This window comes from Anser anser (assembly GCF_964211835.1).
Source record: "Anser anser genome assembly, chromosome: 25".
In the NCBI taxonomy this organism is placed as follows: domain Eukaryota; kingdom Metazoa; phylum Chordata; class Aves; order Anseriformes; family Anatidae; genus Anser; species Anser anser.
The window spans coordinates 1238097-1305747 of NC_139746.1; the positions used below are offsets into that span (position 1 = coordinate 1238097).

The 67651-nt window shown below is 63.0% G+C and overlaps 2 protein-coding genes and 1 long non-coding RNA gene across 5 annotated transcripts in view; all 3 read left to right on the plus strand.

The window, feature by feature from the left end:
• Positions 1 to 2649: 2649 nt before the first annotated feature.
• Positions 2650 to 45172, plus strand: EFNA2 (ephrin A2). Its single transcript, XM_083811045.1, has 4 exons — positions 2650 to 2849; positions 39247 to 39539; positions 41576 to 41641; positions 43025 to 45172. Exons 1-4 carry the CDS (start codon positions 2725 to 2727, stop codon positions 43144 to 43146), a joined length of 606 nt encoding a protein of 201 aa, XP_083667171.1. The 5' UTR covers positions 2650 to 2724; the 3' UTR covers positions 43147 to 45172.
• Positions 45173 to 46378: 1206 nt separating this feature from the next.
• On the plus strand, positions 46379 to 48869 carry LOC310886458. 2 transcript variants are annotated; one of them, XR_014575325.1, is made up of 3 exons: positions 46379 to 46624; positions 46704 to 46810; positions 48070 to 48869. It is a non-coding gene; the product is annotated as an uncharacterized lncRNA (long non-coding RNA). The 2 variants fall into 2 exon arrangements; XR_014575324.1 differs by having other exon boundaries at positions 46704 to 48869.
• An 8032-nt stretch (positions 48870 to 56901) lies between these two features.
• Positions 56902 to 67651, plus strand: part of LOC310886450 (calcium/calmodulin-dependent protein kinase type IV-like) — a 16718-nt gene continuing 5968 nt past the window's right edge. Inside the window, exons 1-4 of one of the 2 annotated variants that reach the window (XM_083811039.1) lie at positions 61893 to 62480; positions 62945 to 63073; positions 66191 to 66269; positions 66519 to 66581. In XM_083811039.1, coding sequence (XP_083667165.1) covers positions 62976 to 63073; positions 66191 to 66269; positions 66519 to 66581 — 240 coding nt within the window. In that variant the 5' untranslated portion in view covers positions 61893 to 62480; positions 62945 to 62975. Of the gene's footprint in view, positions 56976 to 61892; positions 62481 to 62944; positions 63074 to 66190; positions 66270 to 66518; positions 66582 to 67651 lie in introns of those variants that run through there. The other variant, XM_083811040.1, reaches the window with a different exon arrangement.

A 67651-nucleotide genomic window follows, 5' to 3' on the forward strand; every position in this document is an offset into this window, starting at 1 on the left:
GGAGCTTGCACCGGCTTGGCCACGGTGCTGGGCATTCAGCTCGTGCTCTCTGGCCCGGTCTGGTGCTGGAACGATGTCCCCAGCGCTGCCGCCGCCAGCATTCGAAGCTACAGGTGCCCGAGCAGCCTAAATGAGGCCGAAAAAGGCAAAACCAGGAGCCTGGGAGCGCGGTGGGAACCTGGCCCTGCGCCTTGCCCTGTGTTTCTGGGGAGGAGAAGAAGAATCGCCCTCCCCTCACCAGACCTCGGAGCCCGGGGGTGTCAGAGCCCATCTCAGCACCACGGTGCCGGAGTCCACGTGGTCCAGTGTCGGGAGCTCCAGACCCCAAAATCACTCCAGGTCCCTTTGGGATGCCCCTCTGGGGGTCTGTGCTGCTGGGCTGGGGTCCGCTCATGCTCCCCCCGCAGCCACGCGTGGGGAGGGGCCGCGGCTGGGCTGCCAGCACCCCGGAGAGGCTTTTAGTGGCTTGGCTTGATAAATGAAAACAAATAAAGCTGATAGACAAGCGGACAGCTTTATGATAGCTTCGCGCTGACAGGGAGAAAGATTGGTTGTCGGGGCTTGATGGAGAAATGTCCTGATGGGCGCAGCCGGGGCGAGGACAACCTTGGTGGCGGAGGATGAGGAGTTCCCGCGCGGGAGGACGCGCCGCCAGCGTCATCCCAAACAATCCTGCCTTGGTCTGGTTTACTTTTTTTTTTGGGGGGGGGGGAGGGGGGGGCGCAACACTCCGCAGCCCATTGAGTTTTTTCCAAAGAGGTTTGCTAAATAACGACGGCGGGCCGTGCTTCATTGGTGTGGCTGACAGCGGACCCCTTCCCCTCCTTCGGAGCCCACAGACCCCAAACCCCGAAGGCACCGCGTGCAGGGGGCAGTGGGAGGTGATGGGGGGGCAGCAGGACGCCAAAGCACGAGGCTGGGCAGGCAGCGGGATGGGATGCGCGGATGTGCCCCGATGTGGTCCCGTTGGTGTTAGCCCCCCCCAGGAGCCCCCTTTGCAATGCATCCCCGAGCCCCCCAAATTGCAACGCACCCCCCCTTTGCAATGCACCTCCACGTGCAATGCGCCTCCATGTGTAATGCGCCCCCATGTGCAATGCACCCCCAAATTGCAATGCACCCTCCTTTGCAATGCACCCCCTATGTGCAATGCACCCCAATTTGCAATGCACCCCCAAATTGCAATGCACCCTCCTTTGCAATGCACCCCCAAATTACAATGCGCCCCCATGTGCAATGCACCCCAATTTGCAATGCACCCCCAAATTGCAATGTGCCCTCCTTTGCAATGCACCCCCTATGTGCAATGCACCCCCATGTGCAATGCACCCCCACGTGCAATGCACCCCCCCTTTCCAATGCACCCCCACGTGCAATGCACCCCTCCCACGTGCAATGCACCCCCCACTTTGCAATGCACCCCCCACGTGCAATGCACCCCCCCCTTTGCAATGCACCCCTCCCACGTGCAATGCACCCCCAAATTGCAATGCACCCCCACGTGCAATGCACCCCCACGTGCAATGCACCCCCAAATTGCAATGCACCCCCCCCTTTGCAGTGCACCCCCACGTGCAATGCACCCCCCCTTTGCAATGCACCCCTCCCACGTGCAATGCACCCCCTCCTTTGCAATGCACCCCCACGTGCAATGCACCCCCACGTGCAGTGCACCCCCCCGTGCAATGCACCCCCCCCTTTCCAATGCACCCCCACGTGCAGTGCACCCCCACATGCAATGCACCCCCCCCTTTGCAATGCACCCCCCCGTGCAGTGCACCCCTCCCACGTGCAATGCACCCCCCCTTTGCAATGCACCCCCCCGTGCAGTGCACCCCCCAACCTCCCCTTTGCAAAGCCCCCTCCGCGCCCCCCCCTCGCACCCCCCCGGCACGGGGCCGGGCGCGCGCCGCAGCCGCCGGTGGCGACAATGGTGGGAGGGGGTGGGGGGAGGGGGGGGAGGGGGAGCGGCGGCGGCGCGGGGCGGGGCGGGGCCGGGGCGTGGCTCCCGGTAGGGGGCGTGGCCTCCGGTAGGGGGCGTGGCCCCGGGGCGTGCCTGCCGGTGGGGGCGTGGCCGCGGGCGGGGCGGGGCGGCGGCGCAGCATGGCGCGGCGGCACTGAAGGCGCTCGGGGAGCAGCGGCCCGCCCGGCCCGGCCTTTGTCTCGCCGGGGCTCCCGGGCGGCGGCGGCGGAGGAGCCCCCCGCGGGCAGCGCCGGGCCCCCTGCGCCCCCCCCTCCCCTCCCCTTTCTTCCCCCCTTCCCTCCCTTTCCTCCTCCTCCTCCTCTTCCTCCCCCCGGTCCCTCCCCATCCCCGCCGCCGCTCCACAGGTGCGGGGCCGCCCCGGGGACCCGAAGTTCGGGCCGGGCACCGGGGGCGGCGGCAGCGGCGGCGGCAGCAGCGGCGGCATCTCCCGGGGCCCCGCGGCACCGTCCCGGTGCCCCCCCCCGGTGGTGGTGGGGGGGGGGGTTTGGGGTCGAGGCGGGGGGAGAGGGGGGAGCACCGCGGGATGCCGCCGCCCCGGCCCCGCCGCGCCGCGGCCGCCCCCGACTTGCCCCGCTGACGGCGCCCGGGGCCGCGGGCGATGGTGAGGGCCGCCCGCCCGCCCGCCGCCCCCCGCCGCCCGCCCGCAGCCCCCGGCCGGCCCCTGGGCTCCGCCGCCTCCGCCGCCGCCGCCGCCGCCCCCCCGTGACCGGCCGGAGCCGCGCCCGCCGCCCGCCGGGACGATGCCGCCGCGCTGGGAGGCGGCCGCGCTGCTCGCCGCCCTCGTCGGCGTCTGCGTGTGGACCGACGACCCCGGGAAGGTGGTGTCGGACCGCTACGCCGTGTACTGGAACCGCAGCAACCCCAGGTGAGACAGCGGGGCCGCCCCCCCCCGCCCCGGGGCTCGCGGGTTTTGTTTTAAAAAAATAAAGGGGTTTTAGGAAAAACGGTGTTTTGTGGCTCGCCCCCCCCCTCCCCGTGCCCGCCGAGCTCCCGGTGCCCGCCCGGGACCCTCCCGAAGTTTGCCCGCAGCCGCCGAGCGCAACAAAGCGGCGGGGGCGGCCGGGGGGGGGGTACCGGGGTTGGGGGGGGGACACCGGGGGAACCCCGCCGGAACCGGGGAGCCGCAGCCCCCAGCCCGCGGAGGGAGGGCGGAGGCGGCCGGGCTGCTCCCGGCGGCTCGGTTCGCCTTTTTCCCTTTGCGTTACGGGGGCGCTTCCCTTATTTTCGCCAGCGTTGGGTTTTTCCTGTTTTCGGAGAGTTTGGTTTCTGCTGCGTTTCTTTGTCTGTAATTCCGAGAACCCCAAAATCGCCCCAGAGCCCTCGGGGAGCCCTGCCCGGGCGGCCGGGACCACCGGGCCCCCACCCCTTGCTCCACACGGGTCCGAGCCGGGCTTCGAAGGGGCCGATTCGGGCAGGCTCCCGTAAAAGCAAAAATAAATCACTGCCACCAAAGCCGCCCGTTCTTCCCCCGATTAATAAAAGTTAAGCAGGGCCCCAGAACCCCCCCCCAGGCATCGCTGCGAGTGAGGGGTCACCTCGCTCGTGTCCCCGACGGGTGGCAGCCAGCCCCCTTGGGTGCCCCAGATGGGTGCCAATGGGGCGAAGCAGGCGTCTCCTCGCCCGTCCCGTCCCAACGGGCGGCACCGTGCTGCCGGCGAGGCCGGGAGGATTTTCCCCTCTCGGAGCATCGGAGGGGAGATCGGGCTCCTCCGGCACGACCCCAGCTCTCCATCCAAGTTCCCGGCGGTGTTTCGGTGCCGCAGGAGGTGTCGGGACGGGTGGCGCAGGGCTCACCGCACAGCCCCATCCGCACGGCACGGGTGGGACGGGGGCGTTGGGGACCCCCCCCCCTTCCTCCAGCAGCATCTCAGCCCCGGCTTTGCGTGCCCCCGGCGGGGCTCAGCCGCCCGTGACGCCGTGGCCTCGCGCCTCTGCCCGCACCCCGACAGCCGGGACGCCCGGCGGGCGCCTTTGTGCGCGGCGGGGCCTTCTCCGCGGGCCGGCCGCGTTGCATATGGATTTTATTATCTCCCTCGCATTTTTGTGGGGGGTTGTAAGAGGGAGGGTTTTTTCTTTTTTTTTTTTCCTCTTCTTTTTTTTTTTTTTTTCATTCCCATTGCAAAGTTTTTGGTTACAGTGGCTGCTCCTCCGCGGCGTCGCAGTTTGGGTTCTTTCCTTTTGTTCTCCAAAACGCCCAACGTGCGAGGGCCCCGCTGGGATGGGACGGGGTCGTTGCGCCCGCTGCCACCCATCGCGCTTGGGCATCGCCGTCGCTGGAGATGGGGCGGGCATCGCCCCGAGGTCGGGGCCCGTGCCCGTGGGTTCCTACGGCAGTGCCAAAAACCAGAACGGGCGCCGAGCCGCTCGCCAGCGGTCACCCCGCTGCCTCCTGCCCCATGCCTCGGCACCGTCCCGCAGCACCGGGCTGGGCACCGCGGGGACGCGCTCCCCCGGACCGGGCGGCGGTGGTGAGCTACGGCTGCCGGTTCTGCTGCCGGTGGAGGAAATGGTTTCAAGGGGGGATGGAAAAAAAAAAAAATAGGGCGAAGGAAGTAGGAATCGATACAAGGAGGGAGCAGACAATGGCTCGTGGGTTTCAGCAGGCAGCGCCCGGGTCTGCGCCGTGACCCACATTTCCCAGCATGGCAGCGCCCGCGTTGCGGACAGCTGCGGGGCTCCCCGCGTGCGTGTTGGGGGCTCGGGAATCCAGGGCGATCGTTAGGCGTTGCAGGAATTGCCGCTGAGTTTCCTGCTTATTTTTCTTTTGGAGCCTAGCAGTGGTTCGGTTTGTCTCCGGAGTTGCTAGAAGACCGTTTCATTCTTAAAAACGAGGAATAATCCGCGTGTGCCTTTTCTGGTCTCTTGGTTTCCTTCTTATTTTTTTTTTTCCCCACCATCTCGTTTAATAAGAGGGAAATCGGAAGGGATGTAAAGACCAAAAAAAAAATAGAGAGAAGGAAATGCTCTCTGCTTGTTTGAACCTGCATACCTGATCTGGCAATAAATGTTTTTCTTCTGTTTTATATTGCAATCTATATTCTATAAAAGATGGTAATAAATCTCATGGTCAATACAATTTGCCCAGATTAGAATAATTCTATATTTCGTAATTGGGCCTAAATTAAAAATAAGTGTTACATCGAGATGCTGCAATTTGCCTCTTCTGTGGGGATATTTAGCTGCTCGTTACGGATTTAGAGATCTTTTTTTTTTTTTAAATGATTTTGCAAACACACGTTTGGGAAAGGTTGCATGGCTTTGGCTGTCTGGGACGTAGCCGAAGGAGGGAGAGCGTGTCGTTATGCACCACGGAGCCTCAGTATCTGCATGTAACGGGGGAGTTTGGCGGGGCGCGTGCGGACCGATGCACCAGCACCTCTTCACCCCACATGGGGCTGTGGCCAGGGCTCGCCACAACCCCAGCCGGTGCCATCCCCGGGGTGGTTTTGCTGGCACGGGGCCGGGGAGCAGAGGGGTCGTCGAGGCGGGGATCACGGCACAGCACCGCTGTCGGACGGCGGCACCGCGGCTGCGTCGGGGTCTCCGGCCGCCGCCAGCGCTGGTGCGGGACCCCCAGCACCGCAGCGAGCCCCGTGCCGTGATGGACATCGTGGTGTGCCTCTTGGTCGCCTTGCACCGAGCCGCACCGGGAAAAATCGGGGCTTGAGGAAATCTCAGCACCGAGGGGTACAAAAGGTTTTGGGAAGGATCGCCACCGTGCCACGACGGCTCCGGGACCCGTCCAGAATTCTGGCCGTGGGGCCGTGGTTGGAAACCTCCCGGACGCGAAGGGAAGACTTAGAAAAGGAAAGACTTAGAATTTGGGATTTGTTCTCGTTCCCCGCTCCACCTGCAGCTCCGTAATGGGCAGGTTATAGTAATTCCGGAATGATGGTTTTCCTGCAGCCAAACGCAATTCCCCCATATGCAGCCGCGTATTTCTGTGTCTGTAGAGAGAGAAATGTGCAAAGTGTTAGGTATTTTTCTCTCTCTATTTACAGTACAGATACAAATGCTGTAAATGGTCTAGATTTTACCCATGGCCTATATTTAACTGTGAAGTCATTTCTGTGCCTTGGAAAGCTTATTTTCTATTTCTTTTTTTTTTTTTTCTTGGTGTTGTGAGCACAGCTGGGGTTTCTGTTCCGCTGCTCTGCGCTCCCCAGGCCGGGGCTGGGGACACCAGGCAAACGTTTTTGAGCGGGGACATTCGCTGGGGGGGGGGACACGAGGAGACTTTTGGGGGCTCCCTTTGTGCATCCTGCGGGAGCGGGCGAGGGGCCCGAGCTGTGGCGCGGGGGGAGTCGGGGCGACGGAGCTTTTGTGTGTGCTTCTTCCCATCTTTCCGCCTCCGAAGGCAGCTGGTGGCACGCGGGCAGAGCCCGTGGCGTGCCGGCCGGCCGCTGCATTGTCCTGGAGCCCGGTGCGTGGCTGTCGGGGCCGTGCCGGGGCCATGCCCGCCTGTGCTCAGTGGCGATTTCCCAGCCCCAGCCTGAGCAAACTCGCCCGGCGCGTGGGGCTGCAGTGATGGTGATGGCAGCCGGCTCCTCGTTCGAGGAAAACCCACGGTGGTTTTTCCAGGGGGAATTGGATGCTACAGCAGGAGGGTTCGGTGCTCGGCACCACGCTCGTGTATCTGCATCGGGGAGGGCTGGGTGCCCGCCGTGCCCTGGGCTCCTTTCCAAGGCTCTGTTCCTGTCCGGGGCTGCCCGGGTTGGGCACAAACCTTTGGGGCCATCCCGTGGTGCTCCCCGGAGCCCGTGAGCTGGGGGTTTGCACCGACACCACCACGGAGCTCCCAGCTCCTGGCTCTTGGCCTGAGCCCCGGCGCTCGGGGTCCCTTACCCCAGCGGGGCCGGGGCAGCTCCCGGGGGTGGTGAGGGGAGCTTGGGGTGGGAGCTGCCGCTGCTCGGCCATCCTGCGCAATTAGTTCTTTTTGAGTTTTCATTTGTATCGTTTTCCCTTTGTGCCGCGATCATTCGCAGCCCTTCCCACCCCTCTTTTTCCAGACCGTTAAGCCGTGTTAGCTATTCTTCACCAGCCAAGGGCTGTAGCGGCGCGGTTAATAGAGAGCAGATACAACCAGGTCCAGCGCCTGTGACAAGATTTTCTCTCCCCGCCTGTCTCCGTCTCTCCCTGTCCCTTCCCGGGGACTGCAATTACATTCCCTACTGGTCGCCCGTTTGGTGTCCAGATGCCGGCCACGCGCCGCATCCTAATGCGAGGCTGGGGCCGGCAGCCGCAGGTCGGCCCCGCGCCACCCGAGCTCGTGCTGGTCCCAGGGGCACAAAGGACGGGCAGGGAGCCCTGCGGAGGGCGAGGGGGAGAGAGACGCCCTCGGATGCCGCCGTGGAGCTTTAAAAGTGCTCGCGGGTGCGTGTATTTTGTGCACGCACACAAATAATCCCCGTGCACAAACACCCACGGCCGCCCACCCGGCGTCCCCCTGCGTGGGCAGCAGCGCGCCCGTAGCCATCTGCACGTGGCACGCGCCCGCTGCGCTACCTGCAGGCTGAGGGCTATAAATAGTTGGGGTTTTTACGTCTCTCGGAACACGGATCCCAGCGCCAGGTAGCATCTCGCCCAGCTGTCTGTCCGTCTCGCTGCGTACGCCCGTGTGCGCGGCCGACCCACGTGGCGGTGGCTGGGGCTATCCGTGTCAATACGTGCATAAATTTGACAAGGTTCATCTGCCGGGTTGTCTGCAAAATTGCTGCAATTGTTCCTTAAATAGCTCCTCATTTCTGGTGGTGGAAATTTTGGTTCTTTTGTGCTAGATATTAATCACGGTTTTAGAGGCTTCCTTTTTTTATCCCGGGCGTTTTTCCCTGTCGGGGCAGAGATTTTTGCCCCGCCTCGTTGGGTTTAATGGGGTGTAGGGGAGGCCATCAGACGACGGCGTTGTAACCTGCAGCCCCGAAGAGGAGGTAATTTTTTTTCCTCCTCCATGACCCATCTGAGACCGACGTGCTCCCAGTTCTGCCATTTCCATGCGCTCAGAGCGTGATTACGGGGCCAAGCCCAGCCCTGTGCTGGATAAACCTGGCCACGGGGTCACCTCCATGCGGGGGACGACCGCGCCGCTGTCCGGCACCCAAAAAGTGCTGGTGTAGGCAGGCCGATGCTCTGCCATGGCCAAAATCATTGAGGAGGCATCTCTGAAACGGTGACTCCAAAATCAGGGCTTGTGTTTTGTTGTTGGGTCAAGGTGTGCCTGCTTTTGGCCTGCACCTTTCCCAGCAGCGAGCAGCCCAGAAAACCCTTTTCTGCCACCACCCTCCTGGGATTGGGGTCCCCACCACGTTCCTGGGCTGGATGCGTGCCGTGGGGTGATTTGGGCTCGTCCAACCCCTGCAATGTGCTGGGGCTGGGTTGTCCCCAGCAGGAACCTGCAAGGAAAATGCCGAGGACGGGGCTGGTGCCAACGGGGCCGGGCAGGGTGCTGCGTCCCGCGGTCCCGCTGGCTCCTGGGCGGTCGCATCGCCGTTGGTTATTTATTTCTCCTCCCTTCTCTCCCCCTTTGGTTGTTGATGCTGCTGTGGCTGGGCTGCTAAATAGCTTCCCATTGTTCGAGAGCTAATTACCTCTTAATGAGGCTCCTTACTCAAAAGCCAAGAGGAGCGGAGGGCGTGCGGTGGGCTGCTTTTCAGGCACGCCGCCCGCCAAGGCGCCTGGGAGAAGGTGTGGGGCTGGGGGGCCTGGGAGAAGGTGTGGGGCTGGGGGGCCTGGGAGAAGGTGTGGGGCTGGGGGGCCTGGGAGAAGGTGTGGGGCTGGGGGGCCTGGGAGAAGGTGTGGGGCTGGGGGGCCTGGGAGAAGGTGTGGGGCTGGGGGCCTGGCTGCTCCCCGCCGCGTGGGGCTGCCATGGGGTCCGGCTCTGCGGTGTGTGGGGATGCAGCAGCGGGATATTGGGGCTGGGGATTGCTGCTGGCTCAGGTCTGCGGGCACCAAAGGGGATGGCTTTGCAGAGGATCCCATGCCGAGCCCCGGATTTAGGGATTGCAGGTGGAAAGACGAGCGAGCAGCCTTGCGATGCCAGAACCCACACAAAGATACGTAGGGCGCATCTTTCCCTTTGGCCATGGTCACTAAAAACGCAGTTCCTCCAAGATTACGCATCGTGTGTGCCCTTGGTGGGGCAAATTCTGCTCTGCTTCGGCTAAACCGGCTCCTCCTGCATGGTCCCGTCCCTTGGTGGGACCTGGCCTCAAGGCCAAGGGTTTGTGCGGGGCAGAGGCCGCGCGCTGCTCGTACCCAGCGCCCTTGGTTCGTGTTTGCCGGATCCTGGCCCCGCTCCGGAGTCGTGCGGGGCCGTGGTGGCTCACGCGGCTGCTCCGTGCGCTGACTGGCAAAGGCACTGCAGGCAAAATGGGGGAAAAAAGGGTCTGCAGAGGAACCGGGGGGCGCCCGCCTCCGCCCCGCGCCGATTGAAGCCGGGCTTTGTGCCGCCCCGCGCCGGGAGCGGGCGTGGGTGGGAGGATCCCGAACTTCAGAGGGGGACGGGGCGGTCAAAGCCACCGCAATGGGGGGAGACGAAACAAAAGGAGGAAAAGGCACTCGCTAGAATAATAACGAAGATGGGGGACGACTGCCTGGGCCCTTGCGCCCATGAGAAGCACCCGGCTGCTGCTGCTCCCTGGCAGCAATGTCCTGATCCTGCCCCCACCTGCGGCCACCTAATGGGGGACGCACGGAGGTGCTGGACCCCTTTGGGGCTCGGTGTGGCACAGCAAACCACTGGTGATGTGGCCACATCGATCCCAGGAGCGATTTAAATGCCCCAGAGCGTGGCTGCCACTGCCTCCAGCGAAGCCAACCAGCGCTGGAGCCGGCGAGAGCCGAGGTCTCGCTTCCGAGCCCTGCTCGGATCCGTTTGATGTTTTCCTCCAGGTCATTAATGGAGGGACAAGGGGTGCTAAGAGAGACGGAGATCGAGACTGTTTTTGTGTGTTTTCTTCCTACCCTTTGAATTTTGTTCCTCCTCCCGTGCCTGCTTTCCAAGCCCCGCCGTGAGAGCAGGAGGCAGCGAGCACGGCCGCGGGACGTGGCCATGGGCGCCGTCGCCGTTGTCCTGCCTCTCTTGGTTCCCCCCCGGCCTCGCTTTGTGTTCGTGGGGCTCTCCCTCTCTTCCCGTAGCCCCCACGTGCGCGTTGGTGCAGAGGCGCGTGCACGAGGGGCTGCGGGGCTCGCGCTTGGACCCCTTGGAGCCGCTCCTCCGCCCAAACGCAGCGGCGAGCCCCGCGCCTCCGCAGGAATCCCGGCGCGCACCGCCGGCATGCCCACCGCGTCCCCGGGGCCCGTCGGCTTTAAGCCCCTCGCTCAATACTTCCTACTGGAATACGGGAACGTGCTCTTGTTTAGGCTTCATCCCCACGCAACCCTGACATCCCCGCAGGAATTGAACTTTATTTCAGATCCTCCGTGCCGTGGGGCTGGCAGGAGGCGAGCGAATGGCGAAGGGGCTAAAAAAGCCCCAGTAGACGGCCGGGTCTGGTCGTCCTCCCGCCGCATCTCAGCCGTCTCCTCCGTCTGTTTTGTTAGCACGTCGCTCAGCCCAATTTCAGTGGAAATACTTGCCGTTTCCCCTGATACGTCTCAAACCAAGTTTGGCTGGATTTTTTCTTTTTTTTTTTTTTCCCGTGGAAGAGGAGAAATTATTTGTATCGGTTTATTTTTTCTTTAGCATTACACGGAGAGCAAAACTCTCCCATGTGCTAGGAAACAGATAAAGTGTTTAGACAGCAAATACAAATATTTCTGAGCACTCAGCCCCGCTACAGATATTTCTCCCTGTCCTCCAGAAGGATTTCTTGCTGTGTTTTCTAGTGGGTTCTTATTTAGGCTGCCTTGATTTTTTTTTTTTTTATTTATTTAAAAAGCCCTATTTATATTTGCAGTAAAATAAAATCAGCCAAGCCTGACCCTGCAGAGAACTCGAAAAAATCCCAATTCTTCCTTTTACCAATCCCGTTTCCACTGAGGAAAAAAAGCTCCTGAACCCGGCGGCCCGCACCAAATCCCACCGCAACGGGATTATTTCGGCGGCTGAGCTCGGCGCTGGGGGGAGCGGGGACGGGGACGGTGCCGGCCGCGCTTCGGGAGGCGGGGGGAGCCGGGTGACGTGGGGGCACCCAGTCCCTCGTGCTGCATGTGCCGGCTGCCTGCTGCATCCAGAAAGGGTGGGGTTTTGATTTTTCTTTTTTTTTCTTTTTTTTTTTTTTTTTGAATAAATCAGCGAACGCTGCCCCTCCACTCCCCGCTCCGGCGGTGGCCCCAGAGGGGTGTCACTGCGGTCGGGAGCGTCCCCCCCGGCTGCCAGGGGCCGCCCGGTGCCGGGGAAGCTGCTTCCCAGCAGCTCGATAATCCCAATTATTATCTGCTTTCTAGATCAGGGTTTCTTATTAAACTTGGCACCGCTGGATTTGCCGTTCCGGCCGCCTGCCTCGGCAGAGGGATTCATCTCCCGCGGCCGCGGGGAGGAAATGGAGTGGAAAAACCCAGGGCAGAGCCCTGGGGGCCGGGGGGGCTGCGGGCGCCCACCCGTTGCAGCGAGGGGCTGGGAGGGAAATGGTTTTGGGGCACGAGCTGCTGCGGTTTGTGCCCTGTCCCACTGCACGTCCGTCTGTCCCTGTAGCCCGTCCGTCTGTCCCCCCGTTGGCGCGGGGCGGCCGTCGTGGCTGCGCGTGGTGCGGAGCGTTCAGCGCCGGGATGCGCTGCTCTCATTTCGGCTGTCCGTGAAAATGGAAGTTGTTCGTTAAAAGGATACCTGGATATTTGCTTAAAAAAAAAAAAAAAAAAGTTATTTTTCCCTTGCTCTAAAATTCAAAGAACCCTTTATCCGCCGCCTCTGCCCTTCGCACAAAGAATACCCGCCCTCCCTATGGCAGGGCCTCCTAGTTTCAATTCCCCCGTTCCCCATCGCGCAAACGTTCCCCGGTCCTTTCGCTAACCGATATTTCCTCTCGCATTTCTCCTCCGAATTCTGTTTTATTTTTATCAAGGCGATTTGCTGGACACCACACCGGAGCCGCCCGTGCCGGAGCCCTCCGGGAAGGTGATTTCTTCAAATCTCAGACCCGTTCTTGTCCCGGGGGGGGGCCGGGTGCTGGCTCGGCGGTCTCTGCTCCCCCCGGGGTGGCTGCGGTGCTGCGCAGGGACCCCCGGGTGTTGCAGGGCTGCTCTCGCTGGGGTTTCCCTCCTGGGGTTTGCTGTCTGGATGTGAACCTGACGGGGGGGCTGGAAACGCCTCTCCCCGTACCCCTCGTACCCCGCAGCTTTCTCCTTTGGTTTCCATCCCAGCTCCTCTTCCCTGCGCGCTTCCACCATTTTCCTTCCTCTAAGAAACACAACAAGAGGCGCCGAGCCCGTGCCGCTGCGCTCCCTTCTCCCCGTTTGCTCTCCCCCCAGGGGTGACCCCCCCGGCTCCCAGGGTCCCTGGTTTTGGTTTGGGGGCTCTCACCCCCCCCCCGGAGCAGGGAGGCGTGGGGTGCTTTGGCCGCTGGCGGTGCCCAACCTCTGCTCTTCCTTTACCCAGGCCCCGCTCCAGCCCGATTTGGGCTCCCAAACCCTTTACCCGGGGCGGTTTCCACCACCCGGAGCTGGGAGCTGGGAGCCCCTGCCCGGCGGCGTCTTTGTGGCGTTGGCTTGGGGGGCTTGGTTTGGTTGGATCCAGGCAGATGCACAGAGCTTGGGTGCCACAAGATATCGGGGCCCCCCCATGCCACCCATGCGGCCCCCTTACCCCTGCTGTATGAGGCGCAAATGTAAGGCTGAAATGAGCCTTGGGAGCAGGGCACGGGGGTCACCCTCTGCCGTGAGAGCGTGGCACAGCGCGCAACGCGGCGTGCGCCCCGCTCCTAAAACCCCCGTCTCCTTTTGTCGCGTTTGCAGAATTCCCCTCACCTTCACCCAGCTCTCCCCACCTGCGCTGGTTCCTCGGGGCGCTCAAGTCCCCGAGCACCCGGGGTCCCGCTCGGGCTGGGCACGGGGCAGCGCCGCGTCCGCTCGTTTTCCGCCGGGGCTCGTTAGCGGCGCTCTCCAGCGCCAGGCCCTGCGGCCACGCCGGCGCTGGGCGGCAGCGGGCGGAGGTGGCCGAGCCCCCGTGGGCAGACGTCAGCAGAAATCTGGACTCCAGCAAATATTTCAGAGCTGATTAATAACGATAAATCAGAACGTTGTCTTTCGAAATGAAAGGCGTTTGGATGAGGCGGAGGGGTACTCACACGATTAAGACAATGAGCTGGGAGTTTGAGCGCTGAAGCCTGTTTCCAGCTCGCTACGCAGAGACGGGTCGCCTCTCCCCTCCCAGCCTCAGTTTCTCCGCCGTTAAGGTGAGGATTGTTGCCAGAGGCTAAATTAAGCAATTAATATCTGCGGAGTGCACGGAGAGGCGGAGAGGGACGTGGCGGTGCAGGCTCTGTACCGTGCCGTGCCGTGCATCCTCCTGCTCCACGCCCCGGCTTCTGGGACGGGGCCGTGCCAGACACGAGGACGGGGAGCAGCCCCCCGTGGTGCTGGGCACAGCCGGGGGTGCCCGCACATCCCTGCTGGGGGCTCGGAGGCAAGGACAGGCGCGTTCGTCAGCTCCAGGGCTCGGCTTCGGCGCGGGTGCGCAGCCCTGGCAGGGCGAGCCCCGAGCCGGGAAGGGTCCCCGGGACCCCTGCATCCCGTTACCGAATCCTGGCTCCAGTGGGATGCGGAGGGGAGGCCAGCTGGGTTGTTGGTTTTTTTTTTTTTTTCCCTTAAACATTTTAATATTCGTTTCACCTTATAAATCATCCCACCCGGGCTGGCTTGTAAAGGGAGGATTTATGGGCCCAGGTGTAGCTGCAGCGAGATGAACTCTGTTGCTGGTGACCGACCTGTTTTAATGTTTTTATAATGATGGCACTGCAGCGGCGATGCTGGCTAAGGGAGAGGTCTCCTGGCTGTAAATCCTCCCCCAGTACCTGCCCGGGGGGGGGTGGGGGGTGGGACAGGGATGGGGATCGGGCCTGGGGGGAGCTGGGCAGGGCCGGAGCGAGGTCCTGCGCGCCTCCACCCTCCCGCTGGGGATTTTCCTGCTGGATGCCGTCGCGATGCCGATGCTCTGGCGTGGCGCCAGGTCAGCTCCCAAACCATTTCCCCCCGCCGCTGGTGTGAATCAGCAGAGCGAAACTGGGAGGGGGGGTGCCTAAGTCCCCCCCAGCCCAAAAGGCGTCTTCTGCCCGTATCTGGGCGTGAGGATGCTCGAGGAGCCTGGTGCTCGGGAGCTTCGCCACGTCCTGTGGTGCAAATCCCCGGAAGGGCTCGTGTTCCTGCCGCAGCGGTGTCGGTGTCGTGCTGGGGACGTGGGAATCCAGCCCGGGGAACGTGCTGATGGCCCCGGGACCGGTGGCAATGGGGCAGCGGCGGCGGCGCCGTGGGGTGCGCGTGGCGGGGCCGGGACCTGCCGTGGGGTGGATCAGCCCTGGGGGACCTGGCCGGGGGACACCCCCCTCCCCCACGGGCTCTGCAGCAGCTCCAGGGGGATTTTCCCAGAGCAAGCGCTGCCCGCAGCAGCACAAATGAACCAAGTAATTGCAACATGGAAATATTTTGTGCTCATTAAGCGGCGGGCGCGGAAGCGGTGTTCCTCGACACGGCCAGGGACTGCCGAAGGTGTCCCCGGAGCTTACCAGGGACCGAAATCCTGCCGACCTCCGGCTGAAAAGCGGAGCCGGTGATGGGCAGCTGGGAGCCAGGGTGCAGGGCCACCCTTGTGCCTGGGGTTTGGAGGGGGGAGCCCCTTGCAGAACCCCCCCCGTGCCTCGCAGGGCATGGAGGAGCTCGGCAGCCCCGGTTCTCGGCGTCCCACGGCTGCGGCGGGGCGAATGGGCACGGTGCTCGGAGTGGGGCCGGGGCTGTCACCACGCGTTTTCTCCTAACTACCGTAAATCCGACGGATTAAAACTTGAAACGGTGAATCTCGGCAGCCGGCTTTGAACTGCCCTAACCCAGCGCTGCCGCTCGCCAGGAGGGGTGGCGAGGGGGGGGCCGTGGGAGCTCGGCATCCCCTCCTGCTCCTGCAGCGGGACGGGCTGCGATGTACGGGGAGGCGAGGGGGTGCCCGAGCCCCAGATCGGGGGGTTCCTACCCCAATGGGAACCCCACCAAGCAGGTGAGGAGCTGGGCGCAGCTTGGACCCCATGCAGGCACCGTGGGGGCGGTGGGGCACGCAGACATCCGTGCCGCTCAGCGGTGACCAGAGGTGGGATGGGGACGAGGGGACCGGCTTGGTGGCGCTGGCCAAGGGGAGGGATGCGTGGAGCGGAGGCGTGAAGGGGGCAGCTCCGTGCGCCGAGCATCCGAGGGGCCGCGGCAGGGCCGAGCACGTGCCCGCGGGGCTCGGTGGGACGAGGCTGGGCCGGCCCCGGCACGGCGCGGGGAGCGCCCGGGAGTGCTGCAGGCGGGGGAAGCTTTATGGCTGTAGTTAAGGAGACTTTATGATATTGTATCTGAACAATTGCCTGCTATTATCTGGATCGATGCTGCGTGATTGAGACACCGGTTGATAACCCAGCCGGGCCTCTAATCGCTTTTAAACCGCGCGGGGTCGTTTTTGCTTTCGGTAAAACCCCCTCGGCGTTTTCTGTTTTCTCTCTGCCCCCTCCCCGTGCAGCCCCACATCCACCGGCTCCCCAGGGGCTGCGTGCCAGGACCGGCGGCTCCGCCGGCCTCCGTGGGTGCGGGCGGCTGTGGGGCGCAGGTCCCTGCCCGTGACTCAGTGTTTGCCCTGGGTGGGGACCAGGGCCCCCCGTGGGGCACGCTCGGGGTGGCGCGACGCACGCCAGCTCTTGGGGCGAGGGACGGGGCCGCGAGCCGGGCTGCTGCTTTGCAGGGTTTTGGAAGGCTGCGTTTGTCCCCGTGTCCCCCAGGATGAGTCCCCTCGGGGTGCTGTCCCCCGGGTGCTTTTAGGCACAGCCCAGCGCTGTTGGGGCGAGGTGCTGTGCCCGTGCCGGCAGCGGGGTGGGTTCGGCATGCTCGGCGGCCCGGCATCGGGCTGTCCCTGCCGGCACCCCGTGCCCGTGAGCTGGTGGCTCCTGTGCCGAGCCTCAGGTCCCCATCTCGGCTGGAGATGGTCCCCGTCTCGGGGGGTGGCCTCATTGGCACCCCACAACGCACAGCTCCTGCTGTCCCAGGGCACCTCCTTTGTCCTTAATGTGGCTTCTTCCACCGCCTGCTTCGTTTTTTTTCCCTTTCCAGACACAGAAATTTGGAGGGGGGAACCCCTGGGGACGGCTGGGTCCCATCCTGATCTTGCGGGCAGGAGCAGGGGGCGCGGGGAGATCTCGGGGTCCTGTCCCCACCTTTGCCCATCTCGCGGTGACCTTGGGCGAGTCACGTCACCTCGGCGCGCTTCATCTTCTGCAGCTGTAAAACGAGGACAGCGATACCTTTCCCACCTCGCAGAGGGGTTGGGAGGCTTAATTAGTTAATGTTCGTAAAGTGCTTTGAGGATTAATTAATATTGTGACTCTAATTTTTCCTATGGTAAAACGCCACCGAAATATCTCGGCGATGCCACCTCTCCGCCTGACCCTATAACGCCGGGACGTCGCCCGCCGCCGTGGGAGCTGCCGGCACCACCCCAGTGCTGAACTGGGGGGCTACTGGTGGCAGGAGGAGAGCTAGTGCCTACAACTGGGGGCACAGCCCTGCTCCCCGTCCTTCTCTTCTCACCTTTCCCCCGCTGGGAGCGGTTGCGATGCCGCGATTTCTGCTGCTGCCACCTCCCTGCGCTGCTGCCCGTCCCTGCCCAGCCTGCTCGGGCACCTCGCGCATCCCTCGGCCCCGGCGTGCTCGACCTGCTCGCAGCTCCGCTCCCCACCTCTGGCGTGCATGGGATCCACGCCGGGCACGTCCCATGCCCCGGGCTCCAGCCGCGTCCCTCGGGGCTGGGAGCGGGGCCGGCGGGGTCCGGACGCGTCCCGGTGTGGGAGCGGCGCGCGCCGGAGCGCTGAGCAAGTTGTCAGCGCTGCACAGACACGAACGCGGCTTTCCCCGTGAAAACAAGTTGTAGCAAACACACCTGCCTGGGAAGCTGCTGGCAGGCACGCCGGGGTATTTTCTGGTATCTTAATTCCCGCTTGCCATTACTCAGATCGCTGACTGGCGACTTTGGTTTCCTCCGAGGTGATTTCTCAGCGGCGGGGCTGCTCCGCGCCGCTCTCCTGCCTCCCTCCTGCCCCAGCGCTGGGAGCGCAGGGCTCGCAGTGGGGCCGGTGGCTCTGTGGCCACCAACGGGACCCGGGGAAGGCTCGGGGCGATGGCTGGGCTGTGCCCAGCGTGGCATGGGGAGAGCAATGAACTGGTGCCGAAGGCACCGCTGCTTCCCCGCCTCGGCTCAGCGCCTCGGCCCTCCGACGGGCTCGTGCAGGGTTTGTGTTTCTGGGTTTTCCTTTGCCAGCCCCATCGCCGCAGGAGGAACACGGCGCAGGTCACCCCGGCATGGCGAGGCAGCGGGGACGCCCCGGCAGAGCCCAGCGACCCCCAGCTCCTTGCGGACGCCCGTGGCGCGCGTCGTGCTTGCCGGCCCTGCGGTGTTTTGGATGGCCGCGGGCCAGCGAGGGCAGAGGTCGGGGCTTCCCCGGAGCCTGGGGACCGTGCTGAGAGAGCAGAGCTGGTTTGGATGTTGGGAAGCTCAGGGTTAGCTCGGCTCCGGGGCTCGGGGGGTGTCGGGCGTCCCTGCGCCGTCCCTTGGAGGTCTCGGTGCGGGAACACCGTGCTCCCGGCTCCCGCATCAGCGCTGGCACTGGCCGGGCGCGCAGCTCCATGCAGCGGAGCGAGCAGGAGGAGAAGGAGCTACAGGGCTTGGGGGGGGGACAAGCGGGATGCCCCAGCACCGGGCGATGCTCTCCTGTCCCTGCTGAGCACCAAATCCTGCTTGGAGCCACACGGTGCTGCTCTCACACCCGGCGCTGCGGGCAGGACGGACTGAGAGCGGCGTCCCCGCCGCCCGTACCGCGCTCTGTGCAGGTAATAACATCCCAGCAATTAAGCGGGAACTAACACAACAATAAAAATACCACGCCGTCCTTGCGCAGCGCGCTGCGTCCCACGAGCTCGGAGGTGTTCAAACCCCATCCAAACCCAGGTCCCGCCGTCAGAGCGGCGCGGGGTGACGGAGCGGTGGCACCGGTGCTGCGGGGCTGGGGCCGTGGGTGCCGGCCCCGTTCGTCCTCTGCCTTCCTCAAGGTATGGACGGCCCCGGACTCCCCCAGTCGGGAGCCTGGTTTGCCAACTGCCAGGTTTTAAATAATATAAATTACATGAATTTTTAATTTTTCTTCTTTCCCGAGTTGTTTAATCCCCAGGGGTTTGTTTTCAAGCTTTCCTCCGTAACGCAAGGAGCAGAAATGCATTCTTTTAATGGTAATTGAGATTCTCGCATCATTGCAGGACTCGGAAGCCGAGATGGGCTTTAAATAACGTGAGGGTGGGTGAATTCGGGTTCTGCCTCTCCGAGCGGGTTTCCGAGGTTTTCCTGGGGCCGTCCCTGCTGCGTGCGCCCGGCGGCTGGGGGGAGCAGAACCGTGCTCCTGCCCCATGTGGGGCCACGCTTCCCTGGGGCACCCTCCCCAAAACAGAGCGCGTGTTGTGTGGGGTCGGGGGCCTCTCGGGATTTTGGGGTGCCGTCTTCGTGCCCCATGGAGCTGCTGGAAGCCCTGAGCCGCTTCTGCCACCTGGCAGAGGATGCTCGTGCTGCAGGCACCAGGAACCAGCGCTTTTGGGTGGCCAAGGCTATGTTGGCTCCGGCTCTTCCCAGGGCAGGATGGATGAGGTTGGGGTCGGGGAGGATGGGGATGGACCCGGACAGGCTGAGGGTTGGGATTTGGGGCGAAGGGGCCAGCCGGGTGCTCTTAGTCGGGCCGTTTGCCTTCAGCGGGAGCTCTGAGCGAGGCGTGCCGGGAATGGTGGAGCCCAGCCCTTAGCTCTGCTTAGCAGATGCATAAAATAAACCTCAAAACCTCTCGCGTGGGGAGCAAGGCTGTGGGGCAGGGACCTGCCTCTCCTGGAGCCGGCAACCTGCCGAGGATAAATCCCTTAAACCAGGCGGAGCCCTGGCTGCCTGTCCCCATTTCCATTTAGACCCCAAGTGCTGCAAGTCCCGAGCCCGTGGGCCCATGAGCCAGCGCGACACACGGGGTAAATCCCTGCACATGGGGTAAATCCCCCTGTACCGGGTAAATCCCCGCGCACCGGCACGGGGCTCACCCACGCTCCTGGCTCCGTCCCAGCCGCTCCGGGGCGCTGGAAGGGGCCGAGCAGTTTCCGGGCCGGGAGGGCTGGAGGGGGGAAGCGGTTTCCGCTTTTTGGGGAACATATGGATCCAATTGCTGCTCCGTGCGCAGCCGAGGAGCCGGGCAGGGCAGCGCCGGAGCCTCGGGCATCGCCTCGCTGCGGCGGGACCCGCGCGTCCCAGTCCCGCACCCGTGCTCCCCGTGGCCGGGGCTGGCCGTGCCGTCCCGGGCCGTGGCGGGGGCGGCCTCCACCCGCCCGTGCCTTTTGTCAGCCTCAGAAAAATTGACCTTGAAGCGCGCTGGAAGAGCCCTGCAGCTAATCGTGTTAGGAGGTGTCTGACTGCAGCTCCGCGCGGGTCTACCTGAGCGGCATTAGCAAGGGGGACGCGTCGGGCTCGCGGCGCCCCGGCTCAATAATTGATGCGTTTTCTCAGCTCCCCCTTCCGTGAAAGGAAATCCAAGTGCCGGGAGGACGGCGGCGGCGCTGCTGGGGTGGGGATGGCGACGGAGACCGGCGAGGGTTCGGGTGTTGGGTGCGGGGACGGGGATGGCGCCGTGGGGACCCCTCTGCGGGGATGGGGCTGCGCGTGCCCTGCGGCACGAGGCTGGTCCCTGGCTGCCGCCAGAAATACCCCCAGAGGCCCTGGGAGCAATGAAGCACCCGGGTACCCGCTCCCCGCTCCCCGAGGGGACCCCGAGCGTGGGAAGCGCGTCCCCACCCGCTTGGTGGCGATGCCTGCAGGAGCCCCAGCGCTCCGCCTCGCTGCGGGAGCAGCCAGCGCCACGTCCCCGTGCCAGCACCTCCCTTCCCCTGCGAGCATCGCCCCGTCCCGTGTCCCTCCCGTCCCCTCCGCTGCCCTGGGCCCTGCGCAGGGCGCACTGGCCCCGGGTGCAGCCCAGCCCGGGTCCCTCTCCCAGGGCAGAGCTGCCTTTTGTAAGCCCCGTTCCCTTCTTCTTTACCCCCCCGCCTTTTTTTTTTTTTTTAATTATTATTTTATTTTTTTCTCCCCCTCTTAGAAAAGCGTGCGGGGAAGGGGAGAGATTTTAACCTTCTGCCTGGAACCAATTAAAAAGGTCTTTCCGCAGAGACGAAAGTGCTCGTGCACCTTTGTGTGCTGCTAACGGGTGGAAGAAAGCAGAGGCGGCCTTTGAAGGGGGAGATGGAGGTCTCTCCGCTGGGACCCCTCCAGGCTTTCAAAGCCTGTGTTATTTCTTTATTTTTAAATAGCCAAATTAAAGTGACTCCCGCTTCCTTTCCTCCCTGTTAGCAGATCGTGCCGCAAGCACGTGGCCCCCGCATGCCGGGGGGAGCCGCGGCCGACGCGGGGCCGTGGAGGGGGGACGCGGGCGGTTTGGGACGTGGGTGGGTGGGCGGCAGGGTGCGTGCACCCCCTGCCCACCCCGACCCCACAGGGCGCCGATGGGACGGGGCAGAGCCTCCCTCTTCTCCCCGTTCTCAGCGGGACGTGGGGTGGCCGCGGCTGAGCGCGGTGCCGCCGGGGTCCCCAGGGAGGTGGGCTCGGGGCCGGGCACCCGGCTGGCCGCGGACACGGCCCCGCTGCCCCCCAGCCCCTCCGCTCGCCCCAGCACGCCGCCCCCTTGAACTCGAGCAGCCGAACGGATGAGTGGGCTTCTTCAAAGGGACCCCCCTGAAGTCCCTGCTCACCCCCCCCACTCCCGCCCTCGCCGCGTCCCTCTCCCCGGTTCCTTAAGACCCCGGTGAAAAGGCGAGCAGAACAAAGCACAGGAAGGATTTAAGGTGGTTTCCGCGCGGACCTGAATGTCGAGCTGCTCAATGGAAGAGAAGCCGTGGCCGCGGGGCGCTTTCATCCCCACGCCGGAGTTTGGGCGAAGGGGGCGAGCTCGGCCTCCCCGCATCCCCAGCCCCCGGCCTCTTTTTTCTTTTTCTCGCTCTCTCTCTCCTTTTTTTTTTTTTTATATAGTCTCAGATTTATTTTTCCACAGTATAATTCTGAAAGACAGCGGAGTATGAATTATTCATTGACCCCTAACTGCCTTTGCATACAATCCTGGCCGGGGGAGAGTGCCCGTGTCGAATGCATTTGTGTGCAGAGCTGGGCCAAAATGAATTGAAATCAATTTTTCAGGTTTGGCGGGGGCATTTGGTGATTTTGGGGCTCGGGGAGGGCCGGAGCACGTGGGGCAAGGCCGGAAAGTTTCTGGTGGGAGTCGCCTCCTTTCCAGAGCTGCCCACGCTGAGGGATGCTGCTGGTGCCGTGGGGAGCGTGGGGACCAGGGCTCAGCGTCCCCCTGGGGCCAGGGTTTGTGTGCGGGGTCCTGGCCGTCCCCAGGGCATCTCGGGGCTGTGCCAAGGTCGGGGTCTCGGCACTATCCGTCACTGCCGTGGCTCCGCCAAGCATGGTCAAGGGCAAGCGAGTGCTGCTGCCTGCTGCAAACCCCCCCTGGGTGGGAAGGAGGGGAGAAACGCAGCCTTTTTACCGAATTCCTTCTGTTTTGGGTGAGCCCGACTCAAAACGTGAAGCATCTCAGAGGAAGGGAAGGGGTTCCCCGGAGGGTGCGCGGTGCGCTGCCCCAGTGCCACCGGGCAGGGGACGGGGAGGGAAGGTCCCCGGGGAAGGTCGGTGCCGAAACCCGCGGCGGGGGAAGAAACGGGGCGAGAGAGTGAGAAAGAGGGAGGGAGGGAGGGGGGCACCTTTGGAAAGGCTTTAATCTGATTAGGCTTTGAGTGAATGGACAAAGCGAAAAGGCTTAAACCCAAGTGAAAGGAGCGGGGAGGGGCGGGGGGCTTGGTGCCCTGTGAAGTGGAGACCCCGGCGGCTCACGGCAAATTAGGTCAAATTTGGCCAGGGAGACACGAGGGGAAGGAAGAAAGCGTGCGGGGGGGCGCCGGGCGGAGATCAGAGCGCTGCTGCGGCCCCGCGACCCCGCTGCCGGCCCCCCCACCGCGCGGGGGCTCGCCCTGACCCCGCCGGGGGGGGTCGGGCACCCTCCAGCCTCGCGTGGCAAAGGTGCCGGGGGGGAGCACCCCTCGGTGCTGCTGCCACCGTCACCTGGATGTGGGGCGTTCCCGTGGCCCCCCAGTGATTTGGGGGGGACAGGTGAAACCCATCCGGGGAGCTGCGCGTTTGCAAAGCCATCCGTGTGCCCCGCCACCGCTGCGTGAGCCAAGCCCCGCGTCCGTCCCTGCCCTCCCGTCCGTCTGTCCCCGTGTCCGTGGGTCAGGGCACGCTGCAGGGTGCCCCTGGGGGTGGGTTGGGATGCGCCGTGTCTCGCTGCAGCCATGCACAGTGCTCACACCTCGTGTTTTTGGGGGGGCCCAGCGCGTTTTGGGCATCGCGTGCATGCCACGGCCTGGCACAGCCGCAGCCTCTGCGGGCGGTGGTGGCACAGGCATTGTCCTGCTGGGGATGGGGGGTCCCAGCCTGTGCCCAGCCCCTCCGCAGGGCTTCGGAGCTGCACCGAGCACAGCGAAGGCTGCTGGGGGTCTGCGGCCCCCCTCGGCAGGCCGGCCGCCTTCCTCCCACCCGTGGTTTCCATCGCATCGATCCTGCCCCTGATCGATGGGCGCTGCCGTGCGGCCGGGGGCGGTGCTGGCCGGCGGGGAGGGGGTGAGGGATGGCTTTTCGCAGAGCCCTGAGCGGCTTCCAGCATCGATCTCCCGGCGAGGAGCTGAGCCTCGTCAGGGATCAATTAGGCCAGTCGTTAGCCGTGCCCCAGAGCGAAGCGTGAGCCTCGTTGGTGAGATGGAAGGGGACGGAGGTCCGGGGCTGGGATGGCCGGGGGGGTGCCCACCCCCAGCAGCCAAGGGGATCCTGGCACTGCCTGGGGGGGTCACCCCGAGGGGATGGGGCAGCTCCCTGCTCCCTGTGGTCCTGCAGGCACGGGGACATCCCAGCAGCTCGTCCCCACCCCGCAGTGGGAGCTCCTGGGCGCCTGCCCCTTGCCCCAAGTGCACGCGGGGTCCCCCGTGCCTCAGTTTCCCTGTTCGGCAGCTGGGCTTCTCCCACCTTACATCCCCCAGGAGGAAAAGGGCTGGCGGCGGTCGCAGGAGCCCCGTGGTGCTGGGGTCAGCCCCACAGGTCGATAACGTTTGTAATGCCCCTTGGGCTTGGTTTGGCGGACGGATGGATCTGGGTCAGTGGGACGGGAGGCGGCGAGGCCGGCGGCACCGGGGGCTTCCTGGGGGCTGCCAGGTGATGTGAGGCGTTCACAAGCACTCGGCATGTGCCCAGTGCTCGTCCTGGCGTGGGGATGACAACCGCGGGGATGCCCCTCATGGCTCGGGGGCGTGCGGAGCAGCCGGGTTTTGGCACAGTCGCTGCCCCCTGCGCTGCACCTTGGAGGCGGCGGGGACCCGGGGACAGAGCGGCTCAGCTCCAGGGTCAGGAGCACCTGGAAGCGGAGGAGAACCCCCGGGTCTGTGCAGTGGGGAGCGGGACCAAGGCCACCTTTTGGCCCTTTGGGTTTTTTGAGGTCATCGTCACTGGTGCCTTGGTTTCCCTGCGTGTGATGGGCTCGGGGAGCTCTGCCCAGGACCCACGTCCAGAGCGTCCCCAGCCTCTTCCCCAGCTCCCAGGTCTGTCGTGCGGGTTTGTGCCCCAAGATGTGTGCCCGTGGGCCCCGGAGGTCTGGAAGATGGAGACTGGCTCCAAAATCTGCCCAAGCTGCCCTGCAACCTGCTGCGGTTCGTCGGGTCCAAACGCAGCCGGAGAACAAAGCCGAGCAGAACGAGGCCGTGGGTGAGGAGCGGAACGGCCCCGAGCAGGCACCGCCCGCAGCAGCAGCCTCTGCCCGGGAGCTGCGGCTTCCAAGAAACAGAAAATAAGGAGGGTTTAAAGAAAAAAAAAAAAAAAAAAAGTTCCCCGATTACATCTGGTGAAGTGACAAATCTGCCAGGCAGGTGATTATCCTGTGTACGGACGTGCCGAACACAGATGCCGATAGGATTAAAGGGGAAGGGGAAGGGGGGGGAGCTCTCCCCGTTAAACCAACACCTGATAAAAGAATAAACCAGCCGGAGGAAGAGATTGCCTGCGCTGCCAAGGTCGTGCGGGGAGGGGGCGGCTCCCCAGCCCCTCGCCCCTCGCTCGCAGGCGGGCAGAGCCCCCCCGGCCCCGGCCGCCCCGTACCCGGCATGCCCTCGGCGCGCTGCTTCCTTTCCAGGCACGTCCCGGGCATCCCCTCGGGACGGCGCAGAAAATTAACAGCAGTTCAGATCTGAGGAACTTTATGACACGTGTATGATAGGACTGAACCAGGGCGTAATTGAATGACGGATGAGCTTCCAAGAGCCACATTTCCAGGGAGTAATGAAAAATAGAAGTGCTATTGACTAAAGGAGCTTTCGGCGGCTGCTCCGCGCGGCGCGGGATGAGCAGGCTGCCGGCAGGGGGAATGCATCAATACGGCAAGTAATAGCTCAGTTATTATAACTCTGGAAATGTCATTCAGGCCTAACCAGAGAACACTAGCTATTAACTAGCCTTAAACAGAGCGCACGAGGCGGGGAGCCCGGCCTGGGAGCTCCCGATAATTATTTTACTTTTCTTCGTGGCTCCGCAGCGGTTTCCGTGGCGGGGGCTGGCCCCAGCGCGCCGCCCTCCCCTGCGCCCCGCTGCGGGGCAGGATCTGGCCCCGTGGCACCCAGGCGGGCGGCTCCGCGCTGCTCCAGCGCTCGTGCAGGGTGGCACGGGTTTGGCACGGGTTTGGCACGGGTTTGGCACAGCGCTGCTCTTGGGCCCTCCGGCCACAAGCGCGGGGCCGAAACCGCCGCAGCTTCCCCCAGAGCCTCTGCAGAGGCCGATAAACGGCGGAGATCTGCGCGGGGCTTGCAGCCTGCCTGCATCGGGGCACGGTGCGCCGCGGACCCCTGAGGTGTAATGAAAGCCTGTGGGGAGAGTATCGAGTGAACCTAAATGGATTTTCTCCATTAACACAGACCTATCATCCAGTTATCAGCTCCTCGGCGCTGAGCGCCCGGGGCCTGCGGTCGGAGCGCCTGGTGCTGGAAGTGCTCTCCGCCGGCGCGGCAAACATCTGCTGCTGCAGCGGCACCCGCCCCGCGAGCTCGCGCGGAACGACGCCTGCGCCCTCTCCCCGGCATGCCTGGCACGGTTGTGCCCTTCCCCGTGTGCCTTTGGAACCAGCTCCTTCGGGCTCATTTATGGGGTTGTCCAATTTGGGGCACCCTTTGTGGGGACAGCGTCCCTGGTTCAGGACGGTGGGGTGCTGGGGTGGCCGTGGTGCAAGACCAGCCCTCCCCGTGCCCCCCGTCTGTGGTGGAGGTGTTGGGGTCTGTGGTGGGCAGCAGGAACAGAGGAAGCGGGTGTCATTCCTGCACACAGCCGCTACCTGCTTTGCAAGTCAGAGTTCATCATTAGCCAGGAAATAATTAATTGTTGGGCAGACAAAAGGCATTGCTCGCCCCCCCCGGGGACCCCGTCAAAGGGAGCTGTCAGGGGCTGGCGTGATAAATTACGGCTCCGCTGGCTCTGCAGCCCGTCACCGTCAGGGCTGGGGAGAAATGTCCCGCGTCGTCCTTTTGATTGGGGGTCACCGCGGGTCTGGATCCCGTCTGGCGTCCCCTGGCCACAGGGACGGGGGCACTGGGGTGGCACAGGGTGCGCGAGGACCAGACAGGGCCAAGGGGCTGGGGCAGAGAGGCCAGGAAAGGGGCTGGAGGGCGAGCAGCGTCCGTCCTGGCCGTGTCCCCCTGTCCATCTCCGTGTCCTCCTGTCCCTGTGCGGCATCCCGCTGGTAGCTCGTCAGCATCGGCGGCGTCACTGCGGGGCTGTGCCGGGGCTGGCGCTGTCCCCAGCTCCTGCCCTGTCCCCAGCTCCTGCCCATCACACGAGCGCGGCCACGCTCATCGGCAACGTGCTGGGAAACCGCTCCCACCGCGCGCGTGAAATCTCCTTCGAATGGAAGCGTCGCAAGGTTAAAAAGTCACCCCTGAAACACGCCGCCCCACAGGCTCCCCCGGCCGCGACGGCGATGCCGCCTGAGGGCAGAGCATCCGACAGCCGAAGTGGTGGGGAGTGAAAGGAGGCGAGGCCGGGGGCCATGGCCGGGCACCTCCCGCGGTGTCCCCGCGGAGGGAGACCCGACCCGGAGTTACCGGAGCCGTGAGCCAAAGGGGGATGGAGGAGGCGGCTGGCGGGGTGCTGGCGTTGAGCGGTGTTAATTGGTGTGCCTGAAATGAAGCGAGGTGGGCAGCCCTGCCTCAGGACGGGGAAACTGAGGCACAGAGGCTGCAGCAGGTCAAGTCTTGCCCCTGGCTCCAGGACCAGGCAAACGAAAGCTGCTGCTGCAAAGAGCCCCGGAGGGGCCGAGGCAGCGGTCACCTCCCCGCTGGCTCCTGCAGCCGGGCGGTCGGAGAGCTGCCCCCAGCGTGCCAGGCCCCGAACCTGCCGTGTGCCGTGGCTTGGCAGCGCTAACGAGGCCAGCCTGGAGCGGGCGAGCCGCAGGTGGAGCGCGGGGGCCGTGCGCCCCATCCCCTTTTGGAGACCCCCAAACGGGCGCCTTTGTCTGGATGCCCAGCGGGGCCCGGCGCGGGCGGCGGGGGGTCCGGCTGCCTGCAGCAGATAACCCCCAGCAGCTCCCGCCCCGCGCCCCTTATCAGCCGTGTTAATTAGGGCGCTCAGCGTGAGCAGCCTGAGCACGTATGAGCACGCGTGGCCTCGTGCACGGGGCGGCACGTGTGTCTGCGGGGAGCGACGCGCGGCGGGGACTCGTGCACGGTGCTGGGGGGGGTGAGCAGGATGGGTGTGCGTGGGGGCACGCGTGTCAGGCTGGGTGTGCGTGGCGCTGAGAGCGTGCGGGGCGGGAGGCGCAGGGGTGCTGGGGTAGGGGTGCGCACGGTCTGGGCACGGCGGGGACCCGCCAAGCGCAGCAGCCTCGTCTCCTCTCCTCGCCTCCCCGCCGGAGCCCGGTGCCCCGCTCACCTTTGCTGTCAGCCGGCACCGTAAACACCTTCTGCTGCGGCGGCTCGGCCGTGTCCTGAGCCATCTGGCCGCCGGCTCTTGCCGTGCTCCGCTCGCCCTCCCCTGGCCCTTCCCCTGCTCCCACCGCGACCCTCGGCTCCTCTCCCGTCCTCCCCCCAGCACCCCCGGGTTTTGGGATCCCGGCGCTGCCGCCCGCCCCGTCCCGTGCCCACCCCGCGGTGCCCCCGCGTCTCTCTCCAGGAACGGCGGCGGGAGACGAGGCCGCACAATTGACGGCGCTAACGCAATTACCGTTACATTTTCCAGCCGCCGTCTCTCCGACAATGAATTTCTGATCTGATTAAATTTGCGCGGACCCCGACGGCACACGCAGATGTCTGCCGCCAGCCCCGCAGCCGGCCGGGCTCGGGCGCTCCCAGAGCGGGCCGGGGCTGAGGGCGAGGGGTCAGCGTGGTCGGGGACCCCCGGAGCCCCCAGCCCCGAGGGGAGACGGCAGCGTCAGCACCGCCAGCAGGGCCGGCGCTGGGAGATGTCGCCCGGCCACGACGCGGAGCGGAGGAGCTGGGGTCGGTGCTGCTACGTGGACGAGGAGCACCCAAGGGTGCCCCCAGCACACTGCAGGGGGTGTCGGGGCTTTCCCCTGCGTTTCGCCCCTTGGGGTCCTGCCTTGGCCGGACCCCGCTGCCCAGTCCCGGCAGAGTCCGGCCGCAGGAGGGGCGGCGGGGGGGGATCTGTGCCGCCTGGCTTATTACCGAGTTTAACCTACAGCCTTCCTTACATGCCACAGTGCCCGTAACTAGTGCAGGGGCTGCTTTTATGTGCAAATGAGCCTTTTTTTTTTTTTAATCTTTGACAGAGAGTGTGCTGTGTTTACATAACAGAGGGCCCTGGTACTCTGGAGAGGGCCACTGACAGTGCTGGCAGGAGATGTTAAGAAAGATCTAACATTTCTGATCTCTGTTTAGCCAGAGGCGCTGGGAGGCAGCAGGGGAGGGTGGCCGGGGGGCGCCCGGGGGACAGCGGCTCTGTTCCTGCTGCCCGGGGCACGGCCACGCAGGGGTCAGGGGCCGTGGGCTGGCCCTGGGGGCTCTGAGCCACCCCTGGGGGCCCTGAGCCACCCCTGGGGGCCCTGAGCCACGGGACGGGGCCGTGGGTGCAGGTCCGAGACCCTCCGCGTTGAGGGGGGGACGCAGGCGGTGGCCTCGCTTGGTGGCACGGGACAACACGAGAGAGCCACGGGGCAGTGACATCAGCCTGGCCACGTCCGTGTCCCCCAGGGGTGCTGGGGAGGTGACCCAAGGGTGCCCACGGCACCCAGACCTGCGCCAGCTGCGGCAAGCCTGGTGGGGAGGGCAGGGGGAGCCGCTGCTGCCAGGTTAAGTGGGAAGATGACCAATATCCAAAGGCCCGCCAGGTTAAAATGCATTAATTCAGGGTAGTCCGTTAATGGCAGTATTGATTAGTCTCAGTGCTGTGCTAACGAGCAGCCATGCTAATGAGGGGTGAGTGGTGTGAATTGCAGCAGCTGGTGCAGATTCAGGGAGCCGTGATGAGGGGAGGGGACGCACACCCCAAAAGGGGCCGCGGGGCGCGTGGCCTGGGGGCTGCCGAGGCACGGCTCTGGCATGAGGAAAATGGGGAATTTCTGTGCCAAAACCCCGTATTTCCCATTGACGCCTGCTTTTTTTTTTCTCCAGGAAAGTGAGTAACCTTGTGAGCCGGAGGAAAACCTGTCTTGTCTGTGCCTGTATCAATCAATCAGCCGCGTGTATCTCTCCATCTCCCCGTCCGTCCGTCTCGTTATTTCCTACTGTACTTTGTCATCGCGGCAGCGCCCGGCTACAATCTAATCAGCGCCCGTGTTAAGAGGTCTGCGCCGTCTGGCCGGGTTTGGTCCCGGACCAGGATGTGCTAAAAGCTCCCGCTTCTGTTTCCCAAAGCGTCCTGGTGGGTTTTTGGGGGGGCAGGAGAAAGCCGGAGCAGGTTCACATTTCTGCGGGGCTGAAATCCAGCCCGGGAACTGGGCTGCTTGGTTTTTGGACTGGCTTGCTTTTTTCATTTATTTGTTTGTTTTTTTTTTCCTTGAAAATACTGGAAGACTGAGTTTCTTCACCCTGCCCACTCGTAGCCCTGTTCCCTGCGTGGTGTGGGAGGAACAATGCCCGAATTCACCTTTTCCTGCTACTTTTATATTTCTTAGTGTAACTTTGCAAAACTCGCGCTGCTTTGGGCAGATGTCAGTGCAGGGAGCAGAGGAGCCAGGCTCTGGCTCCAGCGTGTCCCTGCTCCGTGGCGGGGGCACCCATGGGTGCTGAGGGTCTGCGCTCCCTGGCATGCCGGCAGCGATGCCGGAGTGGAAAGCAAGACAAGATCGTGATCGGGGCAGAAGGTCTGGCATGAGGGGTTTTCTCATCTCTTCTCCCACTTTGCTTCCCGAGCACCCTTCACCCAAGACCCTCTTAGGTCCTTAGAGAAATTAATTAAAATTCACACTGCTACATTAATCGTGTAGCATCACGACACTGCGCTGACCCTTAGGCAGCTCAGTCCCGGCTCCTTTTGCTGGAGCCAAACCAGCTGCATCATCCCTCTGCTGCCTTCACATGCATCACTGGGAGGAAGAGCGGTCTGGTTTGGGGTGCCCGTGAGCTCCCCCGAGGGCAGCCCTGCAATGGGACGTCAGCCCCAGCCCGGTGCCGGCTGCCCGTGGGGGCAGTTTGTGCACGGAAGCCCCTGAGAAGTTCTGGCACCCGCGGCGCTCTGTGGCTCCTCGTACTCAAGTCGGCTGGCGCGGCTCTGCCTCCGAATTAATGCGTGTGGTTGAGGGCACGTCTTACAGGATAAGTGCGTCGTCTTGAGAGCGTTCGAGATGTGAGAAGGGCCGAGTGCTGCTTCTCGGGGTGAAAGGGACCAAACTGCGGGAGGATGCCCGGCTCTGACGGTCCCGTGTCTGTGCCCAGAGCCCTGCGGGTTGGGGGCTGCAGGACCACGCTCCCTGAGGCCCAGCCTCATGGGCCAGATCCTGCCCCAGCTCGTGGTGCTGCGGGTGCATCCCCGGGGCAGCGCCTGCCCTTCTGCACCGCTGCGTTTTTGCCACCTGTTGATGGAAAACTCTCCCGATGTGCCGCGTGTCCAGGGCGCTCGGCCGCCGCACGCTGCGGATTCGGCGGGCTCGCGCCTGCATTTAAACAAATTTTGTTTTTTTTCCCCGTTATAAAGTCTTCCCTTCGCCTGCGGGAGGGTGGATTGCTGCTCTTTTTCTAGATCTGCAAACAGGCTGAAATAATAGCTGCGGGTGTACCCATTTATCTATATGTCTATCTATTCATGCATCCCATCTCATCCCACTCTGTCACCCGGTCCTGTAATATCTCAGCATCTCCCTAAAGCAAAAGATGACAATAAAGTGTAAATGGGGAGTGTTGGCTCTGGAGCATAATGATGGCAATTTAGATGCCAGCCATAATTTTTCCACCGTTGCCCCAGGTAACAGAGCAGTTGTCTCCTGTGGGAGCGCGGGCGAGCCCGGACGAGGTTACCTCCACTCTCCTGTGTCTAATCGCCGCCGCGCGTTTCTCTGGCTGTCATTTACATTTGAAAAAAGGAAAGGGAAATATCTTTAAATCAAGATGAGTGAGCCTCCGGAGGGCGAGGCTGCGCCAGCCTGGGAGGCTCCCCAGCGATGGAGGCCCTAGGCCAGCCCCAAACTGGGACCTCGAGCACCCGGGGACGACGTCGGCTGCGCGCATCGCCCCGGCCTCGGGCACGGGTTTCCCCGCAGGCGTTGCGGGGAGAGCTGGAAGCGGTTCCCTGTGGCGGGGGAAAGCAATCACGGGCGGCGGTGCTGCATGGCGATTTCCATATCGTTACCCACAACGCGCTGCCCTCCCCGGGCTGCCGGGGGCTGCTCCCCGCCCGGGCCCCGCTCGCCATAACCCCATTGTGTCGGCGCAGGGGCTGGGCGCCTTCGCGTCTCACGCAAAAAGTTGTAAAAAAAAAAAGCCGATCTCGCAAGAAACGTGGTTGGGGTTGGCGCCGCGGGCAGCCCCGGCTGCTGGCCTGGGGAGCTCCCATGGGTGCCGCCGAGCAGCGCCTGCTGGTGCGCACGGGGCTGGGGGCTGCAGGGATGAAGAAGAGCGCGGAGAGCTGGCTCTCGGGGTGCTTTGGGACCCCTGGGCAGGAGCAACGGGGTTTGTATGGGTGCTGCCACCCGAGCCTCCTGCCAGCATCGCCCCCACGTTGCATCCAGCAGCAAGGAGCCCGGGAGCGTTGGCAGCAAACCTCTGTGCTGTTGGGTGCTGGGTGGGAAAAACGCACTAACGATGAATCCAGCGGTGCTGCCCTGCTGCTGGACAGGGTTGGGGGGGACACAGGGAGGACAGAGGCTGACCCAGGAGCCAAAACTGGTGACCACGATTGAGCTTGGCAGGAGCGGGTGATCGAGGGCAGGGTGCTGGTGGCCAAGGGCTGTGGCCACGCCAGGGTTTCCCCGGCCCCGCGGAGCTGAGCCGGGCGCGCAGCCCCCGCCACGTCCCCGCCATGCGGCGCGGCCACGGGCTGCGGCGGGGCTGTCAAACGGCATTAAGCCCAAAGTAACCTCCCGTCGATGGGAGCCGTCACCGTCAGTCCAGATAACTGTAATCGAGCTGCTGAATATGTAGCTGGGATCGGAGTTTTGTAGTTGAGATAAATATTGATGTTAAAGCTGTCAGGGCTGGCGAAGTGACGCTTGATGCCGGCTCCGCCGGTTTCTCATCGCCCGTCCCGCCAGTTCCCCCTGGCCCCGGCTCTGCACGGCCCCGGGGGGCTCCACGTGTCCCGTGGTCCCCCCAAAAAGCAGGGCCCGTGCTCCGACGTGCCGTGGCTGTGACTTGCTGCCGTCAGCTGCGAGGAAAAGGGGCAACCCTGCGCTTTAGTCCCCGGGGCCGGTGCCCCGCAGGCTGGGACAAGCCAGTGGCACCCAAAGTCCCCAGCCACGGACGCACACGAAGTGGTCACCACGTCCCTGCACACCTGCCCCATGGGGGACCCCAGCGTGTGGACGTGGGGGGGCCCAAAGACCCCAACGAGAGGGGACAGCCGGTGACGCATGGTGTGGGGCCTTGGTGTTAGCGAGCAGGGGGGTTTCTGGGCGAGGTGGCTGCAGCTGGGACCTGCACACACCCAACGTGCTCTGAGACCAGAAGGCTGAGGGCCAGAGCTCACAGTTTTACTGCTTAGGTGTAAAAAAATCCATCCTGGATTTTTTTCTGGTGTAACAAATCCATCCTGGAAAATCCGTCCCTGGGTGGGCAGCAGGCACAGGGTGGCACTGGCAGCCCAGCTGGCCGAGCGGAGCAGTGACCAACAGGCACAGGGCTCAGACGCCTGGAAAACAGAAAATGAACCAAAATCCCTCCTCTGCCATCCCCGTTTTAAGGGTTGTTCCTGCTGGATGCTGCTTGCTGCCGCCTTGCCCCTGCGGCTCATCGTTGGAGGCGCTCGGCCAGCGAGGGGGGAGAGCCGAGTGCGGGTCCTCCCGTCCCCAAAAATAACTGAAAAGGGGAAAACCGTAACGGGCGTCTCCAAACCGCCTGCCTGTCCCTGCGGGGCCGTCTGGGAGCCCTCGTGTCCCACAGGTGCCGGTCCCTGTCCCTCCTGCCGCTCCCCGCGCTCCCGCGTGCTCCGTCTTTATTTTTTTAATTAGCCGATTCGCTATCTGGCGCTGAAGTGCGTTTCCAGCCACCACACTCAGGAAACCTCATTAACACAGATCAAAAGGAGCTTTTAATGATTTATAAAGGTGCAGCAGTTTGGAGAAATTAAATAATTTACGTGGTGTGTGTACGGCGGGTCCCTCAAGACCACATTACAGGCGCACCGTGAGCTGCAGCCGGAGCCGCGCCGCGCTGCCGGAGCGTGCACGGCGCTGCACGTCCCTGCCGGGGCCGAGGGCTCGTCGCCTCTGCTTGGCAGGGCTGGGAGAGCTGAGGGCAAGGCGGCTCCGTAACCCTGCCCCATGTCTTGTGCTGGCCGTCATCAGGGCTCAGCCAGGTTGGGGGCGTTGCGTTGGTGTGGTTGTCACATTTCTGCGGCGCATCGCAGCGGGGCGTGGGGAGGTGATTGTGGGAACAGAGGGGAATTGGAGAAACTTTCCCAGGTGGAAGAGCAGCTGCTCTCCCGTGGCTCTCTGGCCACGCAAAACATGTCACCAGCATGCTTACAATAAATACTGGCTCCACGGGACAGGGTGGGAGCCGATGGGGTGCTGGGGTGGGATGGCCGAGAGTAGATGGGTGCAGGCGTTTTGGTGCTGTGGGCTCCGGCTCCATCCACCCGTCGAGTCCCCGGCACAGGCGGGGGGACCCCAAAAGCTGCTCCCAGCTCCTCGTCCTGCCCTGCGTGCCGAGCACCGTGCCAGGCACTAGCTGGGGCTTCATCTGCATGCCGAGCTCTTTTGCAAACATGCAGCCCAAGTCCCCTGTGCCCCCCCCCCCCCAGCTCCGGGCACCGCACCGCATGCGGGCGCTGAATCTGGCTTCGCGCAGGACGCCGCTCCGCTCCGCGGCGTTGTAATGCAGGCTGCCCAAGGAGAAAAAAGAAACAGACGGGAAAACTAGCTTAAACGCTCCCGGCGTGAAGTCCATTGCCGGCCACGGACGTGCCAGCAACCAGCAGAGCACCAGGATTAATGGAAAAGAGCCGGAGCGCTGCGGAAAGGAGTCACGCGCCCGCGCCTCCCCCCGCGGGAGTAATTCCCCGCCGGCCCCGTGGGACGGGGGGCTGCCTTTTTGCTCCGTTTTACTGCATTTTGCTGCGTTTCGCTCGTTCCCTGGTGGGGGGAGAGGGGCTGGCGGCGGCGAGGGTGGCTGCTGGTGGCCGCTTTGCATTTTCATCAGGTCGCGCTAAAAAAAAGACGGGCGAGAGCGCGCCGGGCAGGGCTGGGGCTGTTTTCGGGGGGGTGGGGGAGGAGGGTTGCTCGGCTTTATTTTGCTCTGTAAGAGGCTTATTACTCCTGATCACGCTGTGACTATTTGAATGACGGAGAATTTCAGCAGATGAAGGTGGAAGCGAGAATTTTCTGTGCCCGGCTGCGCTGGGGCCGTGGGACCCCCGGGAGCTGGGGACCCCCGGCGCCAGCCCCCCCAGCCCCGTGCTCGAGCCCCGCGTCGCCTCCCGCCCGGCTGCTGGAGCCCGTTCCAGCCCCTTGCTCCTCTGATGGTTGCAAACCTTCTAATTTCCAGCCTCAATTTATTCATGGCCAGTTTATACCCATTTGTTTATGTGCCAACACTGTTCTTCAGCTTAAATAGCTCTTTTCCATCCATAATATCTCCCCCCCCCCCCCAACGTATTTCAGTGAGCGCAATCATATCTCTTTTCAAGCTGTTCGGGAAAGAAAAATCTGAATTATTTAACCCTTGGGACACTGGCTGGGCTTGCAGGGTGTAACCAGACCACGAGACAAATGCCCTTTGTCGGTGCACAAGGCTGCCGCGCTCCTTTGGGGCTTTTAGGGGGGGCTGCTGCTGCCTGGAGGGGAAACTGAGGCAGGGGCTGCGGGGGGCGGCTCGGGATGGGGTCTGGGTGCTGCGGTGCCCAGCACCACTGCCCGCTGGGCACGGCTGAACCACGGCAAAGCTTCGTGTCGGGCGCTTCTGTAGGGTTTTGTGGGGCAGGCAAGCGAGGGGCGCGTCCGCCGTCCTCCGAGGGTCACCGGGATGTGAATTTAGATGAGATTAACAAAAAAAAAAAAAAAAAAAAAAGAGAGCAAGCCGGAGAGCGCGTGTGCTGCCTCGGCAAATAGGGACGGGAAGGATTCAACCTCCCTGCCAGCAGAAATGGCTCGCAGGTGGGGTGCCGAGAGCCGTGGCAGGACGGGGCTGGTCCCGCCGGAGCGAAATCCTCGGCATGGCCATGCCGGTGCCACCCTGTGCGTGGAGGGGACCTGCGGGTCCCTGCCCAGCCCCGGCTTCACCCCAGGGTGGCACCTCGGGGCTGGGGGGAGCCAGGGGTGCCTCCTGGAAGAGCCCTGCCTGGACTTGGCCCCGGCAGCCACTGGGTCACTGGGCTTAGGTGCAGGATTTGGCCGGGGCGCAGCCACCCCCAGGTTCCATCGGGTTGCAGAAAAAGCCCTAAAAAAAGAAAAGTAGAGAGCGAGGGTTGGCGTGACGTCTCCCCGAAGCACCTTTGTCATCGGCTGGGCTCTTGGAAGGCTTTTTCTCCTCCCCAGTGAATGTCTGAGAGGGAGAACCTGGGCAAGGCGCCCCCACGGCCCCCAGTGCCGCCCTGTCCCTGGCCGGCACCGCGCGGGGACCCGGCGGGGGGCAGCGGGGCCGCTTGGTTCCCGATGTTTTATTCCAGGCAATTTCACTCCAATGGATTTCCGCTCTTGTCATGCAAAAGGGGCAGGCACGTGAGGGCCGGGAAAGTTCTCAATTAACGGCCAGGGGACGCGGGTGGGGAGCGAGGGCAGGGAGGTGGCACTTGGTGGGCGCTGGGGCACCCCGGGGACTCCCCCGGTGCCCCCCGCAGCCGCCCCCATGCGCGGAGCCCCCGGCAAAGGGTCCCTCGGGCTGGGGGCCGTGGGACCGGGGCAGCCCCGTCCCCTGCCCCGCAGAGCTGCCGGGCTGTCAGGCAGCGCTAACGGTAACGAATGCCCCTAATGAAGCACCCAATTAGCCGGGATCCCAGCCCTAATGGTAGCTGACAGAGCTGAAAGCCGCGCCGAGTCGATTGTCAAGCGCAGCATCCCACCGGGGTGAGCGCCGAGGCCGCTCCATTCATCTCTGTCAGGGAGAAGCGAGGCTCCCGCGTTAACCCTTGGGCGCTGGGCGAGCCCCGGGCCCCCACAGCCCCAGCACCAACGCAGGCACCCGGTAAAGGGTGAAATCCTACACGTTGTGCGGGGCCCGCGCCGGATGCGAGCAGCTCTGGGGGCACAGATCCCACAGACGGTGCCAGCCCCTGGTGCGGGTGGGTGCTGAGCACGGGGACGTGGTGCAGCTCTGGCCGCAGCGGGACGCGGGGTCCCCGCGCCGTGCAGAGGGGCTGGGCGAATGCCATGGCCAAAATTCCCAGGATTACGGCAGGATGCGCTCACGGGGGAGGTTTTCATTCGGCGTGACCTCAGCAGCCCCGGTGCGGATGGGATGCCGGTGCCCCAAAACTCCCCGGGGAGCCGTCGCGTTCCGTCCCACCGGGCTGCAGCATTTCACCGTTTTACCTTTATTTTTATTTTTTCTAACATTTTACCTCGCGGCCGGCCCACGGCAGCTCGGCACCGTACCCTGGCGGCTCAGCACCACGAGCGGGTGCCAGGCCAGGCGCACGGAGCTCACCAGGGAGCGCGGTGCTTGCCAGGGGACGTGCCGAAACTGCCCGGCTCGGCCTGTACCCCCCCTCCCCAGCTGAGATCTGCGTGTTTTTTTTTTTTATATATATTTCGAAGCAGGCGAATTAGCGATGTGCCTCGTTTAGACAGTTCAAATCCCACTCATTTTAATTAGCGCGGCCTGGCAGCCCTGCTGCGGGTATTACACGGGGCGACAGCGCGCTTTCCAGGTGGCGGGTTTTTAAAATGCTGTTGACATTTCGCGGACCGAATGACTTAAACGATAACAAATTAACAGACGGCTCCGTGCGTGCGCGCCGCTCCGTGTCTGGCTCCGCCGGAGCTCCCGCGAGCAGACCCCAGCCCGGGAGCGCGCCCGGGATTTACGGGGTGGGGAAGCAGCAGGGGGGGGGAATCGGAGCTTTAATAATAAAGCTTTGCCGGCGATGAAAAGCCAGGACGGGTCTGAGACAAAGTCACCCAGAGCATGGGGTGCACGGGGATGGATGGGGACGTGCCCTGCCCGTCCTGCCCCCAGCCCCGTCCCCGCACCGGGGCATGCCCCAGCGCCCCCCGTGCCTCCCCGCAGGGTCCCCAGGCGCCTGTCACAGCCTGTGCCGCCCCGAGCCCCGCTGGTCAGTGACACGTCTGCCACCCGCAGCTGTGGGGACGGGGACGGGGCACAGCGTCACCAAGGATGGAGAGCCCGAGCTGTGCAGGCAGCCTGACCCCATGTGCCATCGCCCTGTCCCCATGTGCCGTCGCCCTGTGCCCTTGTGCCGTCGCCCTGACCCCATGTGCCATCGCCCTGTCCCCTTGTGCCATCGCCCTGTCCCCATGTGCCATCGCCCTGTCCCCATGTGCCGTCGCCCTGACCCCATGTGCCATCGCCCTGTCCCCATGTGCCATCGCCCTGTCCCCTTGTGCCATCGCCCTGTCCCCATGTGCCATCGCCCTGACCCTTTGTGCCATCGCCCTGTCCCCATGTGCCATCGCCCTGACCCTTTGTGCCATCGCCCTGTCCCCATGTGCCATCGCCCTGTCCCCATGTGCCATCGCCCTGTCCCCATGTGCCATCGCCCTGACCCCATGTGCCATCGCCCTGTCCCCATGTGCCGTCGCCCTGACCCCATGTGCCATCGCCCTGTCCCCTTGTGCCATCGCCCTGTCCTCATGTCACATCCCTCTGTCCCTGCATCTCACCACCTTCTCCCCACATTCCATCGCCCTCTCCATAAAATATTATTTCCTTAGCTTTACGTGTGACTTCATGCCTCTGCCCCTAAAAGCGCCAGGCTGAGCAGACTTATGGCTGCGGGGGGGGGACAGTGGGGACGGGGACATCAGGGGCCATCAGGCTGGGGGGCCTGGGTCGCGCTGCGGCTGCCCCCTCCCTCCCACACACCTGCAGAGCCCCGTGCTTGTCCCCAGCCCAAGAGGCCCCCCGGGGTGGTGGGACGGGGGCTGGGGGGGCACCGTGCCGGGGCTGCGCTCTGCTCCCCCCCCGCAAAGGCAGAGCCCTCCCCCGGCCCCGGGAGCGCCCGGCCCCGTCCGTGCCATTTATCACAGCTAATCAGCTTTAATTCAGCAATTTGTCAGTCCGGCAAAAGCCCTTGGAGTTGGTTGATTTTTTTTCCCAAAAATATAATTATTATTATTATTCCCCTGATAAGCGTGGGCCCTTCTGTTACAATTGCCTTAGCTTGGGCTTTAATAACAATCATTAAAATAAATAATTTTTTTTTAAATAAAAGGAAGAGAGAAGAGCTTTTTTATTTTTTTTTTATTGTTTTGTGTGTGTTTGAAATTGTTTCCCAGTAAATCGCGGCCCTTTGTATTAATTTTACATTTTAAAATGTTACCTTGCCAGGGGCAGGGTTGGCACAACCGACTCGGAGAAGGAGAGGGAAGGAGAGCGAGCAAAGCCCTTCTCCTTAATTAGCGCCTGTCCCTGTGTGATCAGAGTGCTTATGAGGCAGGTAATGAGCCGGATGGCGGCTCCGCGTCGCCGCCCGGCTCCTTCGGCAGGGCTCAAGGACCTGAGCCCCCGTCCTGCCCCCCCCCCCGTCCCTTTTGGGGTGCCTTTTTGGGCACCGGTGGCTCTTTGGGGGCTGCCTCTGTCCCTGCTGGGGCGTGCAGCGTCGTCGGTGTGTTCGGGACATCCGTGTGATGAGTTTGAGCCAGCCTCAGCCCGGGTGCTCGGGCGGTGTCGGGGAGCACCGGGGGGTGGCTGTGGGCAGGATCGGTGCGGGGGGGGGGCGCAACGTGGGACACATATGGGACACGTCGTGGTGCTGGGGGGAGCGGTGCTGCGGGAGCCTCAAGTTAATTAGCAGAGAAAAGTCATCACAAGGGGGGGAAAAAAGGAGAAGCACCAGGTTGGCTCCTGGGGGGCGCGGGGTTGAGCTGGGGGGGGGCCCAGGGTGCCGGGGGCAGGGGCCGGGTGCTGCTGTGGGGTGGGAGCCGCCGCGCACAGGGACCTCTCCCGGATCCGCTAATCCCTTAATCTCTCCGATAATCAGTGCCAAAAACGCAAATTACAACGGGCTTGCGGCGCGCGTCGGCACTAATACCAAAAGGGCCGATGCTTATCGTGGCGAATAATGATTTTTTTGCTCCTCAGTACCGAGCGTCGCCCGGGTATTAATCCCACAACACCGAGGCGCCGGGTTTAATCTCCTGAGGTTGATGCTGGGGGGGGGGGTGCGGGGCCGGGCAGGATCAGGCCCCTTGGGGTGCAGGGTGCTGACGCCGGCTGTGCCGCAGGTTCCACCGCGGGGACTACACGGTGGAGGTGAGCATCAACGACTACCTGGACATCTACTGCCCGCACTACGAGGAGCCGCTGCCCGCCGAGCGCATGGAGCGCTACGTCCTCTACATGGTCAACTACGAGGGGCACGCGTCCTGCGACCACCGGCAGAAGGGCTTCAAGCGCTGGGAGTGCAACCGCCCCGACTCCCCCAACGGGCCCCTCAAGTTTTCCGAGAAGTTCCAGCTCTTCACCCCCTTCTCGCTGGGCTTCGAGTTCCGGCCCGGCCACGAGTACTACTACATCTGTGAGTGGGGGGCTGGTGGTGGTGGGGGGGGGGTCGAACACTGCCCCCCAAATCTGCCCCACTTCCCCTGAGCGAAGGGGAGCAGCGGCCACCCTGGCTGTCCAAAACGCTACAAAGCCCCCAAACCTGGGCACGTGGCAGGATTGGGCCCCTTCTTAATTCCCAGAGCAGCCAGGCTCTGAGGTGGCGGCAGAGGAGGATGAGGATGAGGAAGAGAGCTGCTCCAGCCTCGGGAGAATAAGCTAATGGGCTCGGATCGGGCGCTGGGAGCCTTGTGATCAATGAAGGGTAAAAAAAGTAAAAATAAATTAGAAACCGTGACCCCCGAGCATCCGCCGGTGTCACGGGGAGGCAGGGACGCCTCTCTCCTCGCTCAGGAGCTGCCCGGCCTGCTTATCTCCCTTATTATTTCTCCCCCTTTTTCCTAAAGCATCTGTTTTCAGCCCACTTAATTTGTTCCTTTTATCTATATTAAATTACCATTTCCCCCCCTCGCTCTCTCCCCCTGTAAAATGTCACTCGCGAAATAATGGCAGCTACAACTCTCTCTCCCCCCCCCCGCCCCGTTTTATTTTATTTTTTTATTTATTTTTTTTTTATTTTTAATGTCGTTAGGGAGAGATTACACAGAAGTAAATGGTGAAGCTGATCATTGCTAAACCGGTTAGGATTCATGTCATGCGGAACATTAGAAATTATGCCTCTTTGAGGAACCGTATTTAGCAGACATGAAAGAAAAGAAATTACCTCCTCCTCGCGCCCGCGGATTGGAATGCCATTAACCTCGCGGGCACGGGGACGGGGCCGCGCTCCCGCGCTGGGCCAAGGTCGAGCGCTGGCCCTGGGGACGGGGATGGGCACCACGGGCTCCGTGCACGGCGCCAGGCACCAGCGCCGTGACCTTCCCGAATTTCGGCAGTCGTGTTCCCCAACAGGGCGCTGCACGAGGGAGGAAAAGGAAGGGATAAGAAGTAACGGGTGCTCCGGCACCCGCTGCCCGGCCCCTGCTCCATCACTGGGGACGTGGTCCCGGTGTCGCTGCTCATTCTGGGGTCCCCAGAGCCTGCCGTGTCCCCCCGAGAGCTGGCGGGGAAGGGGCGCTGGTGGCCCGGGGCCGCGCGTGCCAGGCAGGGTGGCCCCTTGCTGCCGGCTCTCGCACGAGCCACATCCCAATTCCCCCTTCTTCCAGCTCAAATTAAACTTTATTGAGAGTAATGCGCTCTTCCCTTCTTTAATTCAAAAAAAAAAAAAAGAAAATTAAATTCCTATAAAAACACATATATAAAAATCACATTTTCTAATATTGCGAGGGGACTTTCACCAAGATAATTATTGCAATTACTCCCTTTGTCTCTCCCATGGAGTATTAGTTTTGCTCTGCCTTTAGCCTCATTTTGCCTGCGAGGGAGAGCCACGCAGACCTGCTCTCGCTCTCGCCCTCCTTGGTGGCACGGGGGACAGGACAGAGGCCACCGGAGAGCCGCCAGCGGGGATCAGGCTTTGGGCACACGTCGGCCGGAATCGCCCCATGCCGTGGGGCTGGGCATTGCAGACGTGGAGCCCTGTCCCCATTCCCTTCCCCGTCCCCATCCCGGGGGCTTGGGGCTGTGGGTGCGGGCAGAGCGTCGCCGCCAGCACCCCGGGGTGCCACCGTGAAACCCGGGGCTTCCCCAAGTGGTGATGGCGACACCGACACCGAACCCTCGCCCCTTCCTCCGCTCTTCCCATCCCTGCCCTCGTGTTCTGCAAGGCGTTTATTCCCGCGTGTGAGCCGAGAGCCTGCGGAGCTGCTGGAGGCAGCCCGAATATTTGCTGCAGATCGCTGCCAGCTGCACTGGGACCAGTAAAGACCCTTCACTGGGCCGCCCCGGAGCAGGGCAGGGCCAGCCCCAGCCCTCCCACTATAAAGGGTCCCTGCCCCGAGGGGGTCCCTGCCCCGAGGGGGCTCTGCTCATCCCCGCTGGGGGCTGTGGGGTCCGAGCTGATGCCTTGCTAACGGGGCTGCTTTTTTTTATCCCCTTTATGCTTCTCCGCAGCTGCTTCTCCCCCGAACATGGTGGACAGGCCCTGCCTCAAGCTGAAGGTTTACGTTCGGCCGACGAGTAAGTGAGCGCCACGGGGCCGTGGTGGGGTGGGGGCTGTGGGGTGCAGGTGCCCTGCGGGGTGGGCTGCTGGCCCCCCGGGGGCCGCTGCTTTCAGCCACTGGTGGGCGAGGGGGGGACCTCTGGTTTCTGTGGGACTTGGCTGCATAAATATGGCTTTAGAGGGAGGGGAGGTTTGGGGCAGGAGCCCCTGAGCTTTGGGAAAACGCGGACCTTGTGCCAAGCGCCGTGGTTGCATCCAGTCCCCACGGCACGCCAGGTCCTGGGTGACCCCCGGTGTCCCCAGGGTGGCACTTGTGTGTCACCGAGGTGCAGGAGGCTGCGAGCACTGGGGGGGGCAAACCCTGCTGGTGTCCTGGGGCTCGGGGGTGCCCCCATCCTGCCCAAAAAGCTCCTCCGCAGGGTCCGTGCCCGGAGCCACGGCTGGCGCAGGGCGAGCGCCTCGCCTGGGCGGCTGCCGCCTGCCGCTGGGTTTCAGAAAGGGGAAAAAAAAATAATAATCTCTGCACAGTGGCTACTTTTCAGAATCAAATAACTCAGCCATTTAAAAAAACAAATTAATAATTTTCTTCTCCTGTTAACGTGTAATTAGCAAATGGCAGCAGCTCTCCCTGGGGAAGGGCTGAGTGCCTGCGAAATGTCACCATTTAAAAGGATGTCTTTCTTTTTTTTTTTATTTGCATGGCTTTAAAATAAAACCCAATATAATGAAACCATCTGTAAAAAATCATTCTGTTTTGTTCAGGACTAGGGCATAATGGGGGAAAAAATCTCTCCTGATATAATTTTTTTTTAGTATTTTAATAATATCGGGATTTTATTATGTGGGTGCCTTGCAGAGAAGGGCTGCCTTTGTGCAGCCGTGGCACAGGCACTGCGCTGGCGGGGGGGAACGCGGGGCCCCCGGGGGATCCACTCTGGACCCTGGGACCTTTGCATCTGCAAGCACCCGGCTCTGGGTGAGACCCCACGTGAGGACCCTGCAGGATGGGGGCAGGAGGATGGGGCAGGGGCAGGCGCTGCTTTTCCTGGCGCTGGGTCTGTAAAAAATCCTTAATCCGGTGATAAACACGAGAGAGCAGAGCCCGGGGAGTGCGCTAACAGCGTTAGCCGTAATTTAACTTATTTCTGGCCACGCGCCGCTTTGCCACCCGGCGCGGTGCCGGATTGCTGGGCTGGTGTCACGCAGCTGGGCCGGATCCAGCCCCGCTGGCATCCGAGCAGTCGGGGAGGCTGCGCAGGGGACGGGGCCCGGGCGCTGCCTGACGCCACCCTGGGGTCCCCAACCCAGTGGGGTGCTGAGCATCACCCCCCTCCCCTTGCCCGCCGTGCCCCGGGGTGGTGCTCAGCGGTCTCATGCCTCCCTTCTCCTCCCTCCCGCAGACGATTCCCTCTACGAGTCCCCGGAGCCCATCTTCACCAGCAACAACTCGTGCTGCAGCCTCAGGGTGCCGCACGCCGCGCTCGTGGTGGTGCCGGTCTTCTGGACGCTGCTGGCCTCCTAGCGCCGCGGGGCGAGGTGCGGGACGGAGCGGGGCTGTGCTGCCGGCCAGGAGCCCCCCGGAGCCCCCCGCACCAGTGCAGCGCGCCGGGGGAGCGGTCCCGCACCAGCGGCGGTGGAACCGGGACGGATCCTGCCCGCGCGCCTCGAGGGCTCCCTTCCCTGCAGCTCGCTCGGCTCCGGCTCCCCCGTAGGATGTTGCTTTTTACATTTCTAGACCAAATATAGAGTCCTGATTTTTGATTATTTTTTTTTTTCCGATTTTTTTTTTTTTTTAAAAAAAAAAAGATTTTTATTTTTGTTGGCTCTCTTTTCAGTCCAGGCTTCCCCGTGTCAGACTGAACCGCACGGGGGGGCCCCGGGCGCTGAGCCCCTCTCCGGGGCCGTGGTGGCTGCGGCATGGCACACTGCCTTCGCCCGGCGAGATGGACACCGCCACGGTGCCGATGGCACGGACTCCTTCCCAGCCCGGCCGCCCCTCCTGCAGCAGGACGTCGCAGCGCACGGGGATGGGGGACCCGGACGGACACGAGGCTTCTGGGGGGGTCCCCGAGCTACGAGCCCCCTGGGGTGACCCCTCCCCATGGCTCGCACTGTGGATGTCACCTCCATCCCCATGGGGCGGCTCCGCCAGCAGCGAAGTGGCAGCACCCACGGGGAGCCCTGGGGGTTCTGGATGGCACCAGGAGCCCCCCCAGGTGCTCGGCTGGACCTGGGGCTGGAGCAGGGCCGACCGCTGCCCCCCCCGGTGCTGCATCCCCTCCGTGTCAGCCCAAGCACCGCCTGTGCCCCCCCGGGGGCTGGATTCCCCCCCAGCGCCAGGATGGAGCAGCTTTTTGGGTCTGCACCCCGTCCTCCTCGCCGCCTCCCAGGTGCTCGTGGCCCCAGGGGCTCGTCCCCAGCATCGGCCGTGGGGGGCGGACGGGGCCCCCCCTATGATTGTCCCCCCCGCTCCGCGCGGGGCTGGCACCGGGGCCGCGGCTGCGCCGGGCTTTGGCTTCTTCTCCTCTTCTTTCTTCGCATCCAAAAGGAAACCACGGAAAAACCCCATCGGCCCCGAAGCGCAGGGGGTGGGAGATGAACCAGAGAGGGGCCCGGCCCCTCCTCGCCTTAAATCCAGGACTGTGTCCCCCCCCCGGGGGGCTCACGCCGGGGGCGGTGGCCCCGGGACGCCGGCTTTGCCCGCACCGAGCCCTTTCCACGGACCTTTTCCAGCCCCGTCTCTTTTCTCCGCGGGGGCCCGGGGGCCGCTCCGCTCTGTAAATACAGCCGGCAGGCGCTATACTGTGAGCGTTTTTTTATGTATTGTTGAGAATGAATTTTATGGAAGGGTTTATTTTATTTTTATTTGATTATTTTTATTTTTTAGACTAGGACGCTGAAATCTCGCAATAAGCTCATCTCAACCATCCAAAAAAAAAAAAAAAAAGAATAAAATTACAAAACGACGATTAAAAAAACCACATTCCCCGCCACCGCCCCCCCCCCCGTCCTGTCGCCTTCCCCCCCCCCCCCGTCCCCCTGTGTCTTGACCAGGTCGTGGTTCTTGAAGGCGAGCGAAAGCATCGTGGTTCTCCTGGCACCGGTACCCCGGGGGTGAGGGGGGGGCCGGGGGCCGTGCCCAGGCACCGCTCCAGCACCGCCGGGCTCGCAGGGGAGTGGCGACGGCAAAACCTGGCCTTCGGTCTGTGTTTTATATATATATAGATTATATATATAAATATCTATATTGTGTACAGCGACTGTGAGAGAGTTAAAAGCAAAGTGAGGCAGCAACACTTGCAGGGAGCTCTGAGCAGAGGCGAGGGTTGGGTGAGGGCTGGGGGGGGGGTTGCTGGGGTCGGTTTTTCCCTTGGGAGCAGCCCGTTGTCGGCGCTGGTTTTGCGTGTTGGTCTCCGTCCCGCCTAGCTTCGTCCTTAGCCACGCCGCTTTCGTCCTCGACGTCGTGCTGATGGTAACCGGATCACCACCTGATTTGGATTCTGTATTTTTTTATAATAAAATAAAAATAAATGTCATGTGAGGCCCTTGCTTTCGAGAAGTGCCTTTCCCTCCCGCCGCCGCCGCCGGGCTCCGATCCGAAATGCGCCACCGGTCCGGCCACCAGCGGCACTGGGAGGCACTGGGAGGCACTGGGGTGCAGCGGGGCGGCCGCGCTCGGCTCCTTCCCCGCTCCCCGCGCCGCCCTCTCCGCTGGTGCAAGGGGGCCGTGCCGCCAGACCGCTCTGCTGGGTGGTGCGTTAATTACGGGAAGGATTTAATTACTGTGTTAATGAATAATAATGGATATTAAATTAATTAATATGCGATTGTTGATAGTACTTAATGATTGGAGGCAATGCAGCCCGGTGGGTGGGCGCTGCGGGCTGGGACGTGGCGCTCCGGCATCTCCCCAGGCGCTCGCCCGCCGCTGCCTCAGTTTCCCCTTGTGCTGCATTGGGCCAGTGCCTGGCGATGTCCCCAGGGGCCACCAAACCTGGGGCAGGGTGCTCCGAGGGGCATCACGCGCGTCCTCGGGGGCATTTTCCTAACCCCATGGCAGCTCCCACCGTGAGCCACCTCCCCTGGCAGAGCAGCGCTCGCACCGGGCGCCCGCCCGCGCTTGTTTGTCGCAGCCCTAAATAACTTTTTTGTGCGGCCCATGCTAATTTCCAGCGTTTAATGCATATTTCAGCATAATTAGCAGAATAGGAACAATCCGCTGTTAATTAATTCAGGCTCGTGCAGCTGATCCGAGGCTCTGAAGTTTGCCACAAGAGGGTGAAAGACTCATTTTGCTTTTTAATAAGGGCCATCTGTGTGCCAGGCGCGGGGAGCGACACCAGCACCGACCGACGGGGATGCGAGGCCCGCGCCGCTCCTCTCCTCGCCCCGGCAAACCCTGCGCCGGGCTGGGAAACCGCAAAGTGCCGGAGAAAGAGCCCGGCAGGGACGTGGGGAAAAAGGGAGGTTTTCAGCCCGACGCCGTAAGTTTTTTTTTTGAGGCCTGACTCATGATTTTTTTAACACGTGGGGTTGGAAATACGGAGTTAAAAATAGCAAGCTGGCAGGCGCAAGGCTGAGACGGATCATCGTTAGTAATTAATTAATGGAGTCATGGATTTTTAAGGCCTGAAAGGGCTCATTTTGATCAGCCCGCCTGTCTCTTTGGCAGTGGCATCGAGCTTTGATTTAAGGACCCACAGTGATGGAGAGCCCCCAGCGTCCCGCTCCAGGCAGCCCGGTGAGCACTGGCCACCAGCCCAGTTTGGGTTATATTTAACCCAGGGCCATGGATGGGTCACGGCCCCGTGGGGCTGGTGGGTGGCTGAGAGCCTGGGGCTGGAGTTGGGGGCTGGCTCTGATGCCCACAATGGGCACCCCTCATCCTGGATTTGGGGCAGTGAGCGCTCTGCGGGCAGTTGGAGACCCCCAGTACCACCCCTGTTGGGTCCCCCAAGGGTCTGGGGTCTCTTGGGCAAAAGGGAGCGGGGATGCACAAGGTGAGTGACTTGGCCGGTGGGGACGTGGTGGCTTTGCCCATCTGCAGGACCTGGGAGCTCCTTTTCTCTGCTCTCCCAGGTCCCAGCCTCGCGTCCCCTTCCCGAGCATCGCTGCCTCTCGCGAGGCGTCGGAGCTGCGTGGGGAAGCTGCTGCGTCCTTAAAAGCTGGAGGCTGCTACGCGCCAGGTGGGGAATAACCAGCTGAAGCAGATGGGCTGTTAAGAACCAGACCCTGTTTTCGTGTTTCTCTTTCCTTATTTGAAGTGTCTGGCGCTGTTGGGAAACAGAGAATTCCTCCGCACGCTGACCCGCAGAAATGAAACACGTCTTAAATCTCCTCTCCGCGCTAACCGTGGCAGCGTGCGGGAAGGGAACGGACACGGCCCCCGCGTGCCCGCTCACGGTGGGGCTTCTCGGGGGGCCGCTCTGCACCCCAGCCGGGTCTCCCAACCCGCCGCAGGTCCCCGCGGCCCCAGGGCTGATCCCACCTGGTTTCACCCCCAGGACCCCGAAATAGCCTTGTTCCTGGGTGCAGCCTAGGTTAGCTGGAGCCCAGGCAGCGCTTGGAGCCCAGCAGGGTCAGGATGGGGCAGAGGCTCTGGTGGCAGCGCTGGGCTGAGCCCCGTTGGAGCAGGCGGCAGCGCAGTGTCCAGGCCAGCAGCGAGAACTTGGCTTTGTTGTGCAGGATCGATGCTGGCCAGGGGGGTGGCAGCCCCCGCACCCAGCTGTGAGGGTCCCCCCCCCGAGCGTCACGTATGGCTGGTGGTGTCTGAAATGGGTTTTTTACGGGCCTGAAGCTCGTCTAGCACTAATTTTACTTCGATGCCACTCTCGTAATTGAAGCTGCGGGCAGGGACCGGCTGGCGGTGGCACGCGGGGTGGTGCCACCCATGTCCTGCAGCCCTGGAGCGGCACGTCCCGTGCTTGTGTGAGCAAAATCCCCAGCTCGAAGCGTGGCTTTGGGCCCGTTTGGGGCTGCCTTCCTGCAGGGAGCAGTGAGCTCCTCGCTGCCCCGGGCGCTGCTCAGACCCCTCCAGGCTTTTCCAGCCCCTTTCCAGCTTTGCAGCCCTGAGGCTTCCTGCTCGGGTTTCCAGGCTGACAGATGCGCGGCCTCGCCTCCGCGCCGCGGCGAGGGATGATTTACTCTGGGATGTGGCTGTGCCAATTAATCAGGACCACAGCGCTCGGTGTGCCCACAGGGGGCCGTGGCCGTGCTCTCCTCCAGGTGCTGGGGAGGGACGAGGGAAGCGCGTGGGGACGAAGCCGGTCCCCAGCTCCTCTTTCCCCAGGTGCCTTCAATCCCCAGCGCCTCCGGCTCAGGACCCCATGGCAGCACCACGGGGCCAGCACCTGCCGAGCTCACCGCATGCACCTCTCCGAGGCGGGCAGCTGAATCTCAACATTTCAGCATTAATCATCTTTCTTTTTCTTTCAATCCCATAAAGGTGCGAGGTGCAGATGGGTTACGGCCACAGGTGGTGTGGGGTCTGGGGGTGCCCCCCTTGTCCCTGTGTTATCGGCCAGACTTACACCTCGGTGGGGATCAGGATCCGGCCAGCACCGTGCCGCTTCTGGAGCCTCTCCCTTCCCTTCTCTCCTTGCTCCAGCTCTAACAGCCTGAAGGCGAAATACAGCTGGAGGCTGGAGCCTCCGCTGGGGCAGCGCCTGGCCCCGCTGTGCCCTGCCGTGGGGTTTCCCTGATTTACGCCACCGAGGGGCCGGCCCCGTGCCTGGAGGGGAACGCTCACGGCCCGAGGCTGTCCGGGGCTGAGCGCTCCCCCGGGGCTGCTCGAGGCAGAGGCTTCCAGCTCCTGCGAGCCCTGCGCCGGGAACACCCCAGCTAAAAATAACTGCAGGCACTGCGTGATTCCCCAGCCTTCCCGGTGTTTTAATTCCCCCACCAAAACGTGTCACGCGTCCCCTCCAGGCCACGAGCTCCCAGCTGCAGCAGGACTGTGGGGCTCACCTCGGTGTCCCCCGGTCCCATCCCGAGCAGGGGACCGCGGTGACCCGCGGTGCCCTGCACTCACCAGCACCTCCCGGGCCCTGCCACGTCCCCACTCCTCGTTTTCTGTAACCTGCCTGTCACATCTGCACTTTATTCCCTGCCTCCCCTCCCTCCGCTCCTCTCCCCGGCCTTATCTCTTGATAGGTACAAGCGATACAACCAGAAACGTCCGTGTAACAAGCTGCCGGCTGCCGGGCACCCAGGAAAACACCAGCTCGGGGGGATGATTTATGAAAATAGCACGGGAGAGGGAAGCGGCGAGTTTGCCGGGGTGTAGCAGCAGGATGCAGGTAGGAGGAAATAACGACTGCCTGCTCCTGTCCCTGCTCACCGGGCAGCACCAGCACCTTTGATCCCCGGCTGATCTGTATGCGGGGCCGTGCTGGGCACGGGGGCGATGCGCGGCGGCGAGGACACGGCACGCATCGGGGGGGCCGCCGGCGCGCTGCACTGCAGAGCCCCCGACGGGCTGTCCCTCTGCGGCCATTGATTTCCATGAAATAAGCCAGCCGGGTGTGTAATTGTGTACAGATAGCGCAGCCTCCTTTACATGCCGTTCTGCAGGGCCCTCGCTAGCAGGAAATGAAACTTTTCAGGCCGCTAGACATTTAGTTCGGTTCTTGAGCTGTTAATTCCCCCGCCCCGGCGTCGCGAGCAGGGAGGGGAGCTCTCGCACCTTGCGGGCAGGGGACAGCGGCGATGCCACCCCAGGGGACAGCAGTTGGGACCCTCCTGCCCCTTTGTCCCCATCCCACTGCCGGCTGTGATTCTGCCCCCTCCAAGCCCCAAGGGCCTGCGGGGGGGGGGTCGCTTCCCTGTGGCACGGAGCGAGCATCCGCTCCCCTCTGCGCGCTCCTATCTCGCAAGGTAACCGGCATTATATCCGGACCAATTGCTCCAGCATGATCCTCCTGAATGTTGCACAGCATGTACACGGCGTCTTATGTAAAATACATGCCCCTGGGCGAGCCTTTTAATAGCAATGTCTCCTGCCTGGGGGACGGGGGGGGCCCGCTCTCTGCCACGGCGGTGCCAAGAAATGATTGAAAAGTTGGGGCTCGCCATGGGGAACACCCCGCTGGGGGGAACAACGTGTTTTCATTTCCCTGCCAGGTAACAAATGAAAAGAATTGCAATGAATGCTAATGGCCGGGGAAGCGCCTCGCTCGCTCGGGAGGACGCTGCGGGGCCGGGAGCCGCGGGCACAGCCCAGTTTTTGCAGGCAGGAGCCGGCCGTGCGGAGGGCGATGGGACTGCGGATACCCTGGCACTCAGCTCCTGCACCAGTGTGTGCTGAGCTGCTGCACCAAAACCGTTCCTTTTGCAGCAAAGCAGAGCCGGGGGGGGGATACATTGTCCCCCCCAGGCTCCTGTGCTGACTTTTGCAGCGCACCCAGGGCTGGGAGCGTGCGAGCCCTGCATTTAACCAGGTCCTCGCAGGCGGCGGCGAAGGGCTGTGCCAGGCTGAGCTGTTTGTAAATGTAGCCGGTCTGGTAAGCAGGAGGGTAAACACGGATGAATAGCCTTCATCCACTCCAGTAAATATTTTATATCACACACCAAGAAAAGACACTCCTATTTAAATGATTTATAAAGGAAGATCATGTAGAGGTTTCTATAAAATATGTAGGGCTCCTAATCCCGACATCATCAAGCAAAGAGGACTGAAATCATATATTACCTTTTCAACAGCCTTGCCGGCTGCAGGGATACAACTGACAAATAAAAGTGTGTTTACAGCTTTTGGGCTCCTCCGGGGAGAAGTAAATCACAGCGGGGGTGGGGAAGGGGAAAGGAAGCCGGAAATTAAGTGGCAATTTCTGTCCGTCACAGGGCGCGGGGCAGAGGGGCACCGGCATCGCTGCACCCCGGCATCCCCGCTCCTGGGTGCAGCAGTGCCCTGGGCGCAGCGATGCTCTGGTGCAGCAACGCTGCAGGTGCAGTGATGCTCCCAGGCCATGACAGTCAGGTGCAGCCATGCTCACCCCCCAGCACTGGCCGGTCCCCCAAAAGGATGAACACAATCTGCAAAACCCTCCAGGGTACCCAGTGCAGCACCTAAGCACAAAGCAAGCAAGACCATGCCCTGCTCCCTTGGCAGCAGGGCCAGGCTGACTGCAGCCATCAGGGATGGAGTTTCACACAGGCACCAGCAGAGTCAGGATGCGTCCCGCAGGGATATGACCCTTTTAACCTTGGGCCCTCTCCTTTCTCCCCCACACCTCCGCGGGATGCTCCCCATCTCCCCGCCGCTCCCGCTCCTCGCTTTGGGCTCATTTGGCTGCCGGCTGCGGCCCGGAGCAGCCCAGTTCCCGGGGGGCAGCTGCGCCCCGGCTGATGGCACGTATGGTGCGCGGTGCGCGGTGCACGGTGCACGGCGCGCGGTGCGCAGCCCAGACCTTGGCAGCGGCGGCGGCGATTTTGCATGCAGCCGCGGGAGCCCCGCGCGCCGCCAGCCAATGAGGCCCTCGCCGGCGCGTTATTAAGGGATTAGCAAGTTGTCTTGGCTCTCAATTGTAGATAAGTGCCGCATTTTGTATTATCTTTTCACACTGCACCGCGAAGGATGACAAAGAGACAACATGGGTGTCATGGCCTTCAGCATATCATTAAGGGTAATTTGGCTTGCGGGGAGGGGGGGGCGGGCGGGAAGAGAGGGAAGGGAGAAGAGGAGGAGAGAGAGGAGAGGGAGAACCAGCCCCGGAGGAGAGAGGGGATTAAGAAGGAAAAAGAGGAGATTAGGAGGGAAACGTGAGCGGTGCTGGGAGCCGGCGGGCAGGGGCTGCTGCTGGGACGAGGGACAAAGCCGCGGGGCTGGGCCGAGCGAGGTGCCAGATGCAGCCGCCTTCGCGGCCCCCTTCCCGATTTCCTGGCACGGAGGAGCCCAAATCCACGCAGCCTCCACCGCGTGCCTTAATCCACAACACATGCAGCTGCCCAGCCCGGTGCTGCGTGCGCTATGATGCACGGCGGCGGAGCCGGGTGAACTCCTGTCCCCCCTGCACGCCCCAGTGCCCGATGCCATCGGCCGGGACCCCGGGGAGCAGTTCCTGGGGCAGCCCCGGCCCCGCTTGGCCCCGTGCTGGCGCTGCCGGCCTCGCCGGGAGCCTGCTCCCCTCCACGGGGCAGCCACGGCAGCAGGAATCCAGCAAAGCCCCCCCTGGGCCTGGGAGAGCTCCGGAGAGCCTGGAGAGCCTGGGCTCTGCCGGTCAATCAATCAATGGGGGATGAAGGCGCCGGTATCGATCGGGGGAGATGGCTTTGCAGAGGCCGCGTAATGGAAACGTGCGTCTGGAGACAGCCAAACGGAGCGGCCGGTGCCACGGGCTCCGCCACGAGGGGACGCAGGGCTGGTTGCAGGAGGAGGAATTCCCCCTGCCATGGCCTGCACCCACCCAAACCACACTCCGGCCCCTTCTTGGGCCCTTTGGGGGCAGGTGCCAGCCCCGGGGGACGCAGCCGGGCAGGACCCCGCAGCACACCGGCACCTTCCTCCACCACAGGGACCAGGGGAGGGGGACGGGGGGAGATGGGGATGGGGACAGAGCATCCTCCCCAGCCGCCCCCTGCCTCCCCTCCCCTTCTGATAATCCTATTTTTGAACCAGGGGATTAGGATCAATACTTCACTCCTAATGCTGCGGTAATACAGTGTTACACCGCCAGCGCCAGTTCCCTGCTGAAACACTTAAGGTAGTTTAAACCCATTTGTGCTGGGGAGTGCCGTGAATTCACAACGAGGTGTGTGTTGGTTTTTTTTTTTCTTTTTTTTTTTCACGGCAGAGGCAGAGCCGTAGCGGTGGCGTGGCGGGTGCTGGCCCTGCTGCCACCTGCTCTGGCCAAATCCAGCTCCCCCGTGGTGCTGAGGAGCAAAAGTAATGGGGGGGCTCAGCCCAGAGCCCTTGTGCAAATGCCCCTCGTGCAACGGAGCCCTCGTGCAAACAGTCGTGGTCCCCGTGCTTTGGGACGGCTCCGGCGCAGGGCGCAGAGGGGAGCCTGGTGATGTTTCGCTCCAGATTGGCTGAGCGGTTTTGAGGCGAAGTCCCAGGGAATAGAAACACAAATATTTCCATCCAGTGCTATAATTATGAATTAGAGCAAAGCTCTGTCTTTATTAGGTGCTAATAGAGATAAAGGGGGTTTTGAAATGCAAGGCACAGCTATATAAATGCTAATTCACCCAGAGACCTCCTCTCTCCCCAGACCGCAGAGTTCCAAGGCAACTTCTCACCAAAAAAAATACGGATGAGCAAACTCCAAGAAACCATCTCGGCAACTTAATTAAGTTTGTTTAACGACACAGCCTTTCCCCTCTGCCCTGGCCAGGCGGGACCATGGAGCAACCTGGGGCTGGGGCCGCTGCAGCTGCTGCTGGCCGGGGTACACGGGGCACCCCGAGGGGCTCCTGGTGTCACCCCACGGCGCTGTCCTGCTGCATCATCCTGGGTCCCCTCGTGGCACGTGGGTGCTGGTGCCATCGTCCCCTGTGCACACACACGTGTATTGCAGCATGCACAGGTGTGCACATACTGCAGGCTGCTCTTACGTGCATGCACACACTGTTGCAGAACGCACACACGCATTGCAGCACACACGCGTTGCAGCACGCGCGTGTTGCATCAGGCACACTGCAGGAGCAGCAGTGCTGCGAAGCACCCCTGTGCCTGCCCTCTGCCCTTCCTCGCTGCACCAAGGCAGGAGGAAGACAAAGCACGGCCACGAGGCCAGGAGGAGCAGCTGTGGAAACCCACGGCCCCGACACGCTGGAGCTTTTGTACAGCTGCAGCAAGCGGCTTCTCCCCCACGTTTCCACCAGACCCCAACCCCACGCAGGCGTTTCTGCAGGGCAGAGCCAGGGCACGGGGGGGCCGGGGGGGGGGGGGTCAGCGAGCATCCTGCAGTGGCTGCGAGCCCGGAGAGCCCTGATTTAATCAGGAGATGATTGGGGAAAGGCAGCAGACCCTTTAGCAAACGCTCCTGCCTTCAGCAGGGCTGTAAGTGCTTAAAAGCTTTCAAGGTGGGTTATTAGGGAAATGAGTGGCATGGATCCTAATGAAGGGAAAGCGAGGCTCGATAGCACTCATCCTGCCTTTTATAATCAGCCGATCAATCCCGGCTCCCGTTCTGCTTCTGGCTCCTCTTTTCCAGGGAACTTCTCCCGGCGCGCGGCGGCGATACCGGGAGGATTTATTTGCCCGCCGGGTGTGCGCAGCGAGCTGCCGACGGCCCCGGCCTCACCTGGTGCCCTCCATCCCTCTCGCTGTCGCCCCAAATATGTATTTTTCAATTTTCTTCCGCATCGATTTTCAATCAGGTGCAGAGCAACGAGACAATCCAGGCTGAGCCGGCCGGGCTCTGGCCGCCACTCAGCGGAAAAGTGATCACCGCAATTAGCGGCCGGCCTCGCCAGCAGCCCCCGCAGAGGCTGCGCCTCTCGCTCAGCACCCTCCGGGCCTCCCTCGGCCACAGCTCCTGCTGCTGCCCCCCCAAATCCTGGCCGGTTCTCAGGGTGCTGAGCTCCCGCTCAGGGAGGCTGCAGGATGCTCGTGAGCAGTGCTGGCTTACGCCAGTGAGGATCCGGCCCCGCCATGCTCAGAATAGTTTTCAATTAAAACAAAAATATCCTATAATAACCCACAGAGGGGTTTTTATTTCCTTCCCATTTTTTTTTCTTTTTTTTTTTTTTTCCGAAATAAATCTATTATGAGGAGCTTAGAGCTGTATGTAAAACCGGCAAGGGACAATTTGAGGATTAGGGATCGGAACTGTCCTGGTGTGACGGGCGAAGAAAGGAAAATCCTGCAGAGCTGGGGGGGCGGCGGCGGCGTGGCCAGCACGGGGCAGACGGGGGAGCCGGCGGGGGGGTCCCGGTGACGGCTCCGCCAGCAGCGCAGAGACCCCAGGGGGGGTAAAAGGGGCCTGGCACGGTCCCCCCGGACCCGGAGCCGCTACCTGCCTGCCAGCAGCGTGGTTTAGCATAAAAGTCGTTTTGCTTTTGGCCCCCCCCGACTGCCGCGCTCCCGTCTCCAGGCAGCCGAGAACTTCCTCGAGCGCCGGGCGAAACCCACGGGCTGGGTGCAGATAGCTGTGCAGGGTGACGAGCGTTTCACCCCCTCCGTCAAGGATAATTGGCTTGTTTACCATTTCCCTGACCCCAAAAAGACAATGAAATTGTGCGCGAAACCAATAGATTTTAGCTGCATGCCCGCAGAGAGAGAGGAGACATAAATAAAAGACAGAGAGGGAGTCGTGTGGCGGGGATGGATAATGAATCCCTAATGGGAGCGATGCTCGCAGCGCGAGCCGGGGCTTTTGGGGACCAACGTTTGCTTTCCTGTGAGGCTGGCCGGGACGGTGTGCAGCGCTCAGCCTGCTGTGCGGGGCTGCTTTGGGTGAAAACGCAGCGATTTGGGCTCAGCCTGCTGCCAAGGGAGGGCGGCCAGGGCAGGGGCTGCGGGGACAGGGCCGGGAGCACCAGCAGGGGACAGCCGCGGCACGAGGGGACCCACCACCCTCCTCGTCCCACACCCCAGCCCCACGTGTGACGAGGAGCAGTGTCCCCAGGGTGGCTTGTCCCATCAGTGGCCGTGTCCCTGCACCAGCATCCTTGGAGCCCCTTTCCATCCTCCTGCCTTAATGCACCACCTCTATTTATTCTGCTCCTGTAACTGTAAAATTGATTTCCTTGCAACACGACGCTTGTCTTTCACTACTGAACGCACCCAAATGCTCCAACATAAGACACTGGCAATTTTTAATTAGTTTCCTTTATACCTCTTGCCTCCCAGAGCAGGCATGTGGAACTGGAACAGGGGAGCCCAAGAAAGGAACAGGATCCAGAGACGACAAACCCACTCTTTATTCTTGATATGATTATTAATAATACACGCGGGTTACCTAACGAGGCAGATGGGCTGCTTGGGCGAGGAGGGCAGGGGCAAGCGGCAGCACGTGCAGGGAAGTGATTACGGGATCTGAAAGCTGCAGGGCTGGAGAAGCCTCTTCAAGTCTCTGAGTACGACCTCAAGGCAGCTCACTGCCCCAAGGTCCCATCTGTAGCCAAGCTCCCCCAAACCAGTCCAGCTCTGGTGATCACATCCCTGGCACAACTGGCAGCGATCTGCCTTCCCCATCCCATCCCATCCCCATCCCATCCCGCCCTGTCCCATCCCATCCCATCCCATCCCATCCCATCCCATCCCATCCCATCCCATCCCATCCCATCCCCATCCCATCCCAATCCCCATCCCATCCCATCCCCATCCCATCCCATCCCCATCCCCATCCCATCCCCATCCCATCCCCATCCCCATCCCCATCCCCATCCCATCCCCATCCCATCCCATCCTATCCCCATCCCCATCCCCATCCCATCCCCATCCCAACCCCATCCCATCCCATCCCCATCCCAGCCCCATCCCAATCCCATCCCCATCCCCATCCCATCCCATCCCCATCCCATCCCCATCCCATCCCCATCCCCATCCCCATCCCAATCCCCATCCCCATCCCATCCCCATCCCATCCCCATCCCCATCCCCATCCCATCCCCATCCCATCCCCATCCCATCCCCATCCCATCCCATCCCCATCCCCATCCCCATCCCATCCCATCCCCATCCCCATCCCCATCCCCATCCCATCCCATCCCCATCCCATCCCCATCCCATCCCCATCCCCATCCCCATCCCATCCCCATCCCCATCCCATCCCATCCCATCCCATCCCCATCCCATCCCATCCCATCCCATCCCATCCCATCCCATCCCATCCCATCCCATCCCATCCCATTCCCCATCCCATCCCCCTCCCATCCCATCCCATCCCAATCCCCATCCCAATCCCCATCCCCATCCCCATCCCATTCCCATCCCCATCCCCATCCCATCCCCATCCCCATCCCCATCCCATCCCAATCCGCATCCCATCCCCATCCCCATCCCATCCCAATCCCCATCCCATCCCCATCCCCATCCCCATCCCCATCCCCATCCCCATCCCATCCCCATCCCATCCCCATCCCCTCCCATCCCCATCCCCATCCCATCCCCATCCCCATCCCATCCCCATCCCCATCCCCATCCCATCCCATCCCCATCCCCATCCCCATCCCATCCCCATCCCGGACCCAGGGGCTGTCAGAGCCCCTCGAAGGCAGGCACACGTGGATGGTGCCAGCTGCGAAGGACTAATTAAAAGAGCCCCACCTCCCACCATGCCCCCCTGATAACGAGCCAGGGTTATTAAAGCATTAAGGGCAGGGCTGGAGGGGGCCCTGCAGCACCCCATGGAGGAAGGTGTGTGGCCTTTGTTGGTGCCCCCAGGCCACGTGCGGGATGCTCAGGTGAGGCACTGGCACCTTGCGCCCTCCTCTTCCTCCAGAGCTGTTAGGGGGCGATGCTGCTGGGGGATCCCAGCTGGAGCCAGGCAGCCCCCAGCCCCCCCACCCCCCCATGCCTGCCATGGGCACGCTGCTGTCTCCCTGCTCCTTCCCAAAAAGTTCCCATTGGGCTCTTTGGGGGAAATCTCTGCTCAGGCTCAGCTCCTCCCTGCTGCCCGACCTCCCCTCTCCCCCTTGCCCTTGGGGCTGGGCTGCAGGGGGGCAGCTGGGGGCTTCCCTATGGGACCCCCTCCCCAGAGCATCCCCGGGCCGGGGAGACCCCAGGAGGCAGGATTTGGGGTCGGCATTTGGGGTCAGCTGCTCGTGGGCTGCAGGAGGGCAGCAAAGTGCCGCCGGCAGCGCGCACGAGCGAACGGTCACCGAAAAAGTTATTGGGGAGGGGGGGAGAAGAGGGCGAAAGGAGGAGGGGGAAGGGGAAGGGGAGGAAAGTCCTGCGGCCTCTGCCTTGTCAGTTCTCCGTCTGCTGTCACTCAGCCGCCGAATTCTCCTTCAAGTTGTCATAGCGAGGCTGGAGGGGATTATGCCGAGGCACTGTCCAGAATTGATTCATGTGGAACGCGTGCTTGACTAGCGGAACCGCTGGTGTGAGCGGGAGCCGCTGAGACCCCCTATTTTCCCACCTTCCTCAGACAATCTGGTATTGTTTGGCCGCAGCCTTAGTGATCCCTGCGCCGGGGCTGTGACTGACACAGCTTTGAGGCTCTAAGGCGTATTTTGAATTTCTAAAACCTCTCAGGAAGTCCCCGGGGTGCCTTCTGCCATTGTCTTGTTTCTCCTTTCGCCTTTTTCCCTTTCCACCCCGCGCACCCCTCCCGACGCCTTCCCCTCCGCCTCCTCCCCCTTTTTTTTTTTTTCTTCCCCTTCCTCCCCTAATTCCAGGCCCTAAAATCCCCACCGCAGTATATATTTTCTTCCTTTTTTTCCCCAATGTTTACGCTGCAACTCTCTCTGGAGCTGCTCAGCCCGTTCACAAACATGATTTCAAAAAAAAAAAAAAAAGGCAAGCCAACTAAAGCTCCAAAAGTTCCCAAATCCTTGATGTGCCACGGCGAAGAAGGGCTTTACTTGTTTGCTTTTAATCAGCTGACACAAGCCCCGGGATGCGCTGAAAAATAATAATAGAAATAAATCTTTCACCTAATCTATCACAGGCGTGCGTCCGTCCTGGCGTGCTCTGGCATCCGTCGTCCGCCCGTGTCCGTGCTCGCTGCTGCCGTCCCGGCTCCGGATGCCGTCTCCCATGGGAAGCCCCGGAGCCGCTGCGGGGCCCCTGCGATGGAGCCGGGCTCTCGGGGCCTCCGTTGGGGTTTTTTGTGCATCGGGGGCCACCAAGCGCCCGCCCGGTCCCCGCCGGCGTCCCCCGGCCTCTCCGCAGCCTCGGCACTCTATAACCATTTCCCATTTCCAGTCTTAATCTTATAGGGATGAATTGAGAATGACCAGCGTAAATACACAGGTGCCACTGGGAGCAGAAACCACTCTTTAATCTCAGATATGAAAACAATTCCCTGCACTGCTCGCTAGCAATCAGCAAGTGCTATCAGTGCCGCGCTCTCCCTGGGAACAGGAGAGCTTATAAATATGAATTAGTGCAGAGAAAATCTACTCTCTTACCTAAAGCTAAATGTTATCTGGGTCCCTTTCCAGCAGTGGCTGACATTTCCAGAGTGCTTTTAGTCACATCTGTGGGAAGACAACTCATTTTTTGAGGGGGGAAAAAAAAAATAAAAAGAGCAAAAGGAACCGAAGAGGAAGCAGAGGAGCGGGAGGACGAGGTGGGGTGGAGGAAATGCTTCCTTTGTTTGAGGAGGTGAAGGTGGGGAGCCCGAGCTGGCTGCGGGAGGTGCGGGGGGCTCTGCCCTGGCGCCTGGGGCTGGCGGGGGGGGGACAGGGTGGGGGGCAGCAGGAGTGCAGGCAGGGACATGGGAAACGGTGCCTGAAATGGGGCTGAGAGCAGCACCCCTGGGGATGCCCTGAAAACGGGGGCATTCAGCGTGCGTGGTGCTGCGCTGCCCTGATGGACTTGGGGAAACTGAGGCACGGCGTGGGAGTCGCTCCTGAGGCCCTGGCACCCAAAGGGGCACCCAAAGGGAGAGCAGAGCACGAGGGATGCGATGGGGTGGGGGGATGAGGATGCGGCCAGGCTGCCCGCAGCCTCCTTTCCCTGTCTCCGGGCACAGCTGGGGGGCCCCGGCCCGCTGCCCCCCAAAGCGCCGCGGTCCTGAGCCGCCGGTGGAGGATGCGCCGCGTGCCCCCGGTGCGCTCCGATCTGCTCCGATCCCCGCCGCCCGCACCCGGCCTCTAACCACCAGCCTCTGCTACAGGCCGCGAGAGCCTCTAATGGGATGCTTAAAGCCGTCTTTTAGGTTTTTAATGAGCGGTTCCTGGCAGGAATGCTAAGCATCGCTAGGTAGACGGGCCTGTGTCTCGCTGTCGGGGTGTTTCTGTGTCCTTGGCTGGCTGAAGTGAGCTCTGACCTCATTTGCTTGGTGCCGTTCAATTAACGAGGCGCGCGGCGCTGGGGAGGGGTGGGGGTGCCGGGGGGACGTTAACCGTATGTATTAATTTCCAGTTCATGTTCCAAACAATTGAGCATCGCCCGGCGGCGGGAGGAGGCGGCCGGCCGCTCTCGGGGGTGCCGCTGCCACGCTGCCAGCGCTGGTTTCGTGCGGGGCTGCGGGGTCTGGGGCCGACCTTGGGGGTCCCCTCTTCGGTCTCGACCCCATCCGGGGCCGGATCCGTGCCCCAAGCAGCACCCCGGCCGATCCCCCTCCATCTTGCGGTTCATCCGAAACGCCGATGGCTGCGCAATTAGACAGAGACGATTTGGAAAAGGGCGAGGGAAGGAGAGAAATGTTTCCCAGGAAGTTAAAAAAAAAAAAAAAAAAAAGTGGTTTCAGGCACCAAAATTTATGCTACTCTAAAATGGGTTTTATTCCAGCGTAATGAGAGAACAAAATAATTAATTCCTCTGCCGGAGACAAAAGGCTGGAGGCTCCCTCCAGCCCCGTCTCCCCGTGCGGTGAGGATGGGCTGGCTCCTGCAGCGCCTTGCCCAGTGCCAGGGCAGGATCCGGCCCCTTCCCACGGGCTCGGGCTGGGTTTGTGCCCCGGGGGGGCGTTGGGGCTGGGAATGGGGTGTGCGGAGGGCAGCCCCCGTAGCACTCATCTCCATCCCACTGCCCAGGCTGGATGTGGCCCCACACTGCAGGGTCTCCATGGGGGATGCCCGGCCCCCGAGCCCGCTGGCAGTGGCCACTTGCCCGCACCCATCGCCCAAGCGGGGGGGACGCAGGGGATGGGGCGGGACGGGCAGGCTCACGGCCCCCTCAATAACCGCGGTGTCAGGGGGTTTAAAAAGGGAAGGGGCTGCCCCCGCTCTCCAGACACAGCCCGCTGCTCCTTTTGGGGCTGTGGATAAAGAGGGGGATTGTGCTTGTTCTAGATGAAGTGATAAATATTAATTATGCCAACCAGCCTCTTCCAGCCCACCCTTATCACCGCGCCATCATAAAGCGCGGGCAGGACGGGGATAAATGGAGGCAGAGTCAATTTATTCACTTAGCAGGTCACTCCCTTTAAGAATATCCCTTTCAAACAAGAGTTGCAACCAGATTAGATCAAGCAGGGCCGAGCTTGCCTCCCTTAGATATGATAAAATATTCTAATAAATACTCAGGGAGCCCATTACAAGGAGAACATTTCGTGCCACGAGACCTCTGCGGCGGGTCCTTTCGTGGAGGCTCCCGGCCGAGCTGTGGTGGGGCTGAGCATCGTCCCCGGGGCTCCGCCGGCCCCAGGCCGCTCTCCCTATTTCCTTATTTTACGGTAAAAGACAAAAACGTGCCGCTGGCACCGGGGGCTCGCTGAGGTGCCCCCCACTGCCCTGCGGTGAGTGCAGCCACTAACGAGGGGAGGGATTGGAGCGTGTCAGGGAAATCCCTGCACACGCCGCTCGCGTGTTCGGCAGCAGGGCTGGTGCCACTGTCCCAGCGCGTGGCACGACCCGCGGCCCTGCTCTCGGCCCAGGACTCATTTCCTTCCCTTGTACCTACAAGAGCGACCTCCTGCTCAGCTCCCTTCGGTGCGGGAGGCACAAAGCCTGCGCCCTCCGGGGTGCCCGGCAGCGCGATGGCCCCGGCCGTGCGTCCTGGCCCCATCCAGCCCCAGCCCCAATCCCACCCCAATCCTTTCCCTGTTCCCAGTTTACTCCCGGCCCCATCCCCTCCTATCGCTGTCCCTTCCTATCCCCCTTCCCGTCCCGGATCCCACCCCAGTCCCACAACAACCCCACTCCATGCCTTGTTGCAACCCCACTCCCCCTCCCCAAACCCTGCCCCCGATCACCCCCAGCACCTCCCCATCCTCCTCCCACGTCCCCCTTCCTATCCCCTTAATCCCAATCTCAATCCCAATCCCTCCCCGCCCCTATTTCCCCGGCTCCCCCCTCCCCGTCCCCATCCGGTGGCCGACGGCGGCACCGTGCGGCCGCACCGGGCAGCGCCGCTCCGCCGGGACCGGGGCAGGATCGGGCCCCGGGGGCGCTCCGGGGCTCCCCGGGGGGGGCCGGACCGGACCCGGCCCCGGCCCCAAACCGAGCCCCGGTCCCGCCGCGTGGCCCCGCTGCGCTCCGGGGCCGGCGATGGGGCCGCATCCTGCCTCAGGGCACCGGCTGCGCACCCCGGGGACAGCACCGGGCGCGGGGAGGGGGTCCCGCCGGGGGGGGGAGGGGGTGGTCCCGCCGGTCCCACGGCAAGCACGGGGCTGGGAGTGGGGCCACGGGTGATGGGGAGCGGCCGGAGCCCCCGGGGGGGGCCGCGGGGCTGGCGGTGCAGTGGCGGCGCCGTGCCGTGGGGTGGCACGGCCGAGCCGGGCGGGGATGCTGCCGGGGAGGGTCCCGGTGCGCCGCAGCCCCGCGGTCCCACCTCCCTCTGCCCCCGCAGCCACGGCCCTGCCTGCGTCCCTGCGGTCCTGCATCCCCGGGACCCCATAATCCTGCATCCCCCTGGTCCCCTATCCTCGGGTACCAGCATCCCTGCATCCCTCCATATCCCTCCATCCCCCCATATCCCTGCATCCCTCCATCCCTGCATCTCTCCATCCCTGCATCCCTCCATATCCCTCCATCCCTGCATCCCTCCATCCCTGCATCCCTCCATATCCCTCCATCCCTGCATCCCTGCATCCCTCCCTCCATCCCTCCCTGCATCCCTCCATCCCTCCATCCCCGCACCCCAGGGCTGTAAAACCTTCCCCTACCCCCCTCCATCCCTCCCCCCCGGAGAGGAGCAGCAGGAGCAGCCAGCACCCAGGCGTGGGGGGGGGGGGGGGGGGGGGGGCGCGCAGCCCCCGCACCCAGCACCCACCCTGCTCGCAGCCGCCCTGTGCCGGGGATGAGGGAGCGCCGAGGGGATCACGGCTCCGCTGCGCAGCCACGCCGCAGCTAACGGTACGTGTCGGCCCCCAGAGACGGCCCAAATATTAATTACGGGGCTGCGTGGGGTGTGGGGGGGGGGGGGGGGGGGGAGCGTTGGTGTTTTGAGGGGGCTGCAGGAACCAGGGTGCAGATCAGGGTGCCTGAGCAGGGCACAGCCTGGCCTGCGGGTGCAGGATCCGGCCTGCGGGGCTCCAAAAAGCAGAGACCGGCCCCCGAAAGATGGGGATGGGGTGGTAAAAGGGGGATGCGGGGGGCCTGGTGTGAGAAGCAATGGTGGTGGGGGCTGGGGGGGGGGGCTGGGGGGGGGGGTATAATCCCGGAAGAGGCAGCGTACGTGCCTGGTGGGAAGGGGATTTGTGCCTACGACTCCGTCGCGCTCGATAATCCCAAGGAGCGCTCGCCGCTGGGCCATCTGCACGCGTGGGGGGCGCAGCTGGGGGGGCCGCGGCGATGCTCAGGTCTCCTCTGCCAAGCAGCTGGTGGGAAATCGCCCCCCCCGGCCCCACCATGCCCTCCTCCAAGACGGGCAGCGAGTACTGGATCGATGGCTCCCACCGCGAGACCGCGCTGGAGGATTTCTACGTCGTGGGCCCCGAACTGGGACGGTACCAGGGGGGCTGGGGGGGGGGCAGGAATCCTCCTTGTGGGAGCGCATCCTGCTGGAGGACAGGGAGGCGTGGGTGCACGCAGGGGGGCTGTGGGATGGAGGGGGGACGGATGGATGGAGGGGGTATGGATGGAGGGGGACCCTGTCCTCGCACGTGGGCTGGGGCTCAGGGTCCGTCGTGGTGCTGCGGTGATTTTGGGAGCGCTCGCTGAGGGCTTGCAGGCTGGGGCCTGGGTTCCCGTGTGCTGTGCGTCTCATCCCCTGGGTGCAGTTTGTCCGCGGCCTCTCCTCTGACTTCGAGGTTTGGGGCTCCGATGAGCCTGGGACTGTGGCACGTCCCTCCTGCGAAAACCAAATACCCGAGCCTCGGGGAAGGGACGTGTCTGAGATAAATCCCTCATGGGTTATTGCGTGGATAACGCTCAGGCCTGGATCTGTCCCACCCGGGGCCAGGAAGCCCCGCAGAGGCTCCATGCGAAGCCACCTCGGTGAACGTGGGCGTTTTGGTGGAGGTTCCTTTGATTTATCCCTTAGAGGCCCTGATGCGGATCATCGGGCAGGCGACGCTCAGGCTTGGTGCCAGGGCTGGTTTGCCAGGTCCCGGGGGTGCTGTGTGCCACCTCCCGGTGCTGCCAGGAGAGGTGGTGCCACCCTCCCCTCCTGCTCGGGGTGCCCGGTGGCCACGATGCAGCCTGGTGATGCCCAGACCCGGCTCCAGAGGGGTTTTCTCCACTGCAGGGGCGCTGGAAAAGCTCACAGCAGGTCAGGATCAGGCCAGGCTGGGATGCAAAGCACGAGTTGGCTGCAGGAGCAGGACGTTGCGTGGGTCTGGGCCACATCCTGCTCCCATCCACTGCCCCACAGCGTGAGGGTGGTGGAGGAGAGTGGCAGCGCTGGTGCTGAGATGCCCTCCTGCTCCGGGAAGGGGCCGGGGACCCCAGGACATGGCCACGGACGCTGGCCCCGTTCTCTTCCCACCGACTCCTGCCCCTTGAACCACCCACATTTATCTTCCGGAGCAAAGGGCTGGCTCGTCACGGCGCTGCGGACCAGACCACGCGGCTGCCGAGCCGGGGAGCTGCTGCTCGTCAGGCGGAGCCCGAGCTCCTCTGCTTCCCCCCTGCTTAAAGGGGGTCCGGCAGGGCTGGGTGGATGAGCCCCCAGCAGGAGGGAAAGCAACCGGGGGCGGCCAGCACCCACCCGAGAGCCCCTCGGGGTTTCTGTTGGCAGAGGAGCCTTTGGGGCTGAAAAGGAGCAGTTTTGATTAAAGCAGGTGCTGCAGGCTTCTCATTAACACCCGGGCTCAGCAGTGCTCAGCCGGACGTAGGGTGGTGGGACAGGGGCTGCCCCGAGCCCCCGGCCCCTCCATCCGCCCACTGGGCAATTCAGCATCCAGCTCTAAACGCGCCAGCAGCGGGTGCAAATCCTGGCAAATCCCATTGTTTCGACATTTTCCAGTTCATCTGCAAAGCAAATACAATTATCTGCTGCCGCAGTCAGGGTTGATTGCGGGTGTTTACTCGAGGCCTGGAGCAGCAGCAGCCGGGCGGGCTGGGGGTGGCTGCAGCCGTAATGGGGAGCGCAGGGGGCTCGCGGGCTGAGCGTCATCGGAGGAGCAAAGCCGAGCACCTCCCCGGCTGCTGGGCTTAAAGCGATGCTGAGGGCAGCAGGAATTGGGCTGAAATCCCCCGTGCAGCCGGCGCAGGCTGAGCGGCGAGGGGGCGCGGGGTCTGGGGGGAAGGGGCGCGGGGCTGGGGCTCGGGTGCTGAGCGGCTGGTGGTGAAATCGGGACAGCAAACACGTCCGTGGGGCGAGGGGCTGCTGTGCTGTGCAGGCCCCCGGCGTGCCTGGAAGCCACAGGAGGGCTGTGTGGGGCTGGGGGGGTGCTTGCTGCTTTTTTCCCCGTGGGAAGGGCACTCGCGTTGGGGTCACAGCAGCGGTGCCCGTGCCTCGGGTTCAGCCCAAAGCCACCTGCCCGTCTCGCAGAGCCGGAGAAGTGGGGGGGGAACGTGATGCCACCCCCCCACACTCCGAGCTGGAGCTGTCGCTTGTTTCCCAAGCGTTTTGTTTCCCCAAACAAAACATCGTAGGAGACGTTGTGCAAAAGGAAGAAAAGCGCTTCGGATGCGCCCAGGGGCTGGGGCTGCCCGGTTCGCCTCGCTCCGGGGGTGCCGCAGGCTGAGCCCCCCGTGCCCCCCGGTACCCAGCACCGCCGTTGTCATGGGGATGCGATTCCCGAGCTCGGCCCCAGGAACTGCAAAACCCGCTCTCGTTTTTCAAGCAAATCGCCGGCTTTCCTGAGAGCCCCCAGGGAGCCCGGCGGCAGCAGCGGCGCGTGGCGTTACAGCGAAGGGTCGCTCGCGGCCAGGCCGCGGGGTTGTCGTGTTCCCGAGGGACGTTTTGGTGCAAAAAAAGAAAAAAGTGGCTTTGGGGCTTCGACCTTTGCCGGCTTGGTGCTCGCTGTGGGCAGGCAGGGCTGGCGTGTGCCTCGAGCCAGAACGTGAACTTGGTCCCAGAAGGCGGCGAAGCCAAAGAGCAATAAAATGTGGTCGATTACTCGGGGGGTGAGAATTAATCTGCTCCGAGGAGCCAGGCATCAAAGATGAAATTGCAAACTAGCCCCGTAATGGCCTGAAGAAATGGGTTGATTTCACTGTCCAGTGGTTAGAAAACATTATTAACCAGATCTAAAAATTACGGGCAGCTGAGTGGCACAGCTGGGGACTGTGATGGGAACGATTTCTCCTTTGTAACTGGGAGCGGTTTCGCTTGGCGGGGAGGTTTTGTGGCCGTGCAGGCACCGTGGGGATGCGGCAGGGACGGGGGGGCCCCGCCAGCACCGCTGGGTCCCCGCCGAGGTCGTCCTTGTGGCTGCGAGCAGGGAAAGGGAAGCTCCTTCCTGCCCCAAAAGCCGCTTAAGGCTTTAAACCGCCTTTAGGATTCAGTTTTAATTAAAACGGCTTTACCGGGAAAGCTGGAATTGATGCGGGGGGGGAACGAGCTCAGCTCCTGGTGCTGGCAAAGGACAGGATTTTGTGACGTGGCTGGGGGACAAGTGGGACCCCCCCAGTCCCTGCTGCACCCAGGCCGCCTCACACACCCTCTGCCCTGCCAGGGGAGCCACCTCCGTGGTGTACAGCTGCGAGGAGAAGGGCACGGGCGCCCCGTACGCCGCCAAAATACTGAAGAAGACGGTGAGTGCCCGCGGGGACGCAGGGGTGACGGGGCCCTGATCCGCTCCGAAAGCACGCGGGGCACCGGGACGGGGATGGGCACGGGGACATCGGCTGCTGGGGCCCGGGGTTTGGGCTGGGAGCGTGGCAGGCTCCGTTTTTGGAGCGTTTTGGGTGCGTTCTGCTGCTGCGGTGGGAATGGCCCCGGGGGGAGCCGCGCGGTGGCCCCGGCAGTGGGGGTGACATGCCTGTGCGGGCTCTGCTTTCCAGATCGACAAAAAGATCGTGAGGACGGAGATCGGGGTCCTGCTGCGCCTCTCACACCCCAACATCGTGAGTACGGTGCCATGGCACGGCTCCCTGCCCGCAGGGGTCCCGGCCCTGGGTGCCCAGGGGAGGGTGGCGATGTCTTTGTCCTGCTGCGGTGCCAGATGAACCCACCGCCCCACAACCCTGTGCCCAGGTCCCCTCCATGCCCCATGGCGCCCCGCTCGGTGCCAATCCTCCTCCTTTCCCTTTGAATTTTGAAGCCAGGGGTGCGCACAGGGCTCACCTTGGCCCTGGCGGCGCCTTTGAGCTTCCCAGCTCTGCCATCGAGGGGCAGCCCCCCCGCGCCCCCCTCCCCGCTGCCCTGAGATTTCCATTTGGTAGGCAATTTCCATCGAGGAGATCAAATGAATACCAAAGCGAATCGCCCGCCTGTAATGAATCCTGCAAGGGGAGATAAAAGGCGAGGACGGGGCCGCGGCTCCAGGCTCTGCGCCCCGGCGCGGCCGGCCGCGTGTCTCCGGCGCGGCGCTGGGGGGATAACGGCGGCTGGCCCGGCGCAATTCGCAACGCCCGGCAGCAGAGCTAATTCCCCAAGGTGTCAGCAGGGCCGGGGGTGTTGTGTAGCCCCCCCGTCATCGCGGGGGCTCCCGGGCTCCTCACCAGCTCCCTCCTCCTTGTTCGCAGCGGCTTAGTTCCACCGCCAAATTGCAGAAGCATCTTGGAGATGAGCAGCGTTAAAAAAATAACGTGGCAATCCACCTGGCAGCCTACCCTCGCTGTGCTGGCGCTGCAGAGGTGTGGTTCCCACAGGATGGAGCCCCCCCCCCCGGGTGGATTTTTGTGGCTGGGGGGGCCAGGAAATGGCAGCGAGCCGAGAGGGTCTGGTGGTTCCAGCTCATGCCCTTTGGCACGGCTGCGTCCCACCCTGCTCCTCGGAGCAAGAACTCCTCACTTCTCCGCATCTGACGGAGAAAAGCCTGTGGGGAGCCCTGCCTGCCATCGCTCCAAACCCTGCTGTGAGAGGGAGAGCCGAGGGAAGCCAAAAACATCCCAAAAATTGGTCTGAGGGGCGCAAATTCCTGCCTGGCCCTTGCTGGGTTTTGGTGGGGTTCTGCTCGCTCGCAGGTTCAAGT

What these genes read in the sequence shown, in the direction of transcription:
- EFNA2 (XM_083811045.1), top strand. Translation starts at nt 2,725, where the DNA reads ATGCCGCCGCGCTGGGAGGCGGCCGCGCTGCTCGCCGCCCTCGTCGGC. An exon ending in TGGAACCGCAGCAACCCCAG is followed by an intron (nt 2,850 to 39,246) that starts GTGAGACAGCGG and finishes GCTGTGCCGCAG; the next exon opens with GTTCCACCGCGGGGACTACA. An exon ending in CCACGAGTACTACTACATCT is followed by an intron (nt 39,540 to 41,575) that starts GTGAGTGGGGGG and finishes GCTTCTCCGCAG; the next exon opens with CTGCTTCTCCCCCGAACATG.